This window comes from Zootoca vivipara, chromosome 11, assembly GCF_965207765.1.
Source record: "Zootoca vivipara chromosome 11, rZooViv2.hap1.1, whole genome shotgun sequence".
Lineage (NCBI taxonomy): Eukaryota > Metazoa > Chordata > Lepidosauria > Squamata > Lacertidae > Zootoca > Zootoca vivipara.
In genome coordinates this window covers 23,012,401-23,083,891 of record NC_142594.1, presented here as the reverse complement: position 1 = coordinate 23,083,891, position 71,491 = coordinate 23,012,401, and the positions used below count along the sequence as shown (strand labels likewise).

The following is a 71,491-nucleotide window of genomic DNA, read 5'->3' as shown; positions in this document are numbered from 1 at the left end:
ACAACTGACGCAAAAAAATCAAATCATTTGATTTCAGATTGGAAAAATGAGCAAAGGAGGGAGAGCCAAAATTGACAAGTTCTTTCATCTCTATCAATAACAAGAGAAATGTTGTGGGTTTCTAACACTCAGAAAAATACCAAGGAACATTTATCATTACAGTACCTAAATGTGAATGTCAGCAAAAGTGAAGCAGAATCTGAAGAGGGTGGGAGAGGACCACCTTTCCACAAACATTTTTAACCTCCCTACAAAAAGCACCCTTGTTTGGGATGATTTCTGCCATCCCTTTCTACATGAACAAGGATGGCAATAATTTGGCTCTTCCCACGGCAGTGCTTTGTAGCCTCACTTTGGCACCACGGTGCCATCACACATCACAATATTGTTCTTGAGTGGCTGTGATCACAATCTCAGGAGCAAGTCGATGCAGTTAAGGGAACAAATTGGGCTAGAACGACATTTGAGAAGGGCTACAAATAACCATAAAAGTTTGACCCTGGGGAGCTTGAGTGGGAGGGGGCTAAACTTCCCTTTCACGTGCACAAAATGGTTATTTGAGAATATATAAAAATGCAACCCTTCTGTGTTGCATCCAGCTAAATCCTACTCGCAGTAGACTCACTGAAATTAATGCACCCACAGGAAGTTCCTCACACCCATTAATGTCTACTCAGAACATGTCTAATGCTGGATACAACCCCATGTCACCATTCACTTGACTATGCCTGAAAAGTAGGGAAAATATGTATCTGCATTCAGGCATTCACAGGATTCACCGGGGATTGTTAGCATTTACATGTGAGCGTTAACGTTCACCACATTTCTGACACACTCTGTAACATATTCCATTGTGTAGTAGCAGGTGGCTTGAGTCTGTGTAATTAAACTGAGGCACGTGATAAATTTAGTGCATGCACACTCAGAACCTCTGCTAGAGTCTGATATTTGTTTGATTCAGCATAACATGCCTGAATAAGGTAATTCAATTCTTCCTCATTTTTAATGTTATTGGAGCCCTTTAATATAATTTGGTGGGCTATTACAGTTGTTACAGCTGCTAGTTTTGCCCTCAATACTGATTTCACTTATGACCTCAGTCAGAACAAGATTTAAACTTTGAGATGATGTAAGTGAATAAGGTTTATTAGATTTATTCATGGGGCAATTTAAATAAGAATCTGCCTGGCTTAAAATAAAAGCCAAATGAAAAATGCATGTGATTTATGGACCTGTCCGTTTTAAAGATTTATATGTAGTGTAGGATGATTAAGTAAGAGACAGGCCTGATTATATGAAATATGTAATTTTTGTAATGCAATATTGGAAGCAAGCTGCTAAACAGCACTGGCATAACAATGACTAGCCAAACATTTTTATTACAATATGACTGCACAGCTGGAATGCAGAGTCATATAAGTGTTGAATGCAAAGTTCTCTGATCATTTTGATTCCCCTTCCCTAGCAAAGGTAGAATAATAGGTTCAAAGTGGGGGGAGGGCACCCCTGCTTCATACAATGAAATCTGTATTCATTTTGTTTGTCTGCTCTATCTCTCTTGCAACCACGGTAATTTATTTCTGATGTTTGCTTCATTACATATAACTACACTTCAGTGCGAGGCCATGTGCTTTAGATCAGAACTCTCAAAAACCCGGTGCAATGAATCTCCCAATGTATATACACAAGGATATCTAAAAGCCTATTCACACAAATATTTCTTATGCTCTCCTTTTAAAGCAACTGGTTGGCATATAATTTTTTTGAGCATTTGGTTTTCTAGGTCATATATATACGGTATATATATTTGGCATTTGTCATGCTCTTGTTTGAGATTTCAGCCATTCGCTGGGGTGTTTTAGAAATAATTTATACCGTATGTTATGCTTTTTTTATTATTATTTCTGGCCTTACATTAACCTAATCAAAATTCAGCAGGCACTCTGAGGCATGCATGGCACTTCCTATGATCAAGGCCATCCAGAATGATGGCAGAAACTTGTCTACTCGGTTTGCCAACTTCTGCTCTCAAAAACTCTGCTTCCTAAGTTACCTCTACACAGAGTAACTTTCATTCTGGAAGGGAAATGGTTTCGTTGGATTCCCACCCAGGCCCTATGATTTTCCATTTTCTTACAACAAATCGATCCGGTAAAATTCTGATCATTTGGCAACCCCACCAGCTCCATGGATACTGTGTTGATGATGTGCATGTAGGAAATGGCCCCAATAATAAATGAAATGTGTGCACATCAGTGCTCCTACATGCGCTGCACATGCAGCTATTGGCTATGTTCCACACACTATAGTTTAGGTAGCCATGCATCATAAAATCCGAGGTTATCTCACCGTATCCTCTGAGAATCTTGTAGCTGTAATGAGATAAGTTGCTAACACGACGTAACTATCTTGGCTACAAATAGCTTTTCTTCAAAATTCCTCTTCAGAGGTTTGAAAGAGAGAGTGCTGTTCGAAGCATGACAATTAACTTTTGCTTCTGCTAAGCAGGATGTGCGCAAGACGCTTTATCGGTTCAACATTTTTCAAAGCCCGTTTGATCAGGCAGCAAGTGGGACAAAATACATCTATGTGAACACTCTGGGGTGCAAAATCTCTCTCACATCACTTTGTAAACATACACTCTGTCAAAAAAAACACACACACACACACACACACACACACACACACACACACACGACACTATTCTCGATCTCCAGACATGGAGGCATGGAAATTCAGGGTGAAATCATATGTTTTCCTGGGAATAAGAGCAAAGTGAGACCTACTTCTGACTGAGTAAATATGCATGTGATTCCACGGTCAAACACGTTTACATACTACAATATGTCAAAATGGTTCCTTAAAGTCCCTGAGGCAGAGAGAACTGAGGCGAGAAGGATGTTTTAAATTTGTTTTTTATTGAATGTATGAGGTTTTTTCCCCCGTTTCCTTTCTGTAAAGATGCCCCGAGTTGCCTGCAGCGAGGAAAAGAATCTATTAAATGTAATAAATAACAATAGCTATTATTCTCTGACCAATGAAATGTCAGGAAAGGACCACAGCTCAGTGCACATGCTCTGCATCTCGGCTTCAGTCCTCATCATCTTCACCTTAAGGATCAAGATAGCAGCTGATGTGAAAAGCTTTTGCCAGAGAGACCCTGGACAGCGGCTGGCAGGCAGTCTTGAAAACACTGGGAGAGATGGGCAGCCTGACCTCATAAAAGGCAGCTTGCCATTCTTCCCCCATACTTCTCCGCCCTCTCACATTTCCAAGCGATCCGATATTAATGCAGATCAATGTTCTACCAAGCAGGAACATTTAGGAAATATCTGCCCTCTTTCCTCTCTCCTTTCTACTCTCTGCAGCATACCTGGTTGCCCTGGTTGCTTTTGATAATGTTTTCAAGAGGTGGAGCAGAAACACTTTTGAAAATTTTGCTCATGGAAAATTATGGCTTCGTTTCCCTTCGATTCGTATGGTGGTCAGAGTGTTGCAGACCCTCCAAGTGTACCTATTTTCCAGAGACATTCCCAGATTTACAGAAGCAACCCCAGTTTCTGATTTGATCCTGGAATGTCCCACTTTCAGTGGCGGAACAACGGGGGGGGAGGGGGGCGGTACGCTCCCAGTGGCATGTCTCTGGGGGTGACAAGGCGGCGCCCTGCCACGGCGGCACGAGCAGCCATTGCGCCGCCGCAGCCGCATGTAGAGGATCCTCCGTTCGCTGTTGCAGCCATGAGCAGAGGATCCCGCCCCTTCCAGCCTCCCAGCCTCCCTACCCGGCTCGCAGTAAGCGGCTCCTGCTTTGTCGCTTTACAGTCAGCCAGGGAGGGAGGGAGGGGGACGGACAGGAGCTGTGGCTCCCAAGAGGGCACAGCTTTGCCAGCGCCCCGGCAAAGCGGTGTGGAGGGGTCACACAAAAAAATCTGCACTGGGCTTTCTATACCTCTGCCCGCTTTTCCTTCGGGTGTCCCTATTTTCATGTTGGAGGGTATGGAGTTATGTGACCCCCCCCCCCGAGCCAAGGAAATAAGTAACTCTACAAACTTTAGAAGGCATCTGAAGGAAGCCCTGCATAGGGAAGGTTTTTTTTTGATGTTTAATGTTTTTATATATATTAGGAGCCAGAGTGGCTGGGGCAAGGTATAAATAATAAAAAATATTATTATTAATATTGTGGAATAGGATGTCCCTATTGTTGTTGGAGGGTATGGTGTCAGACTAGGACAATAAAGATCTGTGTTCAAATCCCCACTCAGCCTTAGGCCAGTCACAATTTCTAAGCCTAACCTACCCATACAGGGCTGTTGTAAGGAAAGGAAACCACATATGCCTTCAGCTGCTTGCATGAAAGTTTGGATATACTGTAGATGCAATGAATAAAGGTAAAGGGACCCCTGACCATTAAGTCCAGTCGTGACCGACTCTGTGGTTGTGGCGCTCATCTCGCGTTATTGGCCGAGGGAGCCGGCGCACAGCTTCCGGGCCATGTGGCCGGCATGACAAAGCCTCTTCTGCCGAACCAGAGCAGCACACGGAAACACCGTTTACCTTCCCGCTGTAGCGGTACCTGTTTATCTACTTGCACTTTGACGTGCTTTCGAACAGCTAGGTGGGAAGGAGCAGGGACCGAGCAATGGGAGCTCAACCCGTCGCGGGGATTTGACCCGCTGACCTTCTGATCAGCAAGCCCTAGTCTCTGTGGTTTAACCCACAGCGCCACCCGCTTCCCTAGATGCAATGAATAGATCAATACAAATACATGGTGTGACTACATGGAGACATTAGGGGGAAGCCTAGCAACTTAGAATTACAGTGGTTTTAGTAATCCTAAGAAACTGCTTCAGGCTGAGTTTATCCATCTAGTTCAGTATTGTCTACACTGGCTGGCAGCAACTTTCAAGGAGTTCAGAAAGGAGTCTGTCCCAGCCCTGCCTGGAGATGCCAGGAATTGCACCTGGTACTGTTTGCATCTACCATTGAGATAAATACAGATAAATACAGTAGAAGATCCAAAGATCAGTGCAGAACCATGCATAGAAAAATCTTGACTGTGATTCTACCTGCTCAGCAGTGCAACAAGATCCTGTGAATTTTTTTCTCAGCTCTGCTAAATTCAGTGAGACTTACTCTTAAGTGTGTGTATGTGTAAAATTTGCCACTTCAGATTTTAGTCACTATCAACTTTCGTTTCCCACCTCTAACTTGGGAATAATGGTGATACAGGGTTATTGTGAGGACAAAGGCAATTAAAGATTGAGCCATTTGCTGCAAATTAATTTGCTACTTCAGGGTTGAAGTCTGGTCATAGTCCTTCATATACAAAAATTGAACCATTTTTGCATATGTATTTTTTGTGATTAAAAGTGTTGGTACTGTGCTGGTGCATAAGAAATCCGAGCCAGTAATCAGTATAGAGGCTTATGAGATGATAAGTGAAACAAATATACTTCTGATGAGAGAGCTTCCCAAATGTATTGTAAATCAAGGGGTCTTACCAGTAACACAATTTGCATGAAACCAAGTTGACCCAGAAAATTCTAATCTAAATTCCAATCTAATTTGTATAGGGTAATTTAATTTCCTCCCTGGTAAAACTACATGGATTTTATCAATTATACCAATTAAATTGTCAAACGGATTTATTGGCTAGTCATTTTCGAGACCCGTCGTTTGATATACTGTCTTGATGTCATCAATTGGTTCTGCCTGTTTAGTTTCAGATTTTGATATCCTTATGTGTATTGGAAAGCAAATAATCAGAACTGATTTAGAAAAGGGGGCATTCTTATGCGTTTTAGGGAAGCTTTGATAAAGGTTCTCAAAAAATTGTTGTGCCTGCAGTATGAGCGCATTAATTAATGCTGTCAATATTAATTCAATTTTAATGACTGGGTATCTGATATTTGGAACAAATGAGCTTGCCACATACCTTTTAATAACTTTACCAATTTTTGCAATCCAGGAGATAAATCTTCACACAGGAGAACCTATATCACCTGAAGATATTGGGCGGGGGTATAGCTTCAACCACTGGGCATTACTGCTCAAATTGTCTTCTATTGACTCTTTACTTAGTGCACCATCTAAAATTTAATTACCAGCTTTGTTTATTTAAAAACAGACATGTTTCTCTTCAAATGATATCTTTACTACTTCTGCACGCTTCCCAAAAGACCCATTTGTCCAGCTTAGGGCTGGTGACAAACCTGAGTCACAGATAGTGTTTACATTTTCAAAAACATGGGAGAACAGCCATCCCACTTCCTCAGTGCATTCTGAAATATGTTTGGCATCTAGCACTTTCTAATCTTATGAACACCACCATGCCATGCACACTTACACCATTAAACTCAATGGGACTTACTTAGTCCACTTGTATAGTTGGGGTTGGGACCCAGGTGGCGCTGTGGTTAAACCACAGAGCCTAGGGCTTGCTGATCAGAAGGTCGGCAGTTCGAATCCCTGTGACGGGGTGAGCTCCCGTTGCTTGGTCCCAGCTCCTGTCAACCTAGCAGTTCGAAAGCACGTCAAAATGCAAGTAGATAAATAGGAACCGCTACAGCGGGAAGGTAAACGGCGTTTCCATGTGCTGCTCTGGTTTGCCAGAAGCGGCTTTGTCATGCTGGCCACATGACCTGGAAGCTGTACGCCGGCTCCCTCGGCCAATAATGCGAGATGAGCGCGCAACCCCAGAGTCGGTCACGACTGGACCTAATGGTCAGGGGTCCCTTTACCTTTACCTTTATAGTTGGGGTAGGGAACATTTGGCCCTCCAGATGCAGTAAGACTCCCATCTCCCATCAGTCCCAATTGGCATTAGAGCCAATTGTCAGAGATGATGGGAGCTGTAGTTCAGCAACATCTGGAGCACCAAAGCTTGTCCACCCCTGGCTGTAATGGATTGCACTTTTAACACCTGCAAAATACCTCACGTCTTCCATCTTAAACATGTTGCGTTGCTTAACGTCAAAGAGCTATGGGGAACTGAAAAGCTTGCTCGCAACATTTCATAATTCGGGAATGGGAAATCTGTGTCCCTTTAGTCAATATAGTTGGGACTTCATTTCTAACCACTGACCATGCTACCTAGGGCTGATGGGGAGTTGGGGAGTACAACATCTTCTTCTTCTTCTTCTTCTTCTTCTTCTTCTTCTTCTTCTTCTTCTTCTTCTTCTTCTTCTTCTTCTTCTTGTTTAGTCGTTTAGTTGTGTCCGACTCTTCGTGACCCCATGGACCAGAGCATGCCAGGCACTCCCGTCTTCCACTGCCTCCCGCAGTTTGGTCAAACTCATGTTGGTAGCTTTGAGAACACTGTCCAACCATCTCATCCTCTGTCATCCCCTTCTCCTAGTGCCCTCCATCTTTCCCAACATCAGGGTCTTTTCCAGGGAGTCTTCTCTTCTCATGAGGTGGCCAAAGTATTGGAGCCTCAGCTTCCGGATCTGTCCTTCCACTCAGTGAGCACTCAGGGCTGATTTCCTTCAGAATGGATAGGTTTGATCTTCTCGCAGCCCATGGGACTCTCAAGAGTCTCCTCCAGCACCATAATTCAAAAGCATCAATTCTTCAGCGAAGAATTCTTCCAAGGGGGAACTGCTCTGAATAATGTCATCTCAAACTAACAACACCTTACCACAGGTAAATTGCACTCAATCTCAAGATGCATAATGGCACAAAAGGGCATCTTGACCTTATATCTCTGATCTTCCTATCCACCTTATTAACAAGCCATTCTTCATGGAACAATGTCTTGCCCAGGTGCAAGCTACGTATGAACCGAATACCCAATGCCACTAAGCAATCTAGTTCAATCATACTGCATATATTCTCCTTATTTTGTAGATTGGTGAAGAATCAGGCTTCCCTTTACTTCTGTCATTTCATACCACTACATCTGTGGTGGTAGTTGTCTTCTGTTATATAGCAGGAGGGGGGGGGGGAAACAACATCTGACAGGTGGCTCCAATAGCAGGGAAAATCAATACACGAAACAAAATACATCATTTGTGCAGGGCAGTTTGACTAAATGCCCACTCATTTTGTATCTCCAGAAGCTTTGATGTTCACTTTGACTGGGGTTTAGTGTGATCTGGAGAATATTATCAACTTCCTGCTTCCATTTAAGCTCTTCTTTGGTGTGCTTAAGATGAGGTCACCTCCAGACTATCAGTATTTTGCAGGAAGGATTCAAGTGCATATGGAAATTTAGGTTTAAGGTGGATTAAAGCACTCTGTCATCCTGCTACAGCAAATCCACTGTTTTTTAAAAAAACTGCCTTTTGCAGAAAGGAAAGTGACGGGGGAAGGATGGGATGAAGAAATAATTAGCAGGAAGACATGTAAACACTGCGGAAGCAAATCAGGATGAATGCTCATTGCCATACAACTTCCCTCACAAATAAATTCACGAACCCTGGACGTAGTCTGACCTTGGTGTGAGTTTTGCGGTTAAATGCTCCACAAACAGTAATCTGGGGAAAACCTAAAATCTTCCTACCAGCCACGTGCTAGACCAGGCATCCCCTAACTTCGGCCCTCCAGATGTTTTGGACTACAATTCCCATCATCCCTGACCACTGGTCCTGTTAGCTAGGGAATCATGGGAGTTGTAGGCCAAAACATCTGGAGGGCCGCAGTTTGGGGGTGCCTGCACTAGACTAATGTCATTATAGGGAAAGAACAACAGCAAAAAAAAAAAGCCTTCTAGAAACTATCACAACATATTTTCCTTCAAGAAAGCAGCTACCTACAAATAACAGGCTATTTTCCCTAAATGTAGGAGTTCTTGATACTATTGTAAGCTGGGGGCGGGTTTGGACTTGTCTGGTCAGGCACATCCCTTTTGCCAGGGAAATATGAGCGATATGTTGCCACGAGAACTACACAGTTAGTCAACATACATAGGCAATTGAGAAGAATTTGTAAAAACGAAAATGCCCCTCAAGAGAAATTCTACCCTGCTAATCTAATCAATATATCTGTTATCATTCCCTTGTGTGGAAGCTACTCCTCACAGTTCATCCCTTTGGAACAAAATGCTTTGTAAGGCTTTTAAACTACAATCCAATAATGCTTAATTGGGAATAAAATCCCACTGAATTCATGGAGTTTAATTCTCAGAATATATGCAATGCACTGGGTTATACACAACCAAAGGGTTTCATTTCCATCTTAGTGGCTCATAAACCCAGCCATTGGGGGTAAGGGCAGAAGATTCATGGTTTCTGGTCAAGTCAGATGATCTGGAACCTAATGAAAAACTACGTAAATCCTGTGTCATTGTCCCTACTCACTGCTTGGGGAAGTGAGTGAGACAATGTTTTGTTTTCTACTATGCTTCTGCTTATTGCCAGTGTGGTGTAGTGGTTAAGAGCAGTGGACTCGTAATCTGGTGAACCGGGTTCGCTTCCCCGCTCCTCCACATGCAGCTGCTGGGTGACCCTGGGCTAGTCACACTTCTCTGAAGTCTCTCAGCCTCACTCACCTCACAGAGTGTTTGTTGTGGGGGAGGAAGGGAAAGGAAATGGTTAGCCACTTTGAGACTCCTTAAGGGGAATGAAAGGTGGGGTATCAAGTCCAAACTCTCCTCCTCCTCTTCTTCTTCTTGAAATTGATAAGGGTCTAGCAATGGGCTTCAATTAAAAATGCATAGAAGGAATAAAATAGGCACTGGCAAGAACAACTCATGACTCACCTAAGCAGAGGGTGTGTGTGTGTGTGTGTGTGTGGACAGATTATGAAGCTACATCAGTGCGATGATAAATTCCCCTCTTCCTCTGACATGCACACGTGTATATTATATTGGATCATGTTGTATGATGGATTTCAATAGTAAGCTGCCTTAGGAGCCAATACTGGACTTTAGTTGAGCATGCAGAGCATCCCAGATTCAATCCCCAGCATCTCCAAGCAGGGCTGGAAGAGACCCCCTGCCTGACATCCTGGAAAGCTTCTGCCAGTCAGCGCTGACAATACTGAGCTAGATAGACCAATGGTCTGACTCTCCGTAAGGCAGCTTCCTATGACCAGTGAAAAGCGAAGTAGGAATTAACAGATGCTTCCTGCTGTCTTCCAGGAAAGACAGCCCTGTACCGTTAAACATGTGTTCAAACAGCAAAACCCTCTGCATGGTTCCAGTTACACTGTGTTCAGTGGGACTAAGTCCAAGATATGTGTACCTACAATTGCAGCCTAAAATATATCAGTGATGAACAATGTCAGCCAGTAGAGGTCTCCCTGAATCTATTATGCTGACTATAATTCAGGGTTTTTTTTGGGGGGGGGGAGTTTGTTAATGACTTATATTGTGCTGACACAATCTATGTCCAAAGCTGAGATACAAAACGGTACAGATAAGCGTATTCTTGTGGTTGCTTCTCCGGAAGCTCTGCAGATCAGGAAGGATTTTAAAATGTACTGATTGAAGCACAATATGAGTTAAGGTAGCATGGTGAATTCGTGTGATTCCCCCCACCCCGGGTCTATCTGTCTGTCTGTCTGTCTCTCAGTCTAGAAAGAGATTTGAGAAAATCCATAACTTGCAATTTAAGTATTAAGCAGGAAAACAGTATTTCAGCCAGAATCATAGCTGTCAACCTTCCCATTTTTTGCTGGAAATTCCCTTATTCCAGCACTGTTTCCTGCTGCTATCCTGGATTGTTAAATACAGTAGTACCTCGGGTTACGAACACGATCCGTTCCGGATCGCGGTTCGTAACCCGAAAAGGTCGCAAACCGAGCGCCGCTTCTGCACATGCTCAAAGCGCGATTTTCACGCTTTTCACATGCGCAAAGCGTGTGCGCCGCTTCTGCGCATGCGCGGGACGCGCGCGCGCCGAAAACACTTCCGGGTTTACGGAGTTCGTAACCCGAAGTGTTTGCAACCCGAGCGGGTCGTAAACCGAAGTACGACTGTATACTGTACACCAGGGCTCAGCAGCCTTTTTCAGCCGTGGGCCGGTCCACCATCCCTCAGACCATGTGCTGGGCCGGACTATATTGGGTGGGTGGGGGGGAATGAACAAATTCCTATGCCCCACAAACAACCCAGAGATGCATTTTAAATAAAAGGACACATTCTACTCATGTAAAAACATGCCGATTCCTGGACTGTCCACGGGCTGGATTGAGAAGGCGATTGGGCCGCATCCGGCCCACGGGCCTTAGGTTGCCTACCCCTGCCGTAGACTGTCCCTGAGACAGGTGGGGGGCTGCTGATCCCTTATTTTCAAATCCGAAAGTTGACAGCTATGGCCAGAATTAGGACAGATCTTCACAGGTTCACTTCTAGTTTGCTGGCAGCCTCAGAGGTGTGGGTGAATGAACACCAGCAGCACATGCAGACTTCAGCATGCAGTTTTCCAGCATGCTAGCGCAATCCCTTGAATGTGCATTGAGTTGCCATCAGACTGCATCTGATCACCACTACGGTATATGATAGCACAAATTACTAAATCAGCATGAGCTTTGCCTGTTTTGCTGAGGTTAGTCGGGGGGAAACTAGCCCTCAGCATCTTTCCTTTCTCTAAGAAGTATAGGTTGAATTTTCCCCAATATTCAATTTATTGGGGGGGGGGTGGCAGCACCAAGAAGTAAATTCCTTTAAGGCTGCAGTCCTATTCAGAAACAAGCCCCATTGAGCACAGTGGGACTTCCATGTAAACATGCAGGGGATCACAGTGCCCATTGTTCCACTTCTATACAAAGGTTGGATTAATAGTCACATTGGCACAGTAGTATTGCTCTGCATGCCAAAAGAGCACTGAGTACGATGAACTAGAAACCTTTGCAGGATCAAAATCCAGAATTATTGTAGGTCAGGCACCCCCGAACTCGGCCCTCCAGACGTTTTGGGACGGCAATTCCCATCATCCCTGACCACTGGTCCTGTTAGCTAGGGATGATGGGAGTTGTAGTCCCAAAACATCTGGAGGGCCGAGTTTGGGGATGCCTGTTGTAGGTTATCAGGACCAAATATTATTATGATTATGATTATGATACTGGGGTCACCTCTCACACCACTGCACAAAGCTGAGATGGAGAAAGAAATCAAGGAAGCAGCCCAGAGACTAAGTGCAATCATGATGAAGGACTTGCAATGAAGGTGAAAGAATGTTGCTAGGCCAGCCTTCCCCAATCTGGTTCCCTCCAGATTTTTTGGACTACAACTCCCATCAGCCCCAGCCAGCATGGCCAATGGTAGTTGTAGTCCAAAATATCTGGAGTACATCAGGTTGGAAAAGCTGCCCTAGGCAATGTGTTAGGATCGGTAGAATTGATCCACAGTTATGGTGGGACCCAGGTGGCTCTGTGGTTAAACCACTGAGCCTAGGGCTTGCTGATCAGAAGGTCGGCGGTTCGAATCCCTGTGACGGGGTGAGCTCCCGTTGCTTGGTCCCAGCTCCTGCCAACCTAGCAGTTCGAAAGCACGTCAAAATGCAAGTAGATAAATAGGAACTGCTACAGCGGGAAGGTAAACGGCATTTCCATGTGCTGCTCTGGTTTGCCAGAAGCGACTTTGTCATGCTGGCCACATGACCTGGAAGCTATATGCCGGCTCCCTCGGCCAATAATGCGGGATGAGCGCGCAACCCCAGAGTAGGTCACGACTGGACCTAATGGTCAGGGGTCCCTTTACCTTTACCTTATGGTGCTGCAAGCATAAAGAACTGTTTACCCTGCTGGCCTTACTGACAATGGCGGGCACTGATTTCTTTCAAAACATCATACAGTTATCTAGTTAAAATGAACAGGGCGAGCAATGGTTGGCTCAATTACACTATTTCCTAGGACTATTAATATTAAGAATAGCTACATTTTACTTCCAGCCTTCCTCCAAGGAGTGTTGCGTGTCTTTCCTTTTTATCCTTACAATCCTGTGAGATAATGACCGGCCCAGAGTCCCCCCAAGTGACCTTCAAGGACAGGTGGGGATTTGAACCGGGGTCTCCCCATTCCAGCCATCAAGTCATACTGAAACACTGAAAGATGGAAAACTCCTACGTTGTCCCTATTCCTGTTCTGACAATGTATTTATAGGGCACCACAGAGAGACAGCTGGCTGGCTGTAGCTATACTTCAATCCTGTGGTCTGAAACTACAGCTGTTTAGGGCAAGGGTGGCTAGCATGTGGCGCTGCAGAGGTTGGACTTCAATGTCCATCGGCCCAGCCAACATGGTCAATAGTCCCAGGTGAAGGCAGCTGTAGTCGAGCAACCCCTGCAAGGCCACAGGTTAGGCATCCTTGATCTAGGATCTACGACTCAACGAATATGAGCAGTTGATGTGGTTTGTGGAATGCAATAATTCTCCCACCCCCAGTTCCATTCACCTGTCTTCTGCGATACAGTTATGACATGCAATCTCTTTTTCCTTCACGCACCCACACAATGCTCTCACAACTTGGGTACAATTAATAAGACAGAGCAGCAGCATGTTCTCTTTCTCCAAGTAACCTTTAAATACGTATGTCCCTTAAGGTCTCTCACAATCAGGAGAAATCCACAGCAATACAGGAGGCTGGGTTGCCAGATTTTGAAGAGCAGAAAAAGAGAATGCTATGATGGCCATTCAAAGCAAATAGATGCAATTTGTCTCAAATTTTACCCCTGAAAAAAGGAGGACATGTCCTGGAAAAAGAGGACACAAGGCAACCCTCATTTTCTGAGTCAGACCATGTGCCCATCTAGTTCATGGGTAGGTAGACTAAGGCCCGGGGGCCGGATCCGGCCCAATCGGCTTCTAAATCCAGCCCCCGGACAGTCTGGGAATCAGCGTGTTTTTACATGAGTAGAATGTGTCCTTTTATTAAAAATGCATCTCTGGGTTATTTGTGGGGCCTGCCTGCCTGGTGTTTTTACATGAGTAGAATGTGTGCTTTTATTTAAAATGCATCTCTGGGTTATTTGTAGGGCATAGGAATTCGTTCATTTTTTCCCTCCAAAATATAGTCGGGCCTCCCCACAAGGTCTAAGGGACAGTGGACTGGCCCCCTGCTGAAAAAGTTTGCTGACCCCTGAATTCTAGTTCAATAATGTCTACACTGACTGGCAGCAGCTCTACAGGATGTCAGACTAGGATCTCTCTCGGCCCTACCTGGAGATGCCGCAGACTGAACCTGGCATGTGTGTTCTGCACGTTAAAGAGATGCTCTGCCACTGAGCTCAGCCTCTTTCCCAGGAGACTTTAACCTGAGAAGGTAAATGCTAGTGGCAGCCCTGATCTCTTTTTGTTGGGCTCCACCTGTTTCACACAATGACATGATGAGTCATGCTTACAGGCAAGAGTAGGAATAGCCACATCAAAACGATTATGGTGTGTTCCCCCCCCTTCCTGAAAGTACCAATCTCCGTGTCACCGTGTTCTATATGCCAATGACAAGCACAGAAAAGGAAGATCTTGACAAAAGAGGTCAGAGCCACACACCCAAAAACACCTTGGACCGTTTCCAGGGAAGGAACTCCCAGGCTGCCATCAGTTGAGCAATTTCCCCAAGCCTCATCGGACTGGCTTTGCCCCATGCAGACAGAGCACTAGAAGGTGATTTGTCTGCCATTATGTTTCTTTAATAACACAAAAGCAAGTTCAATAATAATAATAATTTAAAAACCGGGAGGCTGACTGAGAAAGTTTGAGAAGCTCTGCCTTCGCATCAGCATCCAAACAATAGTTACCATTTGTAACATTAGGGCTTTCTTCCTGTGGAGGTGAGTAGTCACAGGTAGAACCACTGACAACTACCGAGAAGGCTACATTTAGGCTGCCTTCTCCAACCTGGTGCCCTCCAGGAGTTTTGGATAAGAACTGTCCTTAGCCCATACCAGCCCAAACATCTGGTGGGTGAAGCCTGGGAGTTGTGGTGCTGAAAAGAAGGCTGTGCTGATGGGTGCCAGTGCCCAAAACATTTGGAGGATGCCAGTTTCGTGAAGGGTGTTTGGAAAGTAAAGAAAATCTTCAGGTCCCATGGATTCAGCTGGAACCCTCTAAAAGAAGGAAGCAAAGGCAATGCCGTAGCTACGGGGGAGCTAGCTGGGTGTTTTGCCCTGGGGTGAGGCCTCCAGAGAGGTGCCATTGAGGCTCCCAGTCTGTGTGTGAGTGTGGACACATATGCTTGTGTGGGTGGGTGCCAAAGGTCTTCCACTTGGGTGAAATAAAGCCTAGTTTCACCCCTGGTGAAGGATCACACCCTAAGCCAGTGGTTCCCAAAGTGGGTGGTACAACTCCCTGGTGGGGCAGTGGGATAACCTAGGGGGCTTCTGGAGGTGCAAATGACTATCAGACTTTGACAAGCTGGTCTCACTGGGTCAAGTTCATCGATGTTGTTGAATCAATTATACTAAAAGGTTTTCTCACTCACTGGATCATCACCTTGCTGTGGTTGAGTGCGCTTGCCTGTTCCCATGACCCTTGTGAGCGAAGATGTTGGGAGTCTTGTACTCCCAGCAGGGTCACCCAAGGCGGTAAGATCAAAGGGGAGGAGCTAGACAAAGAATGATCCAAAAAGTCCTCAGTGGCAGAACAGGCGGAAAATAACAAGATGTTACAACGGCTGTGAAGGCGGATGAAGGCTGCAGCAGATAAGAATCTACCGGTCATGGCCATCGGAACAAGAGCCTTACTGCGAAGACTGTGCATTGGTCAGCGTGCACTGCTCTACACACATAAAACAAATTCACACACAGGCGTCTTCCAAAAACCCATCCCAATGTTTATGGAAGACAATCTTACTCGGCTACGAGTAATCGCCAAAGAAGAATTAAAAGGTTTGAATTGGATTTGGAATAAACGTGCAATTAACTGTTACTGTTTTGAATTGCATTGTGTTCTTAACTTCCTTTGTGGGTCCTGCAAATCACTAATCTGAACAATGCTTTTTTTTTTTTACAGGGGCGTGTTCCCCAAATCCTACCGGAGCCTAGAGATGAGCCCTGCCTGCTTCATAACACTCTCTTCCTCAGGTGGTGCAGCAGCAGCAACAACTAAGCTGTGGTTTCAAACTGGTGTTGACGTTCCTGCATTGCAACGGGTCGGACTAGATGACCCTCGGGGGAGGGTTCATTCTGCGATTCCTCCTCCGCCAACCGCCTCGCCGGCAATTCACACACAGGCCTAAACACACGTGCTCAGTTCCTCCTCCTCCCGCCCCCCGTCTCAGCCTTCATTGGCGGCCTCCAAGCGGGGCTGGCTCAGCCTGCGGGCGGTTGGTTGCTGCTCCTCCGCCCGAGACCCGGCGCGGCGGTTCCCAGAGTGCGCTCGCCGCCAGCCGCCACAGCGAGGAGCCGAGAGGCGGCGGCGGGGCGGAGGCGACGGAGTCCGGGTCCCTCCGGTCCCGGTCCCCGCGCTGGGGGGCTCGGCGCAGCGCTGCAGGAAGAGGCGGCCTGAAAGCGCCGGGGAGGCGTTGCCCGGCGAGACCGGGAGTTCGCCTCTGACTCTGAGTCCTGCCCCCTGCACGGGCTGCAGAACAACAAGCGAGGAGGAGGCCGCCCCCGAGCAACTCCTGCCGCGCGAAGTGGGCGAGCGCTGGGGACGCCGCGTCGCTTTCCGGCCACGAGGGGGGCCGCTTGGATAGCGCGGCGGGAGGGGCCTCAGCAGCAAGTGGCGCCGCCGCCGCCGCCCCGCGCAGATCTCGCAGGAGGCGGGAAGCGCAGCCGCGAGGAGGCAGCGCGCGGCGGCTCCCCCTGCTCCGGCCGGGCGCCATGGCTGCAGCGGCGGGGCGACGCCGAGGGACTCTCCTCTGGAGGAGTCAGAACCAAGCGCCCCAGTCGAGAAGAGGTAAGGGCTAGGAGCCGACGGGAAAACCCCTCTCCTCTTCACATATCCAAATATGCCAACTCCAAGGAGGCGAAATCCCTTTGGCATAAAAGATTCGAGCCCCCACCCCCTACCCCAGTTGATGGGCATGGCCATTCAAATGGTGTGCATGCCCCGCGTGCCGATTTTAAGTTGGCACCCTTGTAAAGCAGCCCAAAGAGCCAGTACGCTTTGAGCTGCCTTTCCTTTTTACCAGCCTGAGAAGGGAAGTATCTGCACCACTTCGGGGGGTCATTGTAGAACTCCTCCTCCTTTGCATGTTGCATTTATTTATTTGTTGCATTTACTTTTCCCAGCTTTGTTTTTTTTTAACGAAGAACGCCCCAAATCCCCTCCAAACCCATGCCAAAGTTTTGCTGCGAATTCGTAGTTAACGAAGCTCTCTCTCTCCCCCCCCCCCACTTCCCGGGAGCTCGAAAGTGGTGTATGTACATATACTGTAGTTCTTCGGCTACCCGTTTTATCCTCACAGGAACCCTGTGAGGTGGGTTAGGCAGAGAGGGAGTGACTGGCCCAAAGTCACCCAGTAAGTTTCGCGGCCAAGTGGGGATTTGAACCATGGTGTCTACCTCAAGTCCTAGTTTGACATCCTAACCATTTACCCCCTTGCTGGCCAATAATGAAGGACCTGGCTTTAAATGCAGGTTTGACATGAGCAAAAGGACCTTGAGGATCATTTAAAAAAATAAAAAAATTCCAGTTTTCACGTATTATCTCCCATCAGTTAAAGAGAGACAAATGTGTACTGCATGTGGGCTTACAAAGTAAGAGAAAAGCACAAGACTTTCTCTTAGTTTGGTAGATGTGGGAGATCAGTTTGACAGTGCCAGAATAAAGTGGTGCATTTATGGCTCATTGGGCTGGGTAGTCTTGCAAGGGATGTAAGTGCAGCAACTAACCCACCTGCCCTTGTTCCTCTGGCTGGTGGGAAAGGCTAACTAGGAAATGCTTCCACCCAGCACCCTAGAGCGTAGTGGCCTGGCAGGGGGATTACACTGCACTTGGACCAATAATCTGACGGCACCTCAAAGCCTTGTACAAAACCTGGCAAAGAGAGATTCTGCTGTGCCATGCCTTGCTTTATTTCATGTAAAGTACCAGCCTGCCTGGAAGTTGCATCTTCTGTTGTGCAGCGAAGTCAAAACCCAGAGTCTTCACAATAAATGAATAAAACTTTACTGAGTTAAACATATTTCTTTACAAATACATAATGGAGGAGAGCAAAGTAAAAACCAGGCATCCCCAAACTCAGCCCTCCAGATGTTTTGGGACTACAACTCCCATCATCCCTAGCTAACAGGACCAGTGTTCAGGGATGATGGGAATTGTAGTCCCAAAACATCTGGAGGGCCGAGTTTGGGGCTGCCTAGTAAAAACAGAAGAATATTAGACTAGGCTAGAGCAGCGTTTCTCAACCGCTGTTCCGCAGCACACTAGTGTGCCGCGAGACGCTGGCTGGTGTGCCGCGACGTGCGGCGACGAGAAGGGCGATTTGCATTGTCACGTGCCTGGCGGCCGCCAATACCCAGCACTGACCCGCCGGAAAGCAATATTTCTCCTCCTCTTTCCCAAAGCTCAGTGCAAACGAGCCTGGCGGCCGCCAATGCACACCACTGACCCACCGGAAAGCAATATTTGGCAAGTGTTTCTTACAGTCATAATTATAATATAGGGCGGCACAGAGTTAATTTTTTTAACTTTTTAAATGGTGGTGTGCCTCGTGATTTTTTTCACGGAACAAGTGTGCCGTGGCCCAAAAAAGGTTGAGAAACACTGGGCTAGAGAGCACACTGAGCCCGTTGTACAGTATTTATCCTTCCTGGCTCTGTGTGTCTTCCTGCAATTGATATAATATTTGTACAGTACAAGGAATGAGTCATCTAGCTGAATGAGTCTGCACTTTTCAGCATTTTCCAACACTTTCTACACTTTACTGCTTCTGCTCTCAAGATCTTTGTCACATTACATCTTCCGAGCTATAGCCATTGCCACAAGAAGCCATGGATAGCCTTATCCTCTGTGTCACAACTTATCCTTATTCCTGCATGTGTGGAGATGGGTGAGACCATTTAGTTAGCCTGCATGTGTTCAGTGATGCTCTCTTTTTCTCTTGTTTCACAGGATTAGGGGCTGCAGCCTGGCAGTGTAGACAGATCCCAAGGCGTAAGCTCAGATTCTCTTTATGATAACAGCAGTGCCTGTGGTGAGGAAACTCCCAGCTGCTTTCCCAGTTGCTATGAAATATATATCAGGGTGTTGACAAACTGCTGGAGAGGTCCTGGGCATTGAACAGAACTGTCTCTGTGCTGAAAGTTGTAGGGTTGGGAAGGGAGAGGAGCTGTTTGGGTTCTGATCCTTCAGGCATCTTAGACCATTTCCATTTTTTCTTTACACCTTGTATTACCTCTTCCATCCCCCATACTACTGTTACTTTGGGGGAAATGTGGATCCAAAGCTGTCTCTCTTACAAACTCTTCAATCTCTCAGTGGGTCTTGCTCCCAGTGATGATGTCCAAAACAGTCTTAGTCTTATGTCCAAAATAAAAGTGTGCACTGCACTGTGGGTTTGGGAACTTGATGGGAGCTGAAATTCAGAAATAAGAGAGGTCTTTCTATAAAGCTGTGGTGCTGTATACATCAACTTTTAAATGTGAGGGCATCTCACTACCATACAAAACAAAAAAGTTGGAGCTTCCAGCAGTACACATTTCTAGGAAATAACAATGGTTACCTTTTCAGATTGCTGGTTCACACTCACCCAAGCGGCCTTTCTTTAACAGACCAGTTTGTAGGGTAAGTGTTCTTCAGCTTACTTGCTTGCACATTCAGTTCCATTTATGTTTGGTTATGCAAACATCAACAGGAGTTTCTTTTTTCTCTTTTTTTGTTCTGAAGGTTGCATGTTGCTTTCTGACAGGCAATATACCTTTAGTCATTGTTCCAACTTTCACTGAAAGGGGAGTTTCCCCATTGACACTAATGAGAACTGGTTTTTGCTTTTTTAAATAATGGCTTGATTAAAGAGAATGTAATACCTTAAGAGCTTGCAGAGCAGCTCTGCTGCTGTGTAATTAAATGTAGGTACTGGAAAGCAGTGTCAGGTTTACACATTGGCCCTAATCCTGCTAAGAACAAAGTATATTTAAAGGTGATGCAAGAGCACAGTATCTTTTAGTTTATGCAACTAGTCTCTTGGCTGCAATTCGCAAGAAAAAAGTTTAGAAGCCATTTAAAAGTAAGAAAAATAGAAGACCAAACAATGCTAAAATAAGTGTGAAGATAAAGATATATTTTCCCCTCGCAGAAAGAGGTACATTTTAGTTCATTTAAATCAGTGGAATTAAGCTTGCTTTACTATATATATATATATATATATATATATATATATATATATATATACGGTATATTTGATGGTGGTCATGGTATGTATGTAATATCCCTTCATGTACTTTCCACCAAAAAATATAGTTGAAGTATTCAGACTTAGAGTGTGGTAGATTCTAACAGTGCATTCTTACGCTGGGTCTTCTCAGAAGTAAGTCCCATTGAGTTCAACAAGATTTCCTCCCAGGTAAGAAGGTATAGTCTAAGTTCATTGACATTGTGGTTCCAGTATATGGTTTATGGATAATCCTCTGGTGCTTAAGACTGTTTGTTGTGTTGTATTGTTGTGTGTTGTGTTATCCACCTTTTAGTAATGCAAATTTATGTTATGTCTAGGGGGCAGTAGTATTGACACTACTGTCCAGGAGACGTAACGTAAATGTGCATGCTGCATCTACTTTGAATTTTGTTATATTAGCCTGTACTGCAAATGTTAAAAAAAACCTCTGTCAGCAAGAATACACACTTGATTTCTCTTCCACGTTCTGTCCTGAATAATCCTTGGAGCACAAGTAGTACACAAGAGGTGCGTAAGGAGAGCTCCGCTAGACCACAGATGAGCATCCTCGCTTGTGACAACAGCCAGCAGCAGAGGTGCTTCCACAAAACCCACAAGGAGGGCTTGAAGGCTACAGCTGTCTTCTCCTCAGCAAGTGGGACTTAGTGGCCTCCTGCCCCTCTGAACTTGGAGGTTACATACATGAATAGGCATTGATCAAAGAGGTTTAATTATGGTCTAGACTAGAGGGTCCCCAACATGCTGCAGATAGTACTTCAAATGCCTGGCTGAAGCTTGCAAGAAGGCATCCTTGATCAGCAAAGCTTTGTTTTTACTCAAGCTGAATGCAGCCCATAGTTGGTAAGGGTTTCAACAGCACTGCAATATAAGCTGCAATCGCATGCCATGCTCTTGCATGCTTCAAGATCCAATAGACTTCAGCGAGACATTTGCAAGCAGGTTTAATTATTCAGCCTTAGACTTAGGTTTCAAACATGTGCTTGCTTGTTCACAGTGACACTTACTGACAGGTAGAAGAGCATACAATTGTAGCCATAGAAAAAGAGATGGGGATTCTTTCAGTAAAAACAGCTTGTGCAAAATTGACCATGAGATTATTATTATTATTATTATTTATTATTTATACCCCGCCCATCTGGCTGGGTTTCCCCAACCACTCTGGGCGGCTTCCAACAGAAAAATAAAACACAGTGATCTATTAAACATTAAAAGCCTCCCTAAACAGGGCTGCCTTCAGATGTCTTCTAAAAGTCTGGTAGTTGTTTTTCTCTTTGACATCTGATGGGAGGGCGTTCCACAGGGCGGGCGCCACTACCGAGAAGGCCCTCTGTATATTAGACCATTTTATCCAGCTTGGTCTTGACAAATATTCGGTTGGGTAAGACTCTTAGGAGCATAATAATTGTCTTAGCGTTTCTGTTTAGGAACTCTTAAGAGAAGTGTGTGGAAATACCAATGCCTTTGCAAAAAGTAGGTTTTTAAATAAAATAAAAATTCTAATCCTGACTTTCAGTTCATTGCCTCATGACTTGAAATGCCTACTCTTTCTGTTTTTGATATACATTCCCCCCACTTGTAATGGAATTTTGTTTTTACTTGGCTATGATTCGAGATCTGTTACTTCCGTAGGTAGTTGTAAAACTAGTTTCTCCACCCTAACCTAGAGGGATCTGAGCACTGGAGCAAGAGGTGACTAATTTTCAATTCTAGTTAACACCGAACTTCTCTTGAGAACTTCAGCTGGAGTGTCTAAAAGATGCACAGGGTGGAAGGCAGGTGGTGGGCCTGTTTAGATGGCCCACCCTCAGAGTCTAATGGATCCTGGTGTCTTCCTGAATGCAGGAATTTTCCAGTGCAAAAAGCTGATTATCCTGTTGAAACTCTCACTGTGGAATGGTGAGATCGGATGTGCAGTTGGCACAATACTTCCAGAATGGCTTTTCCAGCATTGCGGAGCCTGCATGCCTCCTTGGTAATCTGGGGAGCTTCAGGCTAGACTTAGACTAGAACGTAAGTAGTGCTCTCCTAATTTCATTCTGAAACCGACCAAGCACTGGCCAGGGCACATAATTGTGTCTACCATGTGGCAGTGTGAGCTGCGAAGGCTCATTTTGCAGCTTTCATTGTATCCTCTAGTAGCTGGCAGGAGGACAGTCTAGAGGTTGCTGATCCCTGCAACGGGAAGGGGCCTCTGGAAAATTCAAGGACCTGCTGTGACCAGCTGACTACACATTTTGTGGATAAAGTTGCTTGACTTCGGAGTGGCCTTGATTCAGTGGTCGTTGCAGTTCCGGAGGAAGTACCCAGTGCCAGAGTTGGTGAGATTGGTTTCAGCTTATGCAGGCGGCTAACGTGGGCAAGGCTGTATGCTGACCATGCGTTCTCTTGACCCCTAACCCTTCTGGGCTTATTAAATCTAGCAGAGGGGGTTTAATTATCTGGGCCTAGAGTATGGTCAGTGCTTCATTGCATCAGCAATAACTATCAACCAGTTGCAAATACCCTCTTGCTGGGGAAGTGGATGCAGAGAATTATGGTGGGGAACCTCCAAGCATTTGTGGTTAACACACATTATTTTGATTGATTCCCTGGGTCCAGGCCTGGCCATGGGACAAAGTCTGCCTTGGCTTCCCCGATGAATGACATTTACAAATAGAGGGACAGGGTATGTGTGAGTTTGCTTCTGCTTTTTGACCTCACTGCAACATTCGCTACTGGCTCAACCGGCTCCAGGGAATTGGAATGGGGTCACTGTGGTACAGTGATTCCGGTACTATCTACAGGACCAGGTCCAGAAAGCAGCATTGGTAAAGTACTATTTGGCTCCCTGGAAGTTATGCTATGGGGTGCTGCTCTATAATATCCATATGAAGTCCCTGGGAGTGGTGGTTGGGCATTTGGGGGCAAGGTGCCATCAATGTGTTGATGTCTCTCGAGCCTCTGTTTCTCTATCACATCTGAATCAGGAGAGGCTGTACAGGCCCTGGACCAGTGCTAGACACAGTGGTAGGATGGATGAGCAGGGCATTTTTTAAACATATAAACTAAGTATGGGCAAAATTCCTTCACCACAGCCCTTATGACTCCTCCCCACCTGTGACGTGTGCTTTTGCTTGATCCTAGTTTATATTTGGAGAAAACAAAATGCCTATTTAGAAGCTGTTTGCATTCTCATCTAGACACTGTGATTATAGATTTGCCCAGCCTGTTTCACATAAAACTAAGTTTGTGGGTCACCAGTGCAATTGAGGCCAGAAGAACCACCTGGTTCAAGGCATGCTGCCGCTGATTTGGATATTGGTGTTTTGTTGAGGTGCGCAATGCCAAAATGCTGAAAGTCATGGAAAGTGAGAACTGGTGGAAAGTGAGGTCTCTCTCACTGGTGTGTTTCCTGAAGCTGATAGCACCGTCCACCCAGATGTACCCTTGCTTGAGAGGTGTTGGTTCACCCAGCACACTAAGCCAAGCCATTGCTTTGCAAGATAGCTTGAATGTGTGGGCTTCCAGAGAGGAACTTGCATCTACTTTGCTCCTCCCTGGTTCTTTTTGCTGCTGTTCCTTGCTAAGCTTAGCCATGGCTTGGCTTTGGGTGCCATTTGAACTGGGACCAGGGCCGGCGCGTCCATTTAGGCAAAGTAGGCAGCTGCCTAGGGCGCCAAAAGGGAGGGGACGCTGGCCAGCCTGCCCGCCGCCCCCCGGTGCTGCCTGGGGCCGCCTCCACTGTGGCTGTCACCTGTTGAGCGGCTTCAGGCCGCTATCCCGAGGTGCGCGCGTGCCTCCGGAGAGTGGCCTGAAGCCGCTCAGCAGCTGACAGCCGCGGTGGAGGCGGCCCCAGGCTCGCGCTCCCCACGTGAAGCTCCAGAAGCGTGCAGGGAGCGCGAGCCTGGGGCCACCTCACCGCACCTCTCAGCTGTTTTTTATTTTATTTTTCATTTTTCTACTTTTTATTTTTTTCTATTTTCTATTTTTATTTTTTCTACTTTTTATTTTTACTTTTTTTATTAATGGGGGAGGGGGCGCCACAAGGTGATCTCGCCTAGGGCGCAAAAAACCCTAGCACCGGCCCTGACTGGGACTCACTGCTAACCACAAACTGTAACCAAGAATGGGAGACCAAGGTTTGGCTTAGTGTGACATGCATACATTTTCTCCTCTGCTTATATTTGATGCAATATCCATTCCTGGTTGACTTCTTTTAAACAACATCTCTCTTACATGATGTTCATGTACAGTTCTTGCAAAAACATGTTTTGAGCGTGTTTGCAGTGCTGTAGCCTTGAGCAGCTGAGAAGGGCTTGGGGATGTACCAGACCAACTTGCACCGCTGCAAAAGGTTTTGTGTTTTGACATAAATAGAAACATTGAGGGTTGTGGAGTATATAGGGGAGGAGGAGATGTGGGTGGTGAAGTGTTGTGTTGAAGCAAACATACTTTCTCCAATTAGGTAGGACTCACAGCAGCAGCAACTTTGCACCTTAACAATGAAGCACAGGAATAAAAGCCGGGAAGAGGAGAGTGGGTGTTGAGGTAGGGCGGGAGGCAGTTCAAAATGAGGTTCTGTTCCTTGCAGTCATTGCAATTAATTGATGAAGCTACTTAAGTGTGCACTTCTAAAAGCAGTCCTTTCAAATCCCTGCTAACAGCAGAGGGCTTGGGGAGAGGGAGGAGGAATGCCTACTATACTCAAAGCATAAATTCACATGCTGGAGAGAAGGGATTTTTTAAAACAAAACAAAACACTGATTGCAGAGCTGAGTGGAAGACCTCCTACAACCTGCAAAGGGGAGTGGGTTTTTCTTTAGCGACATGGGAATGGGTTTGACAACAACTGCTGCAGAATGCCAAGATTTCCACACCCTTGCTCTTGCTGTCAGTCAGTGGAAAGGGAAAAGTTGGCACAATGAGGCAATGCCAACAGTTGGCTTCTACAAAGTCTTGAGGAATGTCAAGCAGGAGAGACAGGCAGAGTGGAGGAAAGCAGAGTACAGTATGACCAAACATACCCTAGTTACTGTGATCATATGCAGAATGTCCGTTGGCTTAAATGTGGTTTGTACGATAAACCATGGTTTTAAAACTGCAGCTGACTTACACCCCTGTGGTCTAACCATGGAGACAGGTGCATAAAGAACAGTGAAGTGGGATTTCACTCACTATCCCCCCCCCCCAAATAATACAAACATATGCCTAATATAATGAAGCACAGATGCAACCAGATCTTTCAAGTTTAAATGGTTTATATATAAGACTGAGTGAATATATATATATTTCCAATCTTTTGTTGCTGTCTGGTGTTACAGCATTGCATGAAAAATGTATATTTGAGGTTTGGTGGCCACATGCAAAAGAGCTTATTTGGACACTGTGTCATTTACTTGCCAGGAAAAGGGTTAGGGGTTGATGGGCTGCAACTGATGAAAAATTACTAGAGAAACAAAATACTATTCTGACGTGTGTCATTTCCTAGTATGCTGGTCGCTGACACATCACCGTGCTGAAAATTACTGTTGCTTGTTTCTCCTGATATTTACAGGATGTAGACTTAAAAGTGAGCCAGGGACGTTTGGAACACTGTTACGTTATGGAAGATGAAGACTCAGAATCTCAAGAGGAAGAAGAGGGTAAAGAGAGTGATAAAAGCGACCAAGTGGATTGGAGAGAGAAGCAGAGTCCAGTTTCCAGCTCTTCGGTGAGAGTCATGAAAGAAGTTGTATTGGGCCGTATACGGTTAAGTTCTACTCAGCATAGACCCATTGAAATTAATAGTCTTTGGTAGTCTTGCCCATTAAGGTCAATGGTTCTATACTGAGTATGACTCACATTGAATTCAGTCCATTGCCTGGGATCCTAAATCGCTCTTCCATTCATGTATGATGGCGGAGATTCTCACCAAGTCCCCTGCCTCATATCCCACACCCACACCATATCCTCAAACTCCCTGGGGTAGATTTTCAAAGGGCTGCAGAAAGAAGGGGGAGGAAGGAAAGTCTATTTCCATAAGCAAGACTTCTGTTCCATTCACAGACGGAAAATTATAACCCCAGCCGTCAATATTAGTGTTTTTGAAAACTGATTCAGATATTGATTTATTCATGGCAAGTCATTTTTGAAATGTATATATTCGCAAATACCATCGTGGGAATTACCTGCCATGTCTTAAAAGATATCGTTAACTTCTTGCTGCACCAGTTACTTGGTTATTAATTCCCCCAACCCCAAATTTGTGGTCTGCTCTTTCCTCTTTAACATCTCTGATTTTTATTTTTTTAAGTTGATGTAGTTTTGCTTTAAATCATAAAACAGCTTTGGTATCAAAAGACTCCAGTTCTGACCATTATAAACAAAGAATTTATGAAGGCAAGCATGTTCAGATAACTGCTGCTTACTAAAAAGTTTTACAGTGTGGCATTTTTTAAAAAAAACAACAACTATAGAAGCGGCAGCAGCTTGCAATTGTCAAACTATTAGGGCAAGTATTACCACTTCCTCTGTAGCTGCATGAAAATCTAATGGAATGGTGAGCCTTAACTGCTAGTCAGGGGTCAACAAGGTTTAACTCACCTGGGGTGGTTCCCTCCAGCGGAGATCCTTCCACGGGCCGGATCGCGGGTGCAATTTCCAGCCTCTGCGCAGACGCGATTTCCGGCGCCGCGGAAGTGAGTCCCTGCGCTGGTTTAGCACAGCGGGCGGGCGGCTCAATTCGGGGCGGCTCGTGGGCCGGTTAAATGACCCCCATTGGGCCTTAGGCTGCCGACCCCTGTGCTAGATGGAAGACAGCAGTCCAGTTCTGGGGTCCTGTTGTAAGCTTTTAATTGGCTGTCACGTGAACTCCCGGTTGTCTGAATCCACTCTCTGTGTGCAGTGAACAACATCTCAGAATGTGCTATCCTATAGTGCTTCTTCACAGATGTACTGCTGGCCAGTTAACATGGTATGAAGATAGCATGCTTTGTTGTTTGCAAATGTTACTGTCACTCAGTGGCATGCATATTTACTTAATACATTTTATAAACCACCTGTCAGCCAGTTGGTTCCTATGGCAGTTGAGAACAGGATAAGGGGGTTGTCAGCCTCTTTGAAGCCCCTGGGCACATTTAGAATTTTGAGTTTTGCAGCTGTATACATCTCCTGTGGCTTGAAGTGGTGTCTTTTTCCTGATCCCCCTTACAATTCTAATTACAACTTTCCACTAACAATGGAGAAATGTCTATTAATTGTGGATTGTGGGGTGGGGTGGGGTTACAACAGGTTTACAGAAGCACTACTGGTTCTACTTTCCCGTTGGAAGGTTATTTTCCACTGCCAGCATCACTGACTGAAAATACAGTGGAAGTGTTGCAATTTGCACATAAGCTTGTAAACTATCTCAAACAGTTGGAAGCATGCTTCTACAATAACCCAGTTAAAGCAACTCTCTTTCAGATCATGATCTTGTCAGGAATTCTGCAACTCAACTGCACCATCTTCCCCCCCCTTTACCATTTACTTGCTTCCGAAAAGTGTGATTTGCCGAAGTAGAATCTGAAGAATTGTTTTAAAACCATCCCCCCGATTTCTACAACTCCATTCTATGACAGAAGCCTTTGCTTACACCATGGGGGCTAAAGTAGTAAGATGAACCTGTAGTGAATGAAATGTAGCACGTGACTTAGGGGTGCATTCATTTTTCCTCAATTTGACTCAAGGGTTCCACGTGGCACACCTTTCCCAAGGGTGCATGCCAGTGGTAGGTGGAACAAGTGTGGCACTTAGCTTTGAGCTGTTGGCTACATTTCAGCCAGGCAAGATCACTCAAGAGCAGGGTAAGGTGTGTGTCTCGGAAAGACAGGGTGTGACCTGGCGAGAGTCATGCGGGTCAAATGGAAAAGCCCTGGGGGGGCCTCATATTGTCCCAGGCCCTGAGGTTGCTTGACCCTGATTTTAGAAAATACCATCAGCCTTGTTGTTGTCTTGTGGTGTCTTACGAGGTTCATCATAATCACCTGTATTGTTAATCTTATCTGTGTGGAATTGATAAAATGATAACTCTCCTGCCTTTGGACAGCACAATAATCAACATGCTTCCCTCCAAGTCTGTATTTTATTAACATAAGCACCCAGTAGAAGCTGTATCTATTCTAAACCAAAGTTTGGATAGTAGGGAAGAGTGTGTAGATATTTCTAAATGGATGCAAGTACTGTATGTGAGGAACTACCTAGCTAGGGCAAACACCCAAAGATGCTTTTATTTAATATAATAATAGTTGGAAAGGATCCTAAGGGATCATCTAGTCCAACCCCCTGCAATGAAGGAATATGCAGCTATCCCTTACGGGGATCGAACCTGCAACCTTTGAATTCTCAGCACCACACTCTAGCCAGGATGATGGGCCAAATAGTCAAGATGTTTGTTTTGAACCCTTTCAAGCTCTTCTTGCATGCCTCAGTATATCTTTCCCCACATTACCTCCACCCCAATGTCTGCTGGATAAGCTCGTAAGAATTCTGCCTTTAAAAAAGGTGAAGACAAGGTGTAGGCTGTGAAACTCGTGCCTCTATGTTGCGCACAATTAATTTTTAGGAAAACAATTCAAGCTGCTCCTGTTTTAGCAGAGGTGGGTAGTGGTGGTTTTCCAATTTGTATTGCAGCAGATAGCAGACAAACTACTGCATCTTACTGGGTTCTTTTTGATGCTTTCCCCAATACTCTTTTAGGCTGCCATTTTTGTTGATCATACTCTTTCTGTAACAGCTGGTATTTTCAGAAAGCATTCTGTGTTGTGGCGGGTGGGGGTGAGAAATAACACATTTTAAATTATAAAAAGGCTGCTGTTGAACTGGCTAGAAACTATTTAACCATAGGGAGAGTTGCAAGGTTTCATCAACATAACATTTCATTTTGCTCCCTCTTTTAGGAACCCTGGTTGGGAAATACTGTGCCTGTTATCAACAGCAGAGGTATGAACCTGCCAAACTTCCACAATACTGTTAATTTGACTCAGGCTATTAGCCGTGATGTTAGTCTTCATGATGCTACAATGGTGAAATCAGACCACAATACTACAGTAAATGCAGAGAGAAGGAATTTGGAGATACTGGAAAATCTGTCATTAACAGATTCTCACACATCACTAATGAATGGCGTCAACATGCTTGGGGTTTTTGCATCTGATAATTGTACGAATCTAACAAGCCAGGATTTGTTCTTGAGCCTGGATGGACACGGATTTGAGGCTTCCTGTTTCTTTGAAGAACGGGATTCTGATTCTGGACTCTCTTTGGATTTAAATCATAGCAATTCATCCCTTGTTTTCACCTGTGACAGTGATGCTGAATCTGCTACCTATGATTTAGCTGTAGGAGGCTGCTGCGTAGAATACAGCAAATGTTACCACACAGATTATCAAAGCAATTATGACCTCAGTGCAGAATTGTTTGTAGATGTGTTGCATGATCACACATACAGCCAAATCCCACAACAGCTGGTACCCTGTGTGCCAGAAGAATATGACTTCATGTGGCCAGAGAAATCCAATAAAGCCAGAAGTAGAAATGGAGATAACGCAGAGAGAAACCAAAGCCGTGACGAATACCGCGCAGAAGCCCTGAGAATTCCATTCTCTGTAAATGACATTGTGACTCTGCCTGTTGATTCCTTTAATAGCTTGTTATCAAAATACTACTTGACAGATAACCAGCTATCGCTCATACGTGACATAAGGCGGAGAGGAAAAAACAAAGTCGCTGCTCAAAACTGCCGCAAACGTAAACTAGATGCAATTATGAACCTGGAAGATCAGGTGTGTCACCTTCAAGCACAAAAGGAAAAGCTCAAGAAGGAAAAAGCCCAGTGTAATAGATCAATTAGCAACATAAAACAAAAACTAAATGATCTTTATTGGGACATTTTGAGTAGATTAAGAGATGACCAAGGAAGACCTGTTAACCCAAGCCAATACTCTCTACAATGTTGTAAAAATGGCAGTGTTTTGGTTGTACCTGGAAAAGCCATCAAACTGGAACTGAAACAAAATAATCCAACCAAAAAAGTAGCCCGATAGAAAATATTTCTCTTTAGCTATTGAAATTGAAAGGGATGTTTCTTAATTATTCTTAAATTAATAATTAAATTCTTAAATTAAGAATAAATTAAGAAAAAATATTCTTTTAGTTTACACAGGGGAAAATAAAGTTTGATAAGGATCTACTTTGATTACCCACATTATCAAAAAAAAATTAAGACTTGTGTACCAAAATTTTTTTGTGTATTATAAACAAAATGTCCAAGTAGGTCTGTGAACACAGACCTAATAGAATCAGTTCTTGACTGAAGATTTCATCTGAATAAATTATTGGTTAAACCATATTGCATGTTTTGCATAATTTATTCAGTTTTGCTAATCTCCTAGGGGAGTTCTTGTAACTTAAAACTTCAGCTTAAATGCTGAAAATGGCATTGCTATCTTTTATTTAGTTTTATTCCTAAAACTTGTCTACCGCTTGATTACTCACAATCCGAAGTGGTGTACATAAAAATCCACACGCAATAAAGTTGTCTTAAGACCAAACACTACCTAAAAATGCCTGTTAGAACAAGGAAGTCTTAACAATGTGCCTGAAGTTTCTCAAGGGTGCGTCTTGTTGAGATTTCCACAGGTTTGTGCCCGCTTCACGAAATACAACTTCAAGAAGTTACAAGTCATGCATCCAAAAAATAGAGAACCACCAGCAAAAGACTCTCCCAAAGACCTCAGTGATTGGCCCAGGTTATAATGGATCCGATAGTGATCCTGTAACTATGTTGTCAAGAGCCTTGTAAATTGTCAGAGCTGTGAGCTTGGTCTGGAAACATTGGCAGCCATTTCAGTGGCCACTGGTATCAACAGCTGCTGACAGACTGAGATGGAGCAGAGCTATCCATTCCCACAATCCTGCTTTTGATACAGATCATCCCTCAAGGCGACCAAGGCAGATTCAGTTCCACAAGGCACATAAATGGAAATCAGTCCTATAAAATATGTGAAGGTGCTGCATTAGACACAAAAACTGCTACACCTATGGCACCACGGAGCAGTGATGTTACCTTTGAAGTGCTGGACAATGTGCTACTGAGTGTTCAAAGAACCACCCACCACTTCTGGTAGCTAGTCTCTAGGTCACCTGCAGTAACAGCTCATCAAGGACACAATGCTGGCTGTGAAGTAGTTCTTTGCAGTCTTCACTGCCACTTGGTAGACAAAACTGTGCGACCTTACAAGTGTTTGATCAGCTTTGAAGTGTTTTCCATCTTCCGCGCTCCAGTTGTGTCCCAGCCTCTTTCATTGCCTGCAGCAGCTCCTCGGCAAACCAAGGAGCAGTGCAGGCCCTGGGAATGAATACTGTACCCCCATTCCACAATGAGACCAGGGTCTCAAGAGAATCACTGGGTCTATCCACTGGAAAATCATTTAGTCTCCACAGATGCACCATCCAAATTGGTTCCCAACATTTGCAGTGTTGAGGTTGCTGCCAGAAACCCAAACTTCACCAGAAAGTGATCTGACCATGACAAGGGGGGTATGGACCACCCTTGTATAGAATCCTCCTACTTGCTACAAGCAAATACTAAATCATGGTTAAGTCCTGTGAATAACACATTTCCCCCCATTGGCTCCTTGTCTAACAGGTTTTTGAAACTCTGTACTGACCTGCTAATCGGGTTTGATAAGGTATGGTAGTTATTTGAAAGTATGCATCATGAAGGTGTCTTGTAAGCCCAAGCCTATCTTAACAGCAAATTAATTGCCACATGAAATGTAAAATGACCACTTAACTGAATGCATTGAAATGCAAGTAGAATTTTGGATGGACCCTGTTAGCATGGTCTAAATTACAAACGCCTTAAATTTATAACTTATTTAAATTGATATTTTATATTTTTACCTTTGTATAGTAGTATAAAGTGTTTCTGTTTGCATACTGTTGTCATTATTAGGATTTCTGGTACTGTTGCAATTACTTTATTTTTGGAGGAACATGCCAATGAGCTTCTGCAATATATTCGTGCATGCACACGAAAGCTCATACCAAAATAAAAACTTAGTTGGTCTTTAAGGTGCTACTGAAGGAATTTTTTTTTATTTTACTTCGATCCAGACCAACACGGCTACCTACCTGTAACCAAAACAGTAGAGTAGGTTAACTTTTCCAACACCATGTTCATGCAGTTTCTTAAATTTAACACAACTTAAGTACACTTTGTTTTTGAAGAGGGCCAGAGTATTGCCCTTAACCATAAAAACACAGTGGTACCTCTACTTACGAATGTGCGTTCGGAACGCATTAAATTCGTAATTCGAAAAAAATTGTAAGTCGAGTCCCATAGGAATGCATTGGGAGAAAAAATTCGTAAGTCGAAGCAACCCTATCTAAAAATTCGTAAGTAGAAAAAATCCTATCTAAACCGCATCCAAGATGGCGGACGGATCTCCGTTCGTAAGTAGAAACATTCGTAAGTCGAGTAATTCGTAAGTAGAGGTACCACTGTAAGGCATGCCCTTTGGAATAAATCCTAGCTCAGATATGCAAGAATATCTGGAAAGAGATCATATGTAGCTTTAAAGAAAACCATGGGCTTTACTGCAAGATATGTTAAAAACAAGATTCACACAGGCAATGTCTTTTTAATGATTTCCCCCAACATTGTGTCAGTGCTTAAGAACTGTATCTAAAACGACATTCTAGTTCAAAGGTGTTTCTGTGCATGCAAGCAAGGTTCAGTAGATCAGTGACTATATTTTCAGACCCTAAAATGACTCTTGGTCAACTGTTTACCATTCACCCATGCTTGCTTCTGTTCAGTGCTTCAGCCAACCACACCGCCTTTGAGGTTACTACATTCTATGCCCACACCGCATTCTGGAACCCATGAGCATGTTTAGGCCTTAGCTTTAGTTCTCTGGGGAATAGAGTGCAGAAAAGGGGTTGACCCACTTAACCAAATACTTCTACAGATATTGACGTTGTACCTACAGCATATTGATACCTCCCTCTTACTTGCGGCTGTCTTTTTGGGGGGGGGGGCGCTACACAGCCATTGTAAATCAACACCCAAAGTCGATGAGTTCCTATCTTCTAGACTGAAGTGTCATGTAGTGGCATGGTTTATATTTTAACTGTGTGAAATGTTAAAATGTTATCAGACTAGAAATATTTTTGTAGAAAAGTTTATTATCACTTATAAAAAATATGACACAGTATTTGCTGTCTTAAAACATTAATTCTGATTTCCTATTCAGGCTGAATTCTAAGAACAGTTTATTTTAAAAAGCATTACAATAGGCTGCACTAATATTAATTTAACCTAAAAAGGTTTTATAAAACCAGCAAAACCATCTATTTTGTGACGAGCATAGAAAAATCTTATTTCTTGAATTTTCTGTGGTTGACCACTTCTTCATTAGTTACCTGCAGCTGGCACCTTCCTGCCAAAGAAAAAGAAAGTATCTGAAGAAGTTTATCATGTATGCTTCTTTGTATCACCTATAGGAAAACTTCAGCAAATGGCTATAATCTAGATGAGGCAAACCAAGACCTTTTAGTGTACAGATTGTACCAGAGACAAACTTTAAAAGACAAATATTTGAGCTGAAAAAGCTGTGGCTCGTATGCCTATGGCTACAACAGCCAAATTAAACAATATGCTACTCTTTAAATTGCAGCAACAATACATAACAGTATAAAAAAATGACAAAGGAACCTGACATTTAACACATCTTCCACAAATATGCAAGAAAAACAAATTAGCATCCTAGCCAAATTCATTTAGCAAGTCATAAAAATTCCACATCATATATTAATTTCTTGTATACAACTATCACGCAAGAATGGGTGCTATAAACCAATGAGTAAAATTATTCCTACATTTTAAGTTCTACAATAAGCATCTTCAGACAACGCAGTAGACAATTTTCATGACAGTAAGATTTCAGCTGCCCTGAATACCTAAGAGTTCACCATTTTCCTACCCACCTTTAGTGTTTATTTTTTTTAAAAAAATTGAAGGATAAAAACATGAAATTGTACCAGGTAAGTGAGCTGCAACATACCATTTTAACTAACCATAGCAGGGATGGGACCCTTGCAAAGTTTTAATGGACACTTGGCTGGTTCATTTGCTCAGCAGGTCTATTGCTTGTCCATGGTGCATAAAGCTAGATTCCAGCAGGGGGAAAGATAGGTTAAGCAGCTGAAGTTAAAATAAATGAAAATATAATAGCAAAAACAAAAACCCACATCCCAAGAAACAAACAAAAACAGCAATCTTAAATTTTTCAACCACAATTGTTAACTTGGTTCATTGCTATGTTAAACTAGATAATATACCACTATACTGAAACAGTACACTGTCATATAGTATTAGTTTCTTGTTTTTGGAATATTAAGAAAGGAAAAGTAAATAAGATCTTACCTAAAGAAGTTTAACTGAAGCTTAGAACTATTTTGCTCTACACCCTCAGCTCTCGTTGGCATCCTTATAAAACTACTGTAGTTAAAGCTCTGCAGAAGTACAGCACAGCTTTTTAAGACTGGCTGAACTTAGTGCCGTTCTCAAGAGTTCTCTTGCACTAGACCTGTGTCCCTGGAAGAGTACCTCGCTGGGGATATTTCCTTTCCTTGCCATTGAAGAAGCAGCATCTAAAAGATCTAAAAAGGTGTTTCTCCTTGCAGAGATATCCCTTAAGTTATCTAGGTATTTTAAACCTGGTGATTTACAGAAAACATTATCTGACCACATTTACATGTACAACAATGACTTTGTAGTATTTGTGGGACCTTCTACTACCCACTCCTTGCCTTAATTTACAACGTATTTTAAATAAATCTAAGATTACACAACATTTCCTTTAGAATTATTTTATTAAATCATAAATGTACAACAGCTTCTTAACTCTACACACGCACTTAAATTTTTAAAAGGAAAACGTTATGTCTTATTACACCATGATCCTGGCTAATAGCTTTTCAAAACTTTGAGAAAATTCTTTAAAAAAGGTTTCACATGTCACCTGAAACTTACAAATTTAACATTATCAAAGGAATGCTTCTACACTCTTACAAAGACCACTAGAAAGAAACAACAATTAAAAAGCTAAGAAACTGTCTCAAAGGCATTTTTACAATCCTTCCTCCACAGTAAGGTATGTTATTAAATAATCCAATCCATTCACAAAATGGCTCTCTGCATCTGCTCTGGTGTCTTCTGCCATATCACTGCATATTTATGCATGACTGAGATAAGTTTCCTTAACAATGTTATTCGAAAACCTGAAGCTGTTCTTTTACCTCTGGGCTCATCCTCTCCTATTTATACAGTGAAGCCTGTTTCAACAGAAGTAAAGAGTAAAAAAATAGGTTATGAAGTTATCCATCTACCCAATTTCTTTTTTAAAGGAAAGATAATATCCTAAAAAGCTTTTACCCCTGCAGCTAAAGTCAAGAAACACTGCAATTTTAGCATTTTAAAAATGTACTCACCCATGAAAAGCTTACAGAAGATCAGTAACGGCTCCGCCCTCCATATCCCCCACTTCCTCCACTTCCTCCAGGACCATAGTTTCCTGCATTGTTAAAACGGAAAGCATTAAATTAACACAGATGAACAGCCATTCTCAAGCTTCATCAAAATCTTACTTTTAAACTGTAATCACCCAAATTGCTCAATTCTACAACAATCAATGTGCTCCCAACATATTTCAATCAAAATTGACATCAAAGTAGATCACCAGATCTAATTAAATCTAACAAACACAACTCTTAAAGTACATTCCTGTCTTAGAACTGTGTAAACGGGGATGTGGTAGCTGCCCTTTTCTTTAATTGCTGTGTCACCAGGGGCAGTCCACTTCAATTGCAAGTTACCTCTTGCCTTTCTACTATGTATGAACGGCTTTCACGCCTATAGGGAAAAATAAAGCACTACAATGGGAGTGGGTTGTAGGGTGCAAACCCACCCACCACCTCAACACTATGTAAGCCCAGCAATCACTCACTGATATGCTATTAGGGAAAGATAGCAATGACCCTCTTCCTCTCCTAAAGGCAAATCCAGGATTTTTTTTGGGGGGGGGGTACTTTTCTATTTTACTTTTCGTATTACCTCCACCATATGGTCCTCCCATGTTCCTGCTTCCACCAAAATTTCCACTCTTCATTGGACCATAGTTTGAGGGCTGTTGGTTGTAGTTTCCAAAATCATTGTAATTTCCTCCTCCATAATTGCCTGAATAAATAAAAAGTTTATGCTGAATAATCAAAATGCTGGCTCTGAATATAGAATGTCACACAAAACATGCCTTCAACTTATATAGAACGCTGTTGGCAGTCACATGGACTGGAATGTTTTTTTTAATACTCTACTATCAAGCTTTGGATCAGCCATGATAAACACATTTTTAGACCTTGTAGTTATCAAACGCTTCAGAACACCTTTTGTGTTCCAGTTTCAAGAGCAATGTATTTTTATCTTGCCTTTCAGGCAATTATTATCCCCCACAGCACCTCAAATAATTTTTTAATAAAAAGACATACTCTGCCACCACAAATTCTTTTGAATTCCCACCACAACAGAGAGAACTAAAGCTAAGGCCCTGTGTTCTATTTCCTTCCAACGTTACCTCCTCCGTAGTTGTCATAGCCACCTCCATAGCCCCCACCCTGGTTGCCATATCCAGGTCCTCCACCACCATATCCTCCTCTTCCTCCGCCATAACCAGGACTGCCTCCAAAATTGCCACCTATTGTAAAATAAGTCTCAGTAAACATGCAGTAAAACATGCAGCTTATATCAGAGTTGAACTTATATTTCATATAGGGTATTATGGCCACAACCATATCATTTTAAAGAAATAATATGCATTTAAAGAAATAATATGAATTTTTGTTGGAAACAAGACTTTTATACCACATGATTTTCCTCTATAAAGCAATGTGTCACATAGTGTGGGGGCTGCTGCTTGACAAGAACCAAATTGATAGAAACATCAATATATGCTGCTATCCTGCAAGCCACTTGATACAATTACTCATGTAATTGCACTTTGCAATAATAAAATCTGGTACTTACAAAGGCACATGGCCTTTGTAATCAGCAATGCTTGCCAAGGTGCAATACACACACACGTACTTGAAGCCTCATGGGCATTATTAGGTCTGAAGGCTAGAGGTCCTCCATCACCAATTTGTTGGAGGAATGATTTGGTTCCAAATGAAAACTATTTGAATTACAGCGTATTTATATAGATTACAATGGATTACGGGCATATGATGGCAATTACATTGATTTTGAGTATTTTTAGACCTTATTGGACCATAAAGAAAATTTAATTGCTTATACCATAGACCACACATACATACTATGTCTTCTTAAGCAAATTAAAGAGACTAACCTCCTGGTCCCCCGCCATATCCATTATATCCATCGCCAAATCCACGACCACCTCCATAGCCATCTGTCAAAAATAAACTTTTTCCTATTAGTTTACCTAGTGCAAAAAACGAAAACATTAATGGTTGCTGGTCATATCATTTTCACATAAGGAAAAGGAAGACCACTGTAACAGACAGTGTTCTTTTTATGGAACCCTGGGTCATAAAAACTTGTAACAGATTAATCTAGGTGGGCTTACTTAGTGCTTTGCAAATATCACCTATGAACTGACTTACCAGATCCACCTCTGAAGTTACTTCCAGGTCCAGGTCCAAAGTTTCCACCACCTCCACGTGAGTCTCCGAAGCCAAAGTTACCTGAAAGTGTTCATCAGCTTAAGTTAACTACAATACTATTTCCAAAACATTTAATGTAAATAGGATGCAATTTGCAAACATACCTCCTCGTCCACTCCTTGAGCTCTGAACCTCTTGCATTTCTTGTCTAGATAAAGCTTTTCTTACTTCTGCATTATGACCATTAATAGTATGGTATTTCTGCACTGTGTTCACAAAAGATGGGGGGAAATAAACAAATGATACAACCTTCAATCTAATCCCTCACAGCAGTCTCAGTTCAAAATTAGAGAAAACAATAATGAAGACTGCAACACTATGGTGAAATTCAATTTTATACACTTCTACACTAGTAGAAACCTGACCTAGAAATAATTCTATGCTCTTCATTGATGCTTACTCCCCCCCAAAAAAAATATGTATAGAATTGCAGCCAGGCTTCTATGTTTTTGTTCAGTGTGCTTGCCAAGGTTGAAATAGCCACTGCCTTCTGGAGAGGTTGCAGCTGCAGAGTAGACAGTAATCATTTTAGCAGTTGTGTGGCGATCCTTGCCACTCCTAATCTCTGAGCTTCAAAGGAAAGTTAGGGGTTGCTTGGCCCAGAATAAAAGGGAAATGAGATTACTTGCTCAACATGAAATTTGCAAGTACTTTCGTGAACCTGAGGTCAGGCACACTCCGCACCACTTTTTCCTGCTGGAGGGCAGGAGACCCCAGTTCTAGTTTGTTGTTCAGCAGGCAGTGAATACCTTCAACAAGAAAGATGTGCATGGTCCCCCATGACACCTTCCTGCAGGAAAGTGGAAGATGTTCTTGCCACTGCTCAGCAGAAGAGATCAAAATACCTCTGCCATATCACAATTTGGCAAGCAACACTAATAACATGGCTACCAAGGCTGGCTTAAAACAGCAGCAACCATTTTCTTGCACAGAATAGGCATGGTATGCAATTTACATACATCCTGAAATGACTTGCTTGCTGATAGTGATATATAGAACCAGGCCCAAACATGGGTACATAAAATATGTAACAGTGACAAAGATTATTAATAATATTTACTTACATACAATTTTATCCACTGGATCATGGTCATCAAAAGTTACAAATCCAAAGCCCCTCTTTTTACCAGATTGTCTGTCTGTAATTATTTCAATTGTGTCGATTTTTCCATATTCCGAGAAGTAGTCTCTAAGGTGATGTTCCTCAGTATCTTCTTTAATTCCACCAACAAACAATTTTTTCACAGTAACATGAGCTCCAGGTTTTCCAGATTCCTTGAAAAATAAGTTTAGAAAATCTGCCTAGTTAATTGTTGGTCAAACGAAAAACAAAACAAAACCCTGAATTTCTAGCTGCTGGTGTTAATAAGTAACTAAAAATGAGAAAACTTTCAATTTCTATTTCAGCTGCATCAAATAAACATCAGAAAATTTTAATAACAGTGTGGGAAACTGACACCTTAAACATTATGAGGTGGATTATTTTTATTGCTTTATTTCAGGAACGTTTCAGCAGTTGTCTTTTTCTGTTACCGCTATGACCTATAATTTTGGCCACGTGTAACATTCATAAACACTAAGACTGCTTGGATCACTTCACATACATTAGCATGTTGTATTGCTGAGAACAATCCTGTGAAATTGTTTTATTATCCCCATATATTGGGGCTTGAGTGGCTTGCCTAATTGAGTTCACAGCAGAGGCAAGACTTGAAGTAGGAGTTTCCTGATTTGTAACACAGTTTGAGGCAATATGCTATGCCAACGCTGAGTTTCTATCATCAAAAATATATTAACTTTAGATCCCTGGCTTTTGTTGTATGATCACAGAATTGAAAGGAACCCCGAGGATAATCTAGTTCAGTTTTTCCCTCAGCTGCACACTGCCAACATTCCATGAACTGCTTTAGACCTGCCACAGAAAAGTCACTGCATGAAATCCGTACCTCAGCACAGGTTAAGGAAGTATTGCTGAATGGGTCTAACCCATTGGGCATGTACGTATGTCCTCCAAGTTGCAAAAACATTTTCTGAATAATATAAACGTGTCTAAGAGACAGGTAAGAAATAAAAATATCTCAAACTTAAAACAAAACAAACTTACCTCCCTGGCTACAGCTCTTTTCGGCTCAACTACTCTTCCATCAATGGAATGAGGTCTGGCAGCCATTGCTGCATCAACTTCAGCCATGGAAGAGAATGTTACAAAACCAAATCCTCGTGAGCGTTTGCTTGCAGGATCTCTCATAACCTACAAGATGAAGGTTGTGCATTTCAACTATTAAGTTCTAAATTACTAGACAATTTTTGCCACACACATTTTGCTATCGCCAATAATTGTTTAGCAATTACATTTCTAAGCAGTTGCTAAGAAGAAATACAACTGTACCCCAAAGAATGTAGTTTGAGAATTGAAGTCTGAACAAATAACTGAGTAGAAAAATACTGTAGCTGAGGGAAAGAGAGTTTGGAAACTATCAAAGGTTGTCAGCATATAGTACTGCTGCTAACAGAGATTGCTCATCTGTAGCTCTCACAGATGTTATTGGACTTAAACTCTCTTCAACTCTGGAAGATCACAGGTTCCTCACCTTGACCTACAACATGGTGTGCTGCAAAAATAAAGTATTTGTCAAGATGATAAAGATGGCTGCTGTGGCTTAGAAAAACAACCAATAATACACACAACACCCATCTGAAATGGTAAAAAAAAGATGAAACATTTCCTCTTTCAGAATAAGTACTTTTTAAAAGAGTATTTTAAAATAAAATTAATGGCCAGCTGCTATTGCTGGAAATATTTGATCAATAACTCAAAGATAACTATATGAATTGTGTTAACATTGGTAAACAAGTGCAACATAGGTACAAAAAAGAAACATTAATATAACAAATGGCACAATTTTATAGCTCTAATTCTACATGGACATGGGTTTATATTTCTAAAATGCCTGTCATACTACACAGCAACCCATGAAAACTTTTATAAAGCAGACTGCAACGTGCCACAGGGTGTAAAGTTCTAAGAAAATATAGTCAACATCTCAATGGGAACTCCAAAAATAGGTGTTTGCATCCCTCCCCTATATTCTAAGTTATACAAAATATATTTCATGGAAGATGAATTATAGGCTTCATAAAAAGTGATGATTGAATGTTTCAATTTTCTGATTTTAAAAATCACAATCTATGTTAATCAATGGTTAAGTCAGGAAAGCTTAGTGACATTAACCTGTCACTACCCAAAAATAACATTTTCTATTTGTGTTATTAAAAAATATTCTAGACCTAAAGTTAAAAAGAGTATACAAGCACCATTAGCTTCAAGGAAGAACTAGACTTCTTAATCTCAGAAAATATGTTCTCATGGGTGATCAATGCCTATTAATAATAATCATTGAAGTGGGTTTCTCACACTTCAGCACAAAGGAAAAAGAAATCTGAAGACAGTTATGGCTGCTAATAAACCAAACATGGTTTCATCTTGCATGCTGTCTTCCAATGCATCTGGGTTCAAAGAGGACCAGAATAGCAACGAGAATATATTGCCTATTTTTTCCAGATTAATTTTTTCCCCATACCCAAAGCTAGCTAAAAGCAAAGATTAATGCACACAACTTACCACACAATCCGTTAACTTTCCCCATTGCTCATAGTAGTTTCTCAAACTTTCTTCTGTTGTTTCGAAGCTTAAGCCACCAATGAATAGTTTGCGGAACTGTTCTTTTTCCCTCTAATTCAAAGAGAAAAATCCCCGGTAATATAGCATACAATTTCTTCCTAAACACTTTCTAATACTATTTTTTTTATATCCAACAATAACTGGGACACTATCTTTTCTATTTGGGCCAAGCACTTCAGTTGGAAAAATATAAAAAATACATAATCTAGGCTCTATGTTTGCCAGGAAACAACTGAGAGAAGCCTTTTTGAACTTGATGCCTACCCAAAGAAACCCAGGATTTAATACAAACAAGAAAATAGTTGTAGCTAATCTTTTTATTATTATTTACAGCAGGGGGATGATGTTGAGAGCTGAGAATGGGAAAACACGCCTTGGTTTTGGAATGGACTTCTGGAACGGATTAAGTTGCCACTGTATTTCATTGTTCCCTGCCAAAGGTCTGACTATCTCCATCACTCCCAGACACTGGAATAAATAATATTCAGGAGTGAGAAAATCTACTTCTAAAAATACAGCAGATTTAAATTACAGTATTGTGACCTAGTACAGAAGACATAGCTAGAAAGGTTCAATGTGAAAACAGTTTAGAATACTTCACCCATTTCACAATGATGTAACCATTCATACTCCTGGTTTCTCAAAAATGCAGTAAGAAACACTGCCAGTTTTTCTCTTTTTCAAAGTCTGCAACATAGTTGCACACTAAAACTACTATACATACCGGTAGTACTGTGTTTCTATGTATGCTATTCAAACAATTATTATGTGGATATTTAGTATAAGACAACCTGCAAGTTCAGGGGTTCTTTCTATCCCTATGGCCCACTTGAGAGGGCAAAATGGTGAAGGGCAGGCAGTCACAAGATGGACCAAGCTTATTTTTTTCAGCTCTGGAGGGTAGGACCTGTATGATTTAGTTGCAGGGGGTTGGACTAGATGACCCTTGTGGTTCCTTCCAACTCTACAATTCAATGATTCTAAGAGCTCATAACCAACTGGCAATTACAGATATCACCACTATGTACTTACATGTGATCCCTCTTGATAATTGCTATACTTTTTGACACAGTAATTTCCTTGTAGCATTGAGTTCTATAGTTCAGCTTTCCTCAAGCCAAAAACACTGGTTCAGGAGGTGACATGCCCTAGCATTCCCATTTTAGGCAGAATTTGCTGATCTAGAGTCTCTGAACAGAGCCTCTCAAAGTATTCATTTATCCATCAGTTTGTAGAGAATAGTATTAAATTATTTCATCACTTATCCTTGCTCTATAAACTTTTACTTCCTCCAACACTAGCTTCCTTTTCCAACCACCTTGCTCTCTATTCCCAAATTAATAAATATTAACCCACTCTTCTTTCATCTCCAGGCCATCTTTACTCAATTCAGGGAGGTGATTAATGCCTTCATGTGAAAGCGGGTGGTGCCTAACTGCTTGAAGGAAGCAGTGGTAAGACCACTCTTTAATACTCTCACTGGATTCAGAAAATCTAAGTACAGTGGTACCTCTGGTTGCGGACGAGATCTGTTCTGGAGCTCCGGTCAGATCCCGAGGTTTCCGCAACCGGAGGGACCGCTTCTGCGCATGCGTGCGCGGTGAAACCGGAAAAAATACTTCTGGGTTTGCAGATACATAACCAGAGATGGGTGTAAGTAGATGTAAGGGTGATCCCTGACCATTAGGTCCAGCCGTGACAGACTCTGGGGTTGCGCGCTCATCTCGCATTATTGGCCGAGGGAGCCGGCGTACAGCTTCCAGGTCATGTGGCAAGCATGACAAAGCCGCTTCTGGCGAACCAGAGCAGCACACAGAAACGCAGTTTACCTTCCCGCTGTAGCGGTCCCTATTTATCTACTTGCACTTTGACTTGCTTTCGAACTGCTAGGTTGGCAGGAGCTGGGACCGAGCAACAGGAGCTCACCCCGTCTCAGGGATTCGAACCGCCGACCTTCTGATCAGCAAGCCCTGATCACCTGTGTCCCTTGTAAGTAGAGGTACCACTATAATTACTGGCCAGCTGCCAATCTTCCCTTCTTGGGCAAGGTTCTTGAGCTGGTGGTTGCAGACCAGATCCTGGTACTCATGTAGGAAACTGGTTTTCTAGATTCATTTCAATCAGAGTTTAGGCCCACTTTAAGCAAAGAAATTACTTTTGTTGCCCTGTATCTCTGTCAGGAGAGATAGGAGATATGCATCCCTGTTAATTCTCCTTCACCTCTCAGCGGCTTTCAGTACCATCAACCATGGTATCCTTGAGTGAAAGTCCGGGGTGGGGTTGGTGGCACCAATTTGCAGTGGTTCTGGTCCTACTTGGATGGTAATTTCCAAAAGGTTATGCTTGGGGAGAGCTCTTCAGCCCCAGAGCCTTCAATGTGGGGTTCCTTGGGGTTCAATTTTATCCCCTATACTGTTTTATAAACATCTACATCAAACTGCTGAGCTTTGTAGTATATTGCCAGCAATATGCTGTTGGTGCACAGCCTCAAGGACTGACTCTTCCCATAAGAACCAACCTAAGCCCTATAATAACATCTCAGGCCCTTCTTTGTGTGCCTCCTCCATGAAGTCATAGAATCATGGAACTATAGAGTTGGAAGGGATCGCAGTGATCATCTAGTCCAATCCCCTTCAAGGCAGGAAATTCCAATTTTTCTCCTTCCCTCACACTTGGCCAGCCACATTGTCATCTATTTACGCTTTCCTCCCGTCTACCTGCTGCCACTCTCCCCATATACAGTGGTACCTCTACTTACAAATAACTCTACTTACGAATGTTTCTACTTACGAATGTAGCTCCGTCCGCCATCTTGGATGCGGTTTAGATAGGGTTGCTTCTACTTACGGACTTTTTCTCCCAATGCATTCCTATGGGATTCGACTTACAAATGTGTGTTCGGAACGCATTAAATTCATAAGTAGAGGTACCACTGTACCTATTACTGTGCACATGGGGACCTGCTGTTGAGATACAGTGGATGTATGAAAAGAGGCTGAGGCCCATCAATAATCCATGTCCACAGCTTGAGAAATGTACTGGTTTTTTTTTCTTTTTGCCACCACTACTCCAAGCAGTTTGTGGGTCAGACCTAGAAAGGTCGCCATGGGGATTTTAACATTACTACCGGTACTGACTCTTAACGAATAGCAGTCTGGAATTACCTTTAATTGAAATTTAGCCCTATAATCAGGTACCTAATAACTGCAACTAACGCCACTGGATATTACCTGGGAAATACTAATGCCACTGGATATTGCCTGGGAAATACTATTTAAAAAGTTCCCGAAGCAAACTAACGCCATTTGTTAAGTGCGATAAGGCCCCGCGCTTCGCTGCGTTTAAGCCTTCAAGACCCAAAGGTTCAAGAAAGCAAGCGGTAACATGTCTGCTGAGGCAAACTCTTTTGATTTATCGACTTTAATATAACGATCTGAAACACCTTATGAGGAAGGCAGGCGCGAGTTTATAAGCCTTGCTCACCCTTCAAGAACTTAATGCCACAGAGTTGGCTGCTCCTCCGCCTCTCCAGCGAGGATGGCTCCGCCATGTGACGGCTCCGAGAACCCGAGGTGCACAGCGGGCTGAGAGAAAATGGCGCCGAGCACCACCGGGAGGGGGCTCGTTCCCAGAAGGCCAAGAAAGGCTACAGTATTCCGCTCTGCTGCGCACGCGCGCTCCCCCTCCCTATCAGATTAGGGAGGAGGGCGAGGGAACCCGCCTTTTGTCTTTACTCGCTCCTTCACTTCGTACATATTCGCTCCCTCCTTTCCGTACTATACGTACGGCTCAGAACTACTGACCTCCATAATTCTCCCTAGTCCTATGTGGGAGGGCCCCCAACTTGTCGTAACTACTTAGCCGCCACAGCCTCCCCCCGCCCCCTCAAGTGCTGCCGTCCCTTCCAGAACCTTCCCCACTAACGTCTTCCGTAGCAGGCAACAAGCGCCGCCAACTGCGCCACCAAGTGTTTTCCAGTTAACGGACTCTGCGTCATCTCAAGTACCTACGCTACTGGCGTATTGTGCCGCAGTTAGTCCCCGCACTCGTCAGCACCACTATACCGCAATCCCTTCCACGCAAAGACCCGAGCTTAAGGTTTCTCCCGCTAACGGAACGGAGCTACGTGCTTTGCGTAACGCGATTGGAGAATGCCATCCCGTCTTTCTGGTAATGGCGGACCTCATTCTTACGTAGTTAAAAATTCACACATCCCTGCAGCCCCAGGGTTGTTTTTTAAATACGCAAAGCCACAAAATTGGCGCGACGTAACCGGGGCAAAAAGTAATAATGAATCGAGCACTGTTCCACATTGTACTGCTTTTTGCTTAAACCATCGTTAACCTGAGGTAACGCAAAGCCGTTTATCATGGCGAGAGATGCTTTTGAAAGGGACACCCAAAATGCGCATCGTCATCTCCAGCGAGGCCTTCGACTGTTTCCGGACGCAGCCGACGACGTCCGGCCTCGGCCGAAGAGTACTCGAACCTCGAAAAAGCACCTTCGATAATTTCCGGACAGAGCCGAAGGCAACAAAAGCCCACCCATTGCTGTAGTCCGGAAATTGCCGAAGATTCACGAAGACTAATAATCGCGCCAAAAAGGGGGAGTATAATTAACCAAGGCCCCATCCACACCGCTTTCTATCTTAAATCAGCTTAACTAGCACTAACCTAGCGGCGCAAACGGTATAAAAGAGCGCGCTTTCTCCTCCCGCCCCCTCAAGCGCTTCCTTTGCTGCTTGGGGAAAATAAAAGCCCTGTTGCTAATGGTATTCAAATTCAGTGCTGTATTAAACAGGTCCTGGCAAAAATATCTTCGGCGAGCGAGCGGCTAACGGCACCCGCCATTAGGCGCTTCCTGAGCCCCTTCAAAAAAAACAACCCACGAGACCAAATCTAACCGCTTTTCCCAGCACCCGCCATTTCCACCCCATCCCCGCTCTCTCTCTAGCGCCTTGGCTTTCCAGGAGGCTCGCCCGCCCGCTGGCCCGCCCGGAAACCCCATAAGGACACAATGAGTGTAAAAAGGTCGGCCATTACTGAGCCACGCCGTCCGTTACCTCACTCACCCAGTCGCTCTCCCGATCTCCGCGAGGCATTTTCGGCTGGTTGAGGAAGCAAAGAGAAGCAAGGGAGGAGGCGAAAGGGTCTTTTTTTAAAAAATAAAATAAAAATCGCTGCGGTCTTTTTTTTCTGAAGCGGCCTTAGGCGAGCCCCCCTCTGCAGGCGCGGTAGCGGCGGCGGCGGCAGCAATGGAAGTGTGTGAAGCGGCTAACGACTGCGCGGGCGGCGGCGGTGACGACGTTGACGGCGGCGCAGCAGCGAAGGGCGGGAACGAAAGAGGGCGGAGCCTCTGCTTCCTCGCGCAGCGGCGCTGAGGGGGAAAAAACCTTGCCCAGCCCCCCTCCGCGCTCCCGCCCTTGGCTGCGGCTCCCTCCCCGCCCCCACTCTTCCTTCCTTCCCTCCCGCTCTGCCGCGCGCGCGCACTCCCCGCCCCCTCAGATGTAGCTGCTGCCGTTGCTGCCGCCTCAGTGCGCGCCGGGAGCCAGGAGACTTCGCGGGAGCCGAGCGCCGCTGTGCACGCCATTGGAAGTCCGTATCTTTCGCTTTCTTCACCCCCCCTCGCTTTCCTCTCTCCTCCTCCCGTCTTCTAACTCGACCGTTCCGAATAACAGGACGGCGAGGGGTGGGAGGGAAACCAGGGCGACTCTCTTGTTTCCCTTTCTCTCATTATTAGGATTATGTTTTATGTAACTCTGTGAGGGAGGCTCAGGCGTGGCCGATTTCCCTTCCCCACCCCGCTCCTCCCGCCTCAGGTTTTGGCCGCCGCCGTTTCTTTCCGCGCCTTGTGGGGCCTTAGTAATTAAAAAACCGCCCACAAGTGCTCCTACCAGGTAGGCATTTCCTACCTTCGATCACGCTTCGGGGTCTATTTGTTTGTAGGTGGGGGAGGGGGAAGAGGACGATGACCACGCATCCCCATCCCCCCCCACCCCGCCTCGGGCCTTCACTTCTGAAGTTTAAAAATCGCTTGCTTCCTAGTTGGTGTCTTAATGGGGATTGTCGCCAGGGCTGTTTCTTACTCCGCTCCCGCTTCTCCCCCCCCCCTCAAAAAAAGAAAAAGAATCAGCAGATGGTGAGGGGAGGAAGAGCCACAGGCCGCGAACAAAGCAGAGATCAGAGGCGTGGACTTCTTTAAATATAGATCTATAGATAAAGGTTCAATGCCTTGGATGGGGGTGGCGTTGGGGTTGCAGATGGGGGTCAAAGCATGGCGCTGTCTTTTCAAGCTCGTTGAAGAGAGAGGAGGAGGAGGAGGCGGCGGGGGCAGGAAGTCGTCCTGAACGACGCGGTGATATGGCGCTTTCCACCGCAGCCGATCCTGCATCTTTGCCTTCTCATGTTCTTGGTGATGGGAGAGGCCGGTTTGGGTCTGCTTTCCTTCCCCCATGCGCGCTCACCTCGTGCTATTAAGACCTATTTTATAGCTTTCATTTCTTTGCAACTGGCCTTTGTTGCTCTCGCGTTCCGGGTTTCTTTTCTTTCCTTTCTCCTAAATGGAAGCACGATTGGCCTGGCTTGAAATTGTTCTATGATACCTTATCTCCTGCAAGGTGGTGGTGGGAGGCGCTCAGGATTGCTGAGTGCAAGAGAGCTGCGGGGGAGGAGGGGTGTATGGTCTCTTCCTTGCTTTGCAGAATCTCATGGCTGTGCTGCTACTTTTATAGCTCTGCAGAGGAAACACCATGAATCAGAACTGCAGGATTTGAGAAAGTATTTTGTATTTATGTATCTAATGTTTTGGAATTGGAAAAATGTTTTATTGTACAGTTTATGTGTAAAGTTATGTGTCAAAAGTTATGTGTCAAATGGTCACCTATATAGTAGATGTACTGCTGATTAATAGACTAATCCTGAATCTTCTTGAATGGTTGCATCTACCACTGATCTAAGTAGATACAAATGGATTCAGGATTCTGTAATATACCTTACAGTTGAAGATTTTATTTCATTACAGCTTGTTGTCTTAGAGTTTTTCAAAATAACTATTTCCTTCAAACTTTTTTTTAGTGCTAACTCAGAATGTGTGAGATTTGACTAGTGAAAAGGCATATCATGTATTGTAGGTAACTGTTATTCCAAATAATACCTAGCATAATGGAGGCTTAACTCCATACTCTATTAATGTATTTTGAGTTTCCCCCCATCACCTGGATAGAAGGACCATACTTGTACTGAGATGCCTTTCTCTGAGTAATGCAACATTCCTTTTGTCATGCATTTTTCTAGTAAAAGCTCAGCAAGTCTGCAATAAAAATGGCCACCAATAAATCTACATTGGTAAGTTCATGACCACCTAAAATATGTAAGGATTTTACCACCATATTTCTTCGGATTTATTAAGTTGGCATCTCTGTGTAAAAAGATACATCCACATCTCCCCTCCCCAGCATTATTTTCCAAAAAACACCAGACACTGAAAGTGGGTGATATCCAAATGACTTGGACTCATTTGGCTCAAGTAACATAAATCCATTGATTTCAGTGCATCTTCTGAGTATGGCTACATTGGATATCAACAAGTAAGGTTGCTGGAAACTGCTTTGAGGTAAAATTTTGTAGCAATGTGTTTTGCTATTGAACAATTCCTCGCCTCTGTTTTAGAGAGGTAATAATGTACGTTTCGCTTGAGGAAATAGTATTGCGTGGGTGGTAGATTGCAATCTATTTAAGAGGGCATGTGGTGGCATCTAGTGCCAGTTCCAGTTTATATTAACAATTATATTGTGCTAGCAACATACGTAAGGGACGTGGGTGACGCTGTGGTCTAAACCACTGAGCCCCTTGGGCTTGCCTTATCTTCATAGGCAGTAAATATGTAAGCTATGGTTTGTTTGCGTATGATTATTTAATATAACTGATCATGATTCCAGCACATAGTAAAACACTGGACATAGGGTCAGAGTTGGAGGTATTGGTTTAATTGACAGGCATTAAAGCCCTTTGATGGTTGGAATCATGCAAAGGGGGAAAGTGAGACACTTGCTGGCCCTGCTACCTGCAAGGTGTAATGTGATTTAGAACCCTGCACCATGAGCGCAAGTACTGCAGACCTTTGTCCTCCAATGTGTGGAGGGCAGTGGGGACAGGGCAGAAGAGGCAGATCCCTGGTGCCCCCTAATTTCCAGAGTTCTAATGTATGAATAAGGCTTTGTAATATTTTTCCTTCTGAATTAACTGTCACCCTTCATTCTTACACTTAAAATGATAAATATATACGTGCTTCCTGGATCCGCACCTTGAAAATTTGGCACATGTTTTTTTGCAACTACAGGATGGTGGCCTGCCCCCTTGTTAACCTGTGTTCACTCAGTCAAGGATGAAGCTGTGTTTCTAAGCAGTAGGAATATTTTTGGGAATTCCCATGTTTTAGTTAACTTTGTAGCATAATGCAGTACTATTCAAAGTGGTGGTCCTTGATCAGCAGCTGGTCCAAGGCAACCCCACCATAATCCAGGTTGGGATGCTTCAGGGACCAAGTAAAGATATTGGTCCCTGGCACATGGAAGTGGAAAATGTTGCCCATCCACCACATCAGATAGTTTGAGAAGCACTGACATAATGGACATCCTTCCTCACTTTTGCAAGCTGAACACAACTTCAGGGAAGATCCATGTGCTTCTCTAGCTCCTAGTTGAAGGTGATCATTAGAATGGCTATGGTCCTCCAAGATGTAGCGTGTGTTACCCACTGCACAAATTAGTCTCTCTTACCTCTGGAGCTGGAGAAAAAAAGCTAGAATAATTTACATGGTAACAAAGGTACCGTACACTGAGTGCCTTGGCTTCCTAGCACCCAAATGGATTCTTACTTTCCTCCCTTCCACATTTGCAGCGGGAAGGGAAGGGAAGTCAGTAGCACTGGGTGTCTGAAGCACTTTAGGGTGTCTGGTTCCCATCACTTTTGGAGCTGGGAAAGCAGCACTAGGGATAATTTCTGGGCTGAAGCAGAAATACAGTGCAAGGTGAGGGACAAACTGCTCAGTTTTGTGCAGATCTACTCTAGTAAGTCTTGGATGAGGCAAACTTCCATGCAAGTGTGCATAAAATTGTGGCTAGCCTGTGAGTAGAATGGCTAGGTTCTTGAATCCTAGAGTTCTGCTAGATAACTGAGGCCAGGCCAACCAGCACTTAGGGACTTGTGATCATGCAGTCCGATGCATCATTCTTTTTTTCTTGGGATAATGTTTTGCTGCACATATATTACTAAAGAGAGGAGAAAGCATGGAATGAGGATGCAGCCAACATAGTAGCTTCATTTTTCAAGATACACTTCAGCCGCTCTCTTGGAGCAGTATTGGCCCTTGGCATCCAAGGTGTTGAACTAGAAGTGTTATCAAATGGTTCCTGAGAGAGGAAAGTGATCTCTTAAGACAGGTGGGAATGGGAATTCAAGAGTAAAAATTAGTTGTGTCTGTAAGATTCAATAAGTAAATCTAGAGATGTAGCATTTCTAGAAATTTGAAGCTATGGAGGAAAAATACTCATTTTTTTATTTGAAAAAATGGAATTCAATGGGGACAGGTTAAATATGGACACAATACTGGCTTTGCTATCAAACTTAAACTTTATTTTACTGTATTAAGAACATATAATTCATCATTGATCTATCAGTTGTCCTATTTAGTGTATTTATTAAATTACATATTAATCCAATGGATGTTTACGCAGAAAACACACCCATTTGGTTTTACTCCCAGGTGAGGAGACAGGAAATGTAAGAGACAAGTTCTGGCGCTATGTATTTTGTTATTGCTCATCACATTTCAGAGTTTAAAACTCCTTCAGGAACTGTAAACAAAATGGATCTCCAAAAACATTGAAGTGTGAACTTAAGCTTAAAGAAAAAACATTTTCAAACAGGCTGTGAAGGTTGTAAAGTAACAGAAATTTCTTTCTGTGTATCTGCATAATACTCCGATCATTCCTGATAGCAGTATTCCATGCAGAAAGAAATTTCTGGGAATTTCACAGGACAATGCTTTTGGGGAACCTAGAAATTTGCAAGTGTTTACAGTTCCTGAAGGAGTGCTTAACTCCTAACAATGCATACTCTTGCCCAGTAAGCACTGGGTCTTGTATGCTTTTTCTGGCTCATCATGGTGCTTCCTGCTCACACATAGGATTGCATCTGTAAAAGTATTGATGCATTTAACTAATTTCAAAGAGATGGTGATGGATTTTTTCAGTGTTCCCCCAGAATTTTCCTTTGGGAGGGGGGAAGCTCCACAGGAGGAGACAGATAATGTCCCCAGTCAGTAATTCTCAGCTTTTTTCCACAGAGCCTAGGGCTTGCCGATCTGATCGGCGCGGTTTGAATCCCTGCTCCTGCCAACCTAGCTGTTTGAAAGCATGAAGTGCAAGTAGACAAATAGGTACTGCTCTGGCGGGAAGGTAAATGGTGTTTCCGTGTGCTGCTTTGGTTCGCCAGAAGCGGCTTAGTCATGCTGGCCACATGACCCAGAAGCTGTACGCCGGCTCCCTCGGCCAGTAAAGCGAGATGAGGGCCACAACCCCAGAGTCGTCCGTGACTGGACCTAACGGTCAGGGGTCCCTTTACCTTTCTACAGTATAGGTCTTACATAATATATTTTTACATTGTACAGTGGTATGCTAGATCAACAGTTGCGCTTTTAACAGGGTGCATTTTGAAAATTGAGAAGTCATTTTATCAGTGCATAGTTTCTAAGGAAGGGATAACATGAATTGCATATCCCTCCACTCCGCTAAGAGCTTAAAATACTGTAGGTCTGTTTGACATACCAGTGTATGCCCCCTCCTCACATGCAAGATTGGACATGAATGATCAGCTGTGTAAAGCTACATAAAGCTGAATTTCAAATGGTGGGTGGGAAATACTCACTTGGATGTGGGGAGTGTCAATGCAGAGACTTAATTAGCAATATGGCATGCATATATTCGTAAACCTTTTTTATTTCTTTTGTGCTTTATTCCAAATGTTTTCAGGGATATGACAGTATAACTGTACAAGTAGGTTGCTAGTTTTGTATTATCTCCGAAATTCCCATAGTTAGAGAGGAAACAACCCCCACACACTGGCAGTCTTACCTGCTGGAAACTATCTCCACATATTCACATTCCGTTGGTAATCTTGGTACCACTTGGAGGGCAAGAGACATTAACATTCCTGTTTGGGCATATTATGTGCAAGGTACTTGTGCATATGTATTTTTTCATTTTTGCCATACCCATTCTGAATAGGTGATTTCCTATGTCATACCTCTGTCAAGCTGTTTTTGACACTTAACTGTCAAAACTGAGTATCAAAAGACATTTGCTATCTGGCACTCAAGAAAAGCAAGTATATTATTATGGAGCTGACAGAACTTGGGGTTTCTGAATTGTGACCATTTCTTCCTTCAGTCTAGTTTTCTCCAAAGGTCTACTCCAAAGGTCTACTCCTGGGGGGGGGGGGGACTGGCAGTGATCTACCCATTTTAGGGGGGCAGGTCAAAGTTGTTAAGCTTTTTTAAGAGGAGTTGGTCAGACTTCTAAGTGTGCAAAATTAAATAAATCGCTCACCAATAACACAGCCGCCAACAGATGAATTCAGCGCTACAGCAGACAACAAAGGAATGCACACTAAACACGACGCAGGGAAAGACCATGGGGGGGAGAGACATGATTCTAAATGCGAGCAATAAGGATCGATCAACAACGATCATCTGAGGATCAATCACAGTCGACCGGTTGGACACCCCTGGTCTAGTCCTTCCCCTGCCCACCCCCAATATTCTTAAGAGGGTTTCTTTTTCAATCTTCAAAGAATAGCTGGAAGTGGGGAGGCAGAAAAAGCTCCTTCTTTCCTTCCACTCTGCAGTTTTAATCTGAAGTCTTAGGCGCAGTACTGTGCCCAGAGCTCAGAAACTGCTTGCACTAATTAAATTACCTGTCACAAAATGCACCTGAACAATAGGAGTTTCAAACACTGCCTAAGGAGTGCTTCCAAAACTGTCCACTATTCTGCACTTGACTCTTGAACTGCAGCACTTCTAGCATGACACTAATATACTGGTTTCAAGCCAATGCATAGGGAAAATTTGGAAAAATAATAATCCTGTTACACTAAATTGTGCATTATTGAAGTTGGAATGCTTTGAGGATGATGTGGATGTAGTACTTTGTTATCTGAATGTTTGACTGTTAAGTGGAGCTTAAAGTGATTTTCCGTCTTATTTAAAGTGTGCTGTGCTTGATTTATAAAGTTCCAGCAATGCAATAGGCATTTGTATTAGTGAACAGTAAACACATAGTTTCAACCTAGCTTTATCAAGAGCAACCCTGAAACTTTTGCACAAGTATGTTTTTGCACATGTATGTTCTGCTGTCCATAATGAAAGTCAAAATCATGCATGGATGTAATTGTTAAATAAATGTTTCAGATTTAGCATCTGAAAAATGCTCAAGCTGCTATTAACTGTTGTTGAATTTCTATTAACAAGTCATATATAACTCACTGGTCTTCAACTAATGGCTTAGGATCCACTACTGGGTTGCTAACTGATTGAAGGTGGCTTGCAGCAGCAGCACCACCAGAATATAAAGTGAAAATTTTGCCATTTGTAGTAAAATTTAAGAAATGGGTTCCCAAATGCATGTTTCAGTTGAAGGTCTGAAAAAGTTGAAGACTATTGGTCTAACATGTATGCAAGTAATTTAAAAAGCTAAAGAAGCTCATCCTCCTATCTTATGTGCACCTTCCCAAAATTCAATTTTAAAGCTTACTTTTTATGCAATATATTCTATTACCCATCAGACAAGGCAAATGGCAATAAGCTATTTGGAACAAAATAGCAAACAATTATTTCAAACAAAATGATTTAGAATTCATTGCAAAAGAGATTTGGAATTAATTTCATTGACCCAGAAGGGTTCTTTTTACAATAATTTGTTCTCTCACTGAGCAAAATAGGAAATTTTCCATGAGAATCTTAAGTCATGTAGACCTATAATTGAGTAGCAGTATAACTGTTAAAATACATACTTTCAAATGATTTTGTTTTGTAGCATAAAATGGGGAAAAAGCAGAACGGCAAAGGCAAAAAAGTTGAAGAAACAGAACCTGAAGAATTCGTTGTGGAGAAAGTCCTGGACAGGCGTGTAGTTAATGGCAAGGTTGAGTACTTCTTGAAATGGAAAGGATTTACTGAGTAAGGAGCTTCATCCAGAACTACTATTTTCAGTGTTTGGTTGGTTGGGGGTGTACTGGTCCTTGTTGAGTGCACGACCACCTCTCACCCCATCTAGTTTGCAAGGTTGTGTAAAGTGTAGCATAGTCTCTCCCACTTATACACAATTAACAAGAATATGTTTTTCTAGAACCTTGCTTTGTTATTGAGCTAAACATGCTACTTGTTTACTATAAATAGCAATATAGTAGCATAGACCAAAGTAAGCATTCCAGGGTTTTTTAAAACAAAAATCCAGTTTACCAGCAACAGAAGAATATTGATTCATTTCTCTCTGGCACTTGTGAAAGGCTAGAAAAGTCACCCTAAGTCTAGAAACATCCAAAAATATTTGTCCTTATGTGCAGTTCTGCATGTTTGCAAACTGAACATTATTATAGGGCTCAATTGACCTATATAGTGTTGCTTAAGTACTATTTGTGGACTCTGAAATAATAATTCAGCTCATTTAACAAACCTTACTGTCTACACCTGGGTAACCCATGACGATAATTTTTCAGGCTTATAACCATAATCTTAAGTCTAAATGATTGTGCACAAGTAGGTTGGAAATATTTTATAGAATCTGTTGTAACTGTTGGCCCACATAAAATTAAGTAGCAGAGAAATATGACTTCAGTGTCTTTAATAACTGAGCACAATTTAGCATTTTGTTAGGGTGGTTTGTTTTACTTTTATAGAGTTTGTCCATTTGATCCAGATTTCTACCGTAATTACTTCCATTCTTTTTTCATGAATTTCATTTCAGTGCCGATAACACATGGGAACCAGAAGAAAACTTGGATTGTCCAGAGTTAATAGAAGCTTTTCTGAGTTCCCAGAAAGCTGGTAAAGAAAAAACAGAGGGTGCCAAAAGAAAATCTCTTTCAGATAGTGAGTCTGATGACAGCAAATCAAAGAAAAAAAGAGATTCTGTAAGTTTGTTTGGTGTTTGGATTTCTCCTAATATTCATTGATGAGGTGTAGTGGTTAGTGTGTTGGACTAGGGTCAGGGACACCCAGGTTCAAATGCCTATTCAGCCATGCTACTCATCCCAACCTATTTCATGGAGTTGGGAAGATACCCTGCAGGTGTGGGAGGAGCAGGTCTGCTAGGCATGGTGGTGACCTGGTGGATGTGATACAACTTCCATCATCCTGTCCAGTGGTCATGATGGCAATACTGACAGGAGTTTTGAGTCCGACAAAATCTGGAAGGCTATAGGTTCCCTATTCCTGATGTAAAGTATCCTCCGTTCCTTGAACAAAGGTTGGTATAAAATCATAATATAGTGGTTAGCCATGCAGCTTTTAACATGTGTTGAACACAAACTTAAGTATCTCCTAAGAGCTGTTATAGCCCAGTTTTGCAAGCTGCTTGTTCTAAGTTACATCTTGGTAGCCTCTTTAACATTCAGTCTGAAAAGTTTCTAAAAATGTCTTCTGATCTGCAGAAAGTTAATTCTTTAGTACTGTGAAGTTATAAGTATGTTCATGGAAAGTGAAATGAAACAATTGATGGGTAAAAGAACTTAAAGCTTGGTGTAATTTTTTTTGCTGACATTCTGGAAGACCTTTGAGAAGATTTATGTGTTCTATGGCAGCTTTTCTACAATAGTTGGAACATATTTAAATGTTACTCCATATTTAATCAAACAGGTTGATAAACCCAGGGGATTTGCAAGAGGTCTTGATCCTGAGCGAATAATTGGAGCCACAGACAGTAGTGGGGAACTTATGTTTCTTATGAAATGGTAAGTGGTAGAATGGAAAGTTCAGCAGCAATGCAACATTTGTCTTTGACCTTGATAAAAGAATATACTGTAATTTTTCTGTTTTAAACTGATAGGATGTAAAGGCTGTTGGTGGTTTGGTTGGTCCTCACTCTGAGCATTGATAATTCTGGTTCTTTACTACCTAAGGAGTTTAGAAAACTTAAGGGCACTCTTGTTGCTGTTTAGTACCAAACTAACTAGTACTAGACTTTAAACTGAAGAGAGCCCTAGCCTATTTTGTCACCACGTCTTTCAAACTTAAACCACTATTGCTGGTATTTAGTTTTACTGTACTTTTATGTACGATTATTTAAATGGTTACAGTTTAAGGGTGAATTTCTACTCCAAAGAGCATAGCTACACACTTGCAGCTCAGTTTTATTCATGTGTTCTTGAAACCAAGTCCACTTACTCCTGCAGCATTAGCAGCTACATTCAGAAATCTCTCCCATCAGTTACTATTGACTACTTTACCTCAGTTCCAATTGACTGCTTTACTGATGGTATAAGTGAACAGCAACTAAGGTTTTGTTACAATACCTAGTATGCCTCCCCTCTTTGAAGAGCTGCTACTGTCCAAGATTCTCAGTTAAGCAAACTTTGAATGATTAGAGCAGGAATTCTGAATTCCTTTGACCCTTTTAATGATAAGTCTATGATAATCATGTACATACTTGCCTGGGAGAAAGGTCTGCTGCGTTAAATCAGGCAGACTTTTGCATACATATGTCTAGGATTGGGTTGTGTGCATAACTACTACTGAAAAGTTCGAGTAGTGGTACTTCAGATTGGAGGCTCACAAAATCCTAAACACATGTTCTTTTCTTAAAACAGGAAAGATTCTGATGAAGCAGACCTGGTGCTCGCCAAAGAAGCAAATGTTAAATGCCCTCAGATTGTAATTGCTTTTTATGAAGAACGACTAACCTGGCACTCATGCCCAGAGGATGAAGCGCAATAATTGTTTGGGTTATCCCCCTCCCCCTCCCTTTTTATATATGTATGATTATAACTTACCAGAAATGTTGAAAGCTACGTTTTAATGAGACAAGTTTGATTATTTTTGAAGTAATGTGTTTTGCATAAACAGAAAGGAAAGAAGAGTTTGTGCTATTTGCTTTGTTTTATTACCGGAGAGCATTTGGTACTGCTTTCTTCATTTTAGGCAAAGTGTTTTATAAAACTTGATAGTTAATAGTGAACCCTAATGGCAGATTGAACAAATTCACAAGTGTTTTTGTAGTTCTATATGACTGTTGTGCATGCATCTTTCCCCCAGTTTAGTCCTTTTAAGTCTTTAGTACTTGTGGCTACTTGGTTCTAAAGGGACCAGGTAAAAACTTTTTAGTAAGTGGAAGGTGCAGACTGTATATTATTTACTTTATTGTAAATACTGGTGAACACTTATCAATAAAATAGTTTTATATTATTGTTCCTTGTTTTCCAAACAGCGATAAGCTTAATAATCTTCAGAAAAATAGCATCCTCCAATAAAAGCACTGGCACAATGTTCACCAAGCAGAATTGCTGCAATGAGATTTTCCATGGCCCCTACTGTTTTGCCCACAACTTTCCTTGGCTTGTGTCTTAGAATAAACTAACTTTTGTTTCAGGTGGCCATACAAATCTCTAGTAGCATGCTTTAAAGTTTGACCCAACTGGATCATGAGCAGTATTACATTTCTCAGTTTCTAGAAGGTCAATGTCCAGCCTTTGTTGCCATTTCTCCAGTCAAAGCAATTTGGTTTCTAAGGTGTTTACGCCGGATTGAGATGAGTTTGGCATAAGTGTGTGAGAGGATACAAAGCCATGTTTTTACCTAGCGTCATACTACAGACTGCTCTGGCATGATATGTGCAACACAACAGCATAGCTCAGCTAGTTAGAGCATGGTGCTGATAACACCAAGGTTGCAGGTTTGATTCCCGTACCTACATTGCAGGGGGTTGGACTAGATGACCCTCAGGGTACCTTCCAACTCTGTGATTCTATGCAATATGGGCTAGTTCCTAGAAAACATACAAATTGTTGATTTTGTGCAGTGACGTCATGAGAAACAACCCAGTATGTATAATAGTGCTGTGAAAATAACTTTTTTCTAAAGTGAGCTAAACTCACTCTCACTGCTACTTTAACTGCAGGTGGAGCAAATTTCTGGGTGCTATCTTGCCTTGCATTACAGAAGTGTATACCTAAGTTCACATATGGCCTTTACACAGTACAGTTGTACCTTGGAACTAAAACGGCTTTGTTGCCTAACATTTTGACTCCTGAACGATTGAAAACCGGAAATGATGGTTCCGGTGTTCGAACGTTCTTTTGGAAGCCGAATGTCCAGTCGGGCTTCGCGGTGATTGGCTGCAGGAGCTTCTTGCGGCCAATTGGAAGCAGCACCTTGGTTCCTGAACGTTTTGGAAGTCGAACAGACTTCCGGAACAGATTCTGTTCGACTTCCAAGGTACTGTATATGTGAATAGCAATTTTGAATAGTTCCTTCCTTTACACGCACATGGAAATACTAGCAATGTATACACACACGCACGCGTGTGTGTGTGTGTGTATAAATATATAATTTGGCCATTCAAGCCACAGTAGTTTTTTGCTTTCTAATTCATTGAATTGCAATCACAGGAAAGGGGCTGCCCACAATGGCTGAGTCATTATATCCCCTGCCAGTCTGTCTTGTCCAAATGAGGGTATTCTTGCAATATTATTATAAGAGTGTGAAAAAGAGAGCAGGACTGCACTCATGCAGGTACAACTATCTATTACATCTTTGACATAGTCCACAGTGGAGGGAAAAGTGAAGAGGGGAAGCTGTTGTATACATGTGGATTTCTGGTATAATTTTGAACCCTGTGTCCTGACAGTTCTTAATCATACTGACCTCTCTTCAGACCCCACCAGCGTGGAATATGGCATAGAGATGTGATGGGGCAGCACCAGTGCAGTCCTTTTCTTTACATGATTATAATTGTATTATGGGATGAATGCAACTGATAAAACTGTAAATTATTATTATTTTTAAGTAATAAAATATTTTTTAAAATGTGGATAATTGCCATCATAAAGCTGTTACGTATTCCTCTTCTGCAGGTGATTATTCATCATAAGCTGTCTTTACTGAGCAGGTTCCCCAATGCTCTGGTGTTACAGGAGTTGTACTGGTCCTATTTTAAAAATGGCATTCCATAAAATGCAGCAAAACCATTAGCCATAGAAATGGGGTTTCAACTATTTTGGGTAAATGGCAGTTTCTGAAATAAAACTTGTTCCAGTCTCAATCTTGATAGTATTAAATCAACATGATCATTTGAGAAAACAACTTTATTTTCTTTTCTAATAATACTGTAGCATATTAGGACCAAAATGCATACTAGGATGTCAGGGATTTACCTGCTAGTATGCACATAATTTTCTTGCTAAGGATAGAATAAGCAACAAATAAAAAATCACTAGTGCTGAAATGAGAGCTTTTAAATTTCAAGATGCCAACTTTACAACAGCAACTAAATTTAAAACGAGCTGCATACAGGGCAGTGAAAAGTTTTTGAGATACCTGGACTGCCACTAAATACCAGCTTCCTAGTAGACATTTTCATCTGCATTGCTACAGTCAGAAAAGGAAAGGAGGCATCCAATTCCTTACCTTTAGAAAAGCTTTCTATTGATTCAATGTGTTACTGCTTGATGGGAAGATTACTGTAATTGGAGATGTAGTAAACTTAACAGTCTGAAGCCCCTTGGAACACAAGGTGGTAAATGTGAGCTCTCTCTCTTTTTTTTTTTTTACTGACTTGAGTATTATTGTGCTTTCCCTTGTCGGGTCAGTACATGAGCTGGTTTTAACAAGAAGTCTCAAAACTGGTCAAAGTGAGCTATAATGCATCAAGTATCTCAGAAGTGATAAAATGGATAGAACGGAACCTTTCATTTATGAGAAAATTGAGTCTTCTGAATATGGTATTGAAAAAAATAAGGTTTTCATATGTGACTCCCTACATTTCAATAAAACATTTCCTTGCTCCTGTTGTTGCTCCCATCCTTATTTTTCCATCTTTTTGTGCTGCCCAACAGTGTTGGTTTTGCAGATATATATGCTTTGGGACCCAAACCTTGAGAGTATATGAATGTATTGGTTTTACAAGTGAGCAGGTGAAAGTTGTGTGTGAGTAACCTGCTTGCTGTGTGCACAAAGATTAATTCCACCCATCCTGGACAGGCATAGCTTCCTAAAACTCTCCATCTCCTCCCATATTTTAGTGTCATGCAAAAGTCCTGTTCCACTTCAGCAGCTGCAGTTTCAAACCTGGCTAGTGGGGGACGGGCGGACAAGGAAGGCTTCCCATTTCTAGATGGCAGGGTGCATGAATAAAAATCACATTCATTTTGTGAACATGGAAAGGAAAAGCTATCTTGGCCATGGCATCTGTATACTTTTCAATCTCTGGGTGAGAATTCATTTTTTGCTGAAAGTTACACGTGAGTGGTTATTGCAGAGATAGGCTTGGGCCATATTGGTAAAGACTTAATTCTGCAACAACGGATAATTTACGGTTCTTCCCCTCCAGCCTTTGAATTAAATGGTAATTGCTACACAGTTGCTGCTTTCTGTGCATGCAAACAAGCTCTCATTTGTGCATGTTACTCCGCTAAGTGATTTGCATTTGATCATGCAGGTTTGGGGAACTTTATGGTTATTTATCAAATAGTACCTTGTAGGTTAGTACCTTTTGAATTATGGTGCTGGAGGAGACTCTTGAGAGTCCCATGGACTGCAAGAAGATCAAACCTATCCATTCTTAAGGAAACCAGCCCTGAGTGCTCACTGGAAGGACAGATCGTGAAGCTGAGGCTCCAATACTTTGGCCACCTCATGAGAAGAGAAGAATCCTTGGAAAAGACCTTGATGTTGGGAAAGATGGAGGGCACTAGGAGAAGGGGACAACAGAGGACGAGATGGTTGGACAGTGTTCTCGAAGCTACCAACATGAGTTTGACCAGACTGCGGGAGGCAGTGGAAGACGAGTGCCTGGCGTGCTATGGTCCATGGGGTCACGAAGAGTCGGACACGACTAAACAACAACAACCTTGTAGGTTACTAACAGGCAACCAACAAGAATGTGGTTTGCAGAATAAGATCCAAGAACATAGCCTTATTTGTTAAATTACATTACCAGTAATTTTTTTAAAAAAATAAATATTTTGGGTTTAAACCAGGGTTTCCCAAAGCTGGGTCTCCAGTTATTGGACTATAGTTCCCATCATCCCTGACCACTGATCCTGATAGCTAGGGATGATGGGAGTTGTAGTCCAAAAACAGCTGGAGGCCCGAGTTTGGGAAACCCTGGTTTAAACCAAAATATTTCATGGCATGATGCATCTGGCATCTGAATCCTCACCCCCTCCTTGTTAAGATGGTTGATTTTTGTTCAGCTTTGTTCTTTGTAAAGCAAGGATCTGCCCCTGATACTGCATTATATGTATTTATCATACAAAATACATGGAAGCTGTTAATAGCCCTTTGTGTTATAGCGCCTTCATTACAGATGCCCAAATCCTTTAAAATGTTGCACACTTCAGATTTGGGAGCGGTGAGCGGTATTTGTGTGACGTTATTGATAATCTCCCATCCTGACATCTGGATGTCAAGGGCTGATTTTATAATGAATATGAGATAGGCATAAGTCAAACCAGCGTAATATTCATTACTGATCGCACCCGCAGTCCTGGAAAGACTGCATGCTGTAAAAGATGCAACGTTTTCTTTTTGTGGAAAGAAGATCTCTTGATCTGACAAGTTCAAGGACCAATGATCAGATTTCCAGCACCTTCCCCCGCACCCCGCTCCCATTGCTCTTTGCAGCACCTGCATTTCCGCATGCGCGATCTACGCTTGCCGCTCCTTCCTCTGCGGCTGCTCCATCGCAAACCCGACCAATAAGAGATCGCCTGCAATGACAGGAAGTAGATCCCTTCCATATTGCGTTCGTTTCCCGCTCTCGATTCTCTTCCTAGATCTCACTGTCGGAGCCTGAATTAAAGTTTAATCTTGGCAAACCGTTGACTCGAAATAAATGGCTTTTATCTAGTTTTGCTCAGGCTGCAGAAACATCAGCAACAAAATACGGTACTAACGCATTGGGAAGCCCCACCCACCCACTCCGGAAAGGGTGAAGATGGGCTGTGCGACATTCGCCTATTTCTCAGTTGGTTAAGCTTGTAAAAAACACAAGTCGCTCCACGTCAAAAACAAGGATTCGGAAGAGTTTTCATGTGCTCCTCTATGAAGATGCGTCTCTTGTCTTTTGTGAAATTCGTGGGTTTAAGTGCAGTTAAGCATTTGAGTCAAGTTGTATTCTATAGGATCAGGCATGCCTAGCATACATATTTTAGTTTATAACCCAAGGTCATAGAATCATAAGAGTTGGAAGGTACCCCCAAGGGTCATCTAGTCCAACCCCCCTGTAATGCAGAAATCTCAACTAAAGCATCCACGACTTCCCAAAGAAGTCCGTTTGGAACAGCTCTTACTGTCAGAAAGTTCTTCCTTCCGTTTAGTGGGAAACTCCTTCCTTTTAACTTGAAGCCATTGGTTTGTGTCCAGTGAAAGTGTGCTATGCGTGTGACACAGAGTATCTGTGCTGTTGCCACCTTGTATATTGGCATAGTTTTGTATATTTTTCTTCGTAGTAGGGGGACAGCAATGAGACCCGTCTCCCTGATAGAGTATCATGCCATGCCCCTTTGCCTGCTCTTTGTGCCATGCCACACCCCTTCCCCCAGCAGCCATTTTCTGACTGGTGCCCATAGTACTTTCTCGAAATTCAAAATGTGCCCACTGGTCCAAAAAAAGCTTGTTGACCCATTTGTTGAATCAACTTTTGTGCTTTCAGAGTCTGTAAGCTTGAAGTTTACAGAGAATTACGTATTTACAATGCAGCTAAGCAGTCTACACTACACTACTCTACACTAGTTGCTAATGCAAAATTTTTTTTGGCTCTAATTTTAGATTATTTTCATTTTTGGTCAGTTTTAAGGACAGTTGACGCGACTCAGCAGTGTTAATTGCAACTTACAGGCAAGGAGCATATCTGTTTTACTTATATGTGGATTTAAAACGGCAGGCACTTATGAGAGCAGCTGTCTCGGTTTAGTGTTTTGCTGATAAGGAATGGTCCTCTTCTGAAGGTCAGTGATAAATAGTGTGGACTCCCAGGAAACATGGCGAACTTTCCTATGAGGGAAGCTTCCATGTTTCTCCCCCTCACTTTTCCTCAGTTGGCAGCCAGGGTATCCCACAGGATGAGAGACAATAAATATCCCCTTTGAAAGGTATTGCTACAGACCCCAATTGGATGAAAGTGAGATTTGGGGTCTTACTCTACACAGTACCAACCAGTAATCAACAGGTTTGCCATACCCATTGAGTCAATCACCCATCTCCCACTATCCTTCTGAGAAAAACCCCACCCCCACCCTCCCACTTTATATAAAGGTCTGGTGGTGACTTCTGTTTCAGTGTATCTGAACAAGTGTGCATGCACACGAAAGCTTATAACCAGAACAAATTTAGATGGTCTCTCTCTAAGGTGCTACTGGATAATTTTATTTATTTATTTCCAGTACCAACGTGATCACCATATTAGTTCAGACCCAAAATGCCTCATACAAAATCCTCTAAAACTCTATTTACAATTCTAATTCAGAAATCTATGCAACTGGAGCCCAGGAAGGTGGAGGATATTTATTTTATTTCATAAAATTTCTATACCACTAGATTATAGACAAAAGCCTGAAAGCTTTGCTACTGCTTTGCTACTGCAGCAATAGGTAAAAAAGGTAAAGGACCCCTTGATGGTTAAGTCCAATCAAAAGTGACTGGGGCTGTGGTGCTCATCTCGCTTTCAGGCTGAGGGGGCCAGCGTTTGTCCACAGACAGATTCTAGGTCATGTGGCCAGCATGACTAAACTGCTTCTGGTGCAATGGAACACTGTGATGGAAACCAGAGCGCACAGAAATGCCATTTACCTTCCTGCCGCAGAGGTACCTATTTATCTACTTGCACTGGTGTGCTTTCAAACTGCTAGGTTGGCAGGAGCTGGGAAAGAGCAATGGGAACTCACTCCATCACGGGGATTCGAACCGCCGACCTTCCGATCGGCAAGCCCAAGAGGCTCAGTGGTTTAGACCACAGTGCCACCCTCAATAAAGCAGGCTTCCTCAACAGAAAAACCTGACATTTTGAGGAAGAGAGCTGCATTTTCATCCAGATGTGTCTTGTTTGCTGTCAGCGTTGGAAAGATGGCTGGAACGTGTTGCTTGCTATCTTTTGCAAGGTGATCTTCCTAGAGGGAGGGGCATGAGGCAGAGACCTCACCCCCTTTGCGGCGTCAAGATCGGGATATTGGGGTGAAGCATTAATCATACCAAGAGTGTCATTGCTTCCCCCTTCCAGCGGCGGCAAATGGTGGGCGAGCTCTCTCTGCTTGAACATATGTTCTCCAGAGCCAGCCCACCCTCCCATACATTCTCGATAACCCCAAAGCCTCCCAGAACCCCGGTTGGGGACTGGGGAGGATAACGCCCAATGCCTGAGACAACGTCTCCCTACATCTGAATCTTAATAAAGTTAAACCACAGAGCCTAGGGCTTGCCGATCAGAAGGTCGGCGGTTCGAATCCCCGCAACAGGGTGAGCTCTCGTTGCTCGGTCCCAGCTCCTCCCAACCTAGCAGTTCGAAAACACGTCAAAGTCCAAGTAGATAAATAGGTACCACTACATTGGGAAGGTAAACGGTGTTTCCGTGTGCTGCTTTGGTTCGCCAGAAGTGGCTTAGTCATGCTGGCCACATGACCCGGAAGCTGTACGCCGGCTTCCTCAGCCAATAATGCAAGATGAGTGCCGCAACCCCAGAGTCGGTCAGGGGTCCCTTTACCTTTACCTTTATTTCAGCCGCACGATGGCAGATTCATTCATGGTAGGCAGTGCCAGCAGGTGGCACTCTTTGTTAGAGTCAGGTCTTACCATCCATTGGCACCCTAGTTGTTCCAGCTCTTCAACAGAGGCTTTGGTGTATTGTACTTTGTGCTGATGAAGAGGAAGACTCGCTGGAGATTTCAGGACAGAAGTTCTGCTACCTGTCCCAAGTAAGTCGGTGGGGCAATTAGCCTTGTTGATTCAAGAGGATATTTTATTACTTTTAGTCTGATGTTTTTGTTCTAGACCTTTGGGGCAGAAACATTTGAAGGCTTCCTCCTTTGTTTATATGTTGCATTTACACCCCACCTTTATAGCAGTGAGCACCGTCCCCATATCCTCATAATCTTATGTTCACAGCACCCCTGTGAAGTAGGTGAGGCTGAGATACAATGAGTTGTCCACAGTCACCCAGTGAGGTTCATCATGACTACATGGGAATTTGAACCTGGGTTTCCCCATAGTCCATCACTCTGATCTACATGTTGCGGAAGCCAGGGTTTGGTTGTAAATAGTCAAGAAAGTGTTGTTTTGCGGATACACCATTAATAGTTTTCCCTGTAAATCAGAGAAACAGGAGACTCATCATACTGTACTTCCAAAAGTAATTTTTTAATTATTTCTCATCATACTTCCATTTGTCTACAAGGCAGCTAAATTAGGTAGCTGTATCTGGTTCTTCAGCCACCATTTTGTGTTTGTCTGCAGTTGGTGGATGGCTGGGTTTAGAGTAAGAAGTCTGCCTACCCCCAGTTACACATTATTATTAAATGTGTATACCGTCCTATACCTGCAGGTCTCAGGGCTGTGCAAAACATAAAATCACAAAATAAAAACACAAAATACATAATAGATGTGTCCACTCAGAAGTAAATCCCAGAGGTTAAACCACAGAGCCTAGGGCAGGCATAGGCAACCTTCGGCCCTCCAGATGTTTTGGCATACAACTCCCATGATCCCTAGCTAACAGGACCAGTGGTCAGGGAAGATGGGAATTGTAGTCCAAAATATCTGGAGAGCCAAAGGTTGCCTATGCCTGGCCTAGGGCTTGCCGATCAGAAGGTTGGCGGTTCAAATCCCCGCAATGAGGTGAGCTCCCGTTGCTTGGTCCCAGCTCCTGCCAACCTAGCAGTTCGAAAGCACGTCAAAATGCAAGTAGATAAATAGGTACCGCTACAGCGGGAAGGTAAACGGCGTTTCCGTGTGCTGCTCTGGATTGCTAGAAGTGGCTTTGTCATGCTGGCCACATGACCTGGAAGCTGTACACTGCTCCCTCAGCCAATAACACGAGATGAGCGCCACAACCCCAGAGTCGGTCACGACTGGACCTGATGGTCAGGGGTCCCTTTACCTTTACCTTTTTACATGGGTTTAGATTCAGTGCAAGTTCAAGCCAAGTTAAGTAACTACAATGTGATTTAACTGTTAAATGTTATACTGTACTAAAAGTATAGCCAGAGAGATAAACAAAGAGAAGGGTCACATTTTTTCTCCTCTATGTAACCCAGTCTAGTCTTTTACTGCTGCTATAATCCGAAATGTCCATTGTATCTCAGGGGGGGGGGGAATTAAAACCAAGCATTTCTCTCTGGGATTGTCACGACACTGTTATGAGAGAAATGATTAGTAGCTGTGTTCAGATGTTTTCATTAATTGTTTGTCTAATTTCACATTGGCACAAGTCAGCCATAGCATCTGAAACTTTTCAGCTGAACTCACCTTTCCTTTATACTTCTTAGTGTGTCTTGATTTTGTACCTAACACTTACTAGTTCTGCATGTGGCTTGTATTATTTGGAAATATGATCTTGCAAATATGCTCTTGGGTGAATATTTAATAAATGAACTTTTCAAATGGTAGGAAGTTATACACCTTTTATATTACTACGGTATTTAAGAATATAGGGATGTGCGGAAAAATCCAGTTGAAATTGCTTGCTTGCTTGCTTTTGTACTCAGTACCAAAATATCACTCATGTTCTTAATTCACTAGAATAGATGGGTAGATATTTCCATTGGCTCACATGTCAGAACATGGACAAGAGTCCTGATCTGTTGATGGATAAATTCCCAGAAAAAAAAGACCTTTCAACAATAGCTACTAAGTTGGTAAGAGATGTTGGATGCCTTAATTTCCTGACCACTATGCAGTGTTTGAAACTCCTATTGTTCTAGGCACATTTTGCAAAGGGGAATTTCATTAGCATGAGCTGTTTCTGAGCTCTGGGCGCAGTACTGCGCTTAAGATTTCAGATTAAAACTGCAGAGTGGAAGGAAAGAAGGACCTTTTCTGCCTCCCCACTTCCAGCTACTCTCTGAAGACTGGAGAAGGTGGGCAGGGGAAGGACTAGACCATGCGAAAAATGAACATAATATTTTAGCTGCAGTTCATTTTCAGCTTTGTATTCCTTTTATAAAAAAGTTATGTTGTTGCACCCATAACTTAGGTTTATGGTGCCATTTAGCTCCTAGCTCTCATATCTCAGTTTCTAACACTGCCACTACGCTATGCTATGCTATGTGCTGTGGCTCTGCAGATATTGTTGGACTTCAACAGCCATCAGCTCCAGCCATCAGCTCTAGCCATCATGCCCAAAAGTTAGGGATGATGGGAACTGTAGTCCAACAATATTTAGAGGACCTCAGGTCTGAAGAGCCCAGAGCCCTCAACTCTCTCTTTTGGTGCCCTTTGTCCAGCCAGCATGTAAGAAAAGGTTAGACAGTATCTTACTATTGCAACAGAGGAACTGTGGATCTGATTGTTCCAATACTGTACCTAGTAATTAGATGCATTCTTCAGCAAAGTTAGACTGAGTTTAATCCCCTTCGAGACAAACAACTACCTGGATCAGCTACCTGGTGAACAGGCCAAAAATGTTTGCAGCTCCTTCGATCTCTTGGATGATGAAATATACTCGGAGTCAAGAGTGAATTTCATGCTCTTTATTCAGCTCATAGTCATCAAGGAGGAGAAGAGAAGACGAATGGCTCTTTTCCCAAAACCATCTGCTTATATACATTATTTACACAATGGGCCTTGCGTGATTGGCTACTTCAGGGCTACACCTGTGGGCCAATTATATTGTGGATTGACTTTTGCCTGCAGCCTGATTGGCTGCTCCTACAGGCCAATCAGGTAGCAGATTCACTTCTGCCAGCCGCCTGATTGGCTGCTCCAGCAGGCCAATCAGGTTGCGGATTCACTTCCACCTGGAGTTGGATTGGGTAGCTCCCGCTGATTCTGAATCCTATTGTTCTAGGATTCAGCTCAGTACATAACAGATGACATTGTAAGTTGGAACTGCAATAAACTTTGCTTCTGAAAGTATAGAAAGTTAGGGGCTATATGACACCTATATGACACTTCCTTGTCATTTACATAAATCTTGGGGTTGTATTGGAAATAAGCAGAGCCAAATCAACCTAGATGTTCTGGATCAATAATACTAAAACATCCAATCTGGTTGTTGTTGTTTTTTGTTAAAGCTTGGATTAATCTAATCAAACATGAATTTGAATTTAAAACCCTCACTCTGAACTATTATTTCAAAGTTTAACCCTAACACGTTTAATTTTATGAAAATGTCACAAGCTAGCAGACCCCATTCAAATGTAGGCCACACGGAATTATGAAGAAATGCCAGATGATAATTATGCTTAATGAAGGAGTTCTTGTGGCCTTTACAGGCACAGCACGTTCCTGTATCAGAAATATTATAGCTGGACAGCAATATGTTGTTGTTTATCTTGTGTATTCCACCACCACCACAGCTAGCAGTGATCCCTGTGATTTGGGGGTGCTTTCTGGAATGAGACAGGTGCCTATTGGATAGTGCCTTTGGGACCCCAAGGGTCATCTAGTCAAACCCCCTGCATTGCAGGAATCTCAGCTAACGCATCCATGATAGATGGCCATCTAACCTCTGCTTTAAAATCTCCAAAGAAGGAGACTCCACCACCTCCCAAGGGAGACCATTCCACTGTCGAACAGCTCTTACCGTCAGAATTTTTTCCCTGATATTCAATCGGAATATCCTTTCTTGTAACCTGAAGCCATTGGTTCAAGTCCTACCCTCCAGAGCAGGAGAAAACAAGCTTGCTCCATCCCTGACCCCTGGTTTTTGCTAGCTAGGGGTGATGGGAGTTGCAGTCCAAAAACAGTTGGAGACCCAGCTTTGGGAAACACTGCTCTAGGATCTGCTATCATAGTCTCAAAAGATACACTGTCCGCTAATTATAATGAACGTCCTCCTCCTCCTTGTTCTTCTCTCTTCCCCCTGATAATTAGTTTGCTGCTAAATATAGCCATTCCATTGTTTATGGAATGGTCCATGGAACTGCTGTGTGTGTGTGTGCATGCGTGGGGGAAATTCTTGCAGAGCTTTCCACTGTATGAACCCTGCAACTTCAAGCACAGATGGAATTAATCACACCCAAGTCTTTTAATGGAATATGGGCGTCAAGGAACAGAACAGACTTATAGGAACAAAGAATCATAGAGTTGGAAAGGACCACGAGGGTCATCAAGTTCAGCCCACTGCAATACAGGAATCTTTTGCACAACGTGGGGCTCAAACCCATGACCGTGAGATTAAGAGTCTCATGCTCGACCCAACTGAGCATTTATATTTCTAGTTCCGGCGGTGAGCAGATCTAAATGGTTGCTTCTTCATGATACATTGTGACTACGTTCTGGAAAAGATCAGGAGCCTGTGCTTTTGCGGAAAGTGTTGCTGCAAATTTCCAGTTCAGTGTGACAAGTGAGACTGGTGAACAGCATGAAGCTTGTGAATTATACATAATAGAGCAGGTGGGTGATAATTACAAGACAAATAACGTAGTGTGAAGAATTGTGCATGGTTCAAAGGATTGCTTCCAACAGCCATTGTTTCAGGACCACACAGTATGAGCTCTTCCTCATGCCACAATCGTTCTCTCTCTCATGCTCACACACACATATATAAGCTTCAGATGACATTAGCATCCTTGTGTAATCAATCCCCCTTCCCCCCCCCAAATATACCAAGGCAAGTGAGCAGATAGTTCTTTTTAAATCAAGCACACGAGAGCTTAGGTGGGATTTTTCTTTCATTTGCTACGCCAATTTTACTCTGTCTAGCTGAGAGATAATGGAGTGTGCCTCTAGGGGTGAACAGCACTGAAGTGACCTCCCTGAGGCACAACCCTGGGCAGAGTGCATGGAGGTCCTGGGCTGCCCAGTTGACAAGACCCCCCACCCTTTTGGCCTCACTGGTGTGGTCCAAAGGAAAGCAGAGCAATATGTTTGGCACCATCCTAAATTTGCATCCATATAAACAGCATATGGGACGCGGGTGGCGCTGTGGTCTAAACCACAGAGCCTACAGGGCTTGCTGATCAGAAGGTCGGCGGTTCGAATCCCCACGATGGGGTGAGCTCCTGTTGTTCAGTCCCAGCTCCTGCCCACCTAGCAGTTCAAAAGCATGTCCAAGTGCAAGTAGATAAATAGGGACCGCTCCAGTGGGAAGGTAAATGGCGTTTCCGTGTGCTGCTCTGGTTCACCAGAAGCAGCTTAGTCATGCTGGCCACATGACCTGGAAGCTGTACGCCGGCCCCCTTGGACGGTAATGTGAGATGAGTGCCGCAACCCCAATGGTCAGGGATACCTTTACCTTTACCTTTGCTGCAGGAGTTGTCTGACAAGTGTACAAGACACCATCCGTCCGCCTTAGGGACTCCAATCCGGATTTGTGTACGGTTTACTCCCTTAGCCTTTTCTTCTCCCAAAGATATCCCGCAAAGCAGTAGAGGTTTAGGATCAGAATTTCCCCTCTCCTAGATGAGCTATCTTCCCAGGTTGACAAG

General features: G+C 43.1%; 3 protein-coding genes across 19 annotated transcripts; 2 read left to right on the top strand and 1 right to left on the bottom strand.

Moving 5' to 3' along the window:
* Positions 1-16,386: 16,386 nt before the first annotated feature.
* On the top strand, positions 16,387-32,153 carry NFE2L3 (NFE2 like bZIP transcription factor 3; the record flags this gene model as incomplete). Its single annotated transcript, XM_035129589.3, has 4 exons — positions 16,387-16,776; positions 19,555-19,608; positions 25,752-25,907; positions 29,113-32,153. Coding segments are annotated over 4 exons (1,746 nt in total), but the record flags the coding sequence as incomplete, so codon positions are not given.
* A 1,233-nt stretch (positions 32,154-33,386) lies between these two features.
* Positions 33,387-46,926, bottom strand: HNRNPA2B1 (heterogeneous nuclear ribonucleoprotein A2/B1). 6 transcript variants are annotated; one of them, XR_004693421.3, is made up of 12 exons: positions 46,705-46,926; positions 41,583-41,693; positions 40,065-40,211; positions 39,025-39,235; positions 38,065-38,166; positions 37,901-37,981; positions 37,624-37,686; positions 36,853-36,972; positions 36,336-36,458; positions 35,714-35,796; positions 34,285-34,389; positions 33,387-33,660 (listed from the first exon to the last, which is right to left on the bottom strand). XR_004693421.3 is itself a non-coding variant. In XM_035128907.3 (11 exons), the coding sequence occupies exons 1-10, from the start codon at positions 46,741-46,743 to the stop codon at positions 35,735-35,737; spliced, it is 1,059 nt and encodes a 352-aa protein (XP_034984798.1). In that variant the 5' UTR covers positions 46,744-46,926; the 3' UTR covers positions 33,387-34,389; positions 35,714-35,734. The 6 variants fall into 6 exon arrangements, 4 of the variants coding, with proteins under 4 accessions (XP_034984798.1, XP_088509620.1, XP_034984797.1 ...); XR_015946273.1 differs by having other exon boundaries at positions 46,714-46,926; XM_035128907.3 differs by having other exon boundaries at positions 33,387-34,389.
* A 248-nt stretch (positions 46,927-47,174) lies between these two features.
* Positions 47,175-58,097, top strand: CBX3 (chromobox 3). Of its 12 annotated transcripts, none has more exons than XM_035128915.3 (7): positions 47,175-47,236; positions 48,935-48,985; positions 51,987-52,079; positions 54,733-54,875; positions 55,663-55,828; positions 56,553-56,647; positions 57,503-58,097. In XM_035128915.3, exons 4-7 carry the CDS (start codon positions 54,739-54,741, stop codon positions 57,627-57,629), a joined length of 525 nt encoding a protein of 174 aa, XP_034984806.1. In that variant the 5' UTR covers positions 47,175-47,236; positions 48,935-48,985; positions 51,987-52,079; positions 54,733-54,738; the 3' UTR covers positions 57,630-58,097. The 12 variants fall into 12 exon arrangements, with proteins under 12 accessions (XP_034984806.1, XP_088509628.1, XP_088509629.1 ...); XM_088653502.1 differs by having other exon boundaries at positions 51,987-52,098; XM_088653503.1 differs by having other exon boundaries at positions 47,175-47,538.
* The last annotated feature ends 13,394 nt before the right edge of the window (positions 58,098-71,491 follow it).

Bases quoted from the DNA above. Each gene is read 5' to 3' on its own strand.
- CBX3 (XM_035128911.3), top strand. From the start codon at position 48,962: ATGGCCACCAATAAATCTACATTG. The intron at 48,986-54,732 runs GTAAGTTCATGA...TTTGTTTTGTAG, and splicing joins CCACCAATAAATCTACATTG to CATAAAATGGGGAAAAAGCA. The intron at 54,876-55,662 runs GTAAGGAGCTTC...ATTTCATTTCAG, and splicing joins AAATGGAAAGGATTTACTGA to TGCCGATAACACATGGGAAC.
- HNRNPA2B1 (XM_035128907.3), bottom strand. From the start codon at position 46,743: ATGCCTCGCGGAGATCGGGAGAGCGACTGGGTGAGTGAG. The intron at 37,982-38,064 runs GTATGTTTGCAA...GAACACTTTCAG, and splicing joins CTCAAGGAGTGGACGAGGAG to GTAACTTTGGCTTCGGAGAC. The intron at 36,459-36,852 runs GTAACGTTGGAA...TTATTTATTCAG, and splicing joins CTATGACAACTACGGAGGAG to GCAATTATGGAGGAGGAAAT.